The sequence below is a fragment of the Peromyscus leucopus genome, chromosome 1 (genome assembly GCF_004664715.2).
Source record: "Peromyscus leucopus breed LL Stock chromosome 1, UCI_PerLeu_2.1, whole genome shotgun sequence".
In the NCBI taxonomy this organism is placed as follows: Eukaryota; Metazoa; Chordata; class Mammalia; order Rodentia; family Cricetidae; genus Peromyscus; species Peromyscus leucopus.
Window position 1 is genome coordinate 14,389,691 of NC_051063.1, and position 51,917 is coordinate 14,441,607.

The following is a 51,917-nucleotide window of genomic DNA, read 5'->3' on the forward strand; positions in this document are numbered from 1 at the left end:
GGCAGCAGTAACTGGATTAAGTGGGTCACAATAAATTTAAAAGTACCTGAAATTTGGAGGAGGATGTAAATGGATGCAGATCTGGGAGGAGTCATAGGGGAGAACAGGTTTAAATATGATATCACTCACACATACACCATACACATACACACACACACACACACACACACACATACCTATATGAAATTTTCAAAGAATAAATATATATTTTAAAAATTCAAGTTTGAAAAAAATTATGTAAAAGTGCCTTTATTAAGCTTTACTTTCTAATTTCCATTTGGCATTTCATTTGACAAGCAGGCATGACATTCTAGAAAATATTTCAAAACACTCAGAGGGTATAACCACAGAGTAACTTACTCTGCAGTCGTTATGCACATTGAGTAATGCATTAAGTCACTAAAAGACAGAGGCTAAATCATGACTGGTCCTCCTTACCAAGTAAATTTTCTAAGCAAGTAGCTACAGTAGAAAGCATGTGATCATGACAGTCACAGAGAGCTTGTACCTAAATCTACCCTTTCAATCTAGGATACGAATTGGGGTCACATATTAAGAGGCTAATGTTTCTTTCAGATTAAGCTATAGGTTTTCTATGTGTGAAATTAATATTAATGAATCACTTATATTCAATAAATCAATAGAAGGCCAGGCAGTGGTGGTGCAAGCCTTTAATCCCAGCACTCAGGAAGCAGAGTCATGCAGATCTCTCTAAGTTTGAGGCCAGCCTGGTCTACAGAGCAAGATGAAGGACAGGAACCAAAACTACACAGAGAAACCCTGTCTAAAAAACCAGAAAGAAAACACAAGACAAAAGAGTTACAGGAAATCACCACTACACTGGTGACTACAGGGGATATGTAGCCATTACTGAAGGGGTTCTCTTCACTCTGCTGTTTTCTTTATGAGTTCTTCTGAGATATTTTTATTGCGACTGTCTTGAGCTCAGTGTATTCATAAATACCATGCTCACCCCTAGAGAAGGAAGAAAAATTGCATATAAACATGATTGCATACTGCAGTGTAAGTTAAATACAATCCCTGGTAATTTGGTAAAAGTTTTTCTTGCTTATTTGAGTAGGGACAATGTAAAATATTTACTGAATAAATAGTAGTTCATATAGTTGCTAGCTAACCATAAGCTTCATGACCAAATATAAACTCACCAATGGAGAGCAATATTCTAAAATGTCTTTTATTTTAAATAATTCTGCACTGTTTATTTTCACAGACATTATTTTTTGTTTACATTACTCTACTTGACCATATGACTCATGACCAGAATCATAATTCAACCTGGTCAGATTTTTATCAGATCAATAAGTAAGAGAGGTGTTAGTTCACGTTGTACTCTATGGTCACTGAAGATCAGCAGATCATCCACCATCTGCACTAGAGCCTGAATTCATCATCTGCATTGTCGCAGAAAAGGTGAGCAGCTAGAGAATGACCAAGATCCACTTTAATTCTGGGTGCTCTGTTCTTCTGAAGCTGGAGTTTTAACAGGATCTTTTGACTCTGGGCAAAACAAACACCTAATCTTTGTAGGTGGGACATTTGTTCCTTTGTTTGTTTATTTTGGCTTTGTTTTATTTTATTTTTGGATTGCTTGTATTCCTTTAAGGAGGAAAGAAACTAAAGATTGGCCTGATTCAGGCTTTTCAGATTTTAGTAGATGTTGGCATTCTCTAATATTCAACATTCTACAATACAATAAAAGTTTTCAAGTCAACTCCAAGTAACTAGAAGCTGAATTGAGCCCATCTGTAGATACCATGGTGACTTATTAGGGTTCTACCTGAGGCCAATTTTGGAAACCGTGATTTCCTTCGACCTGGTGGATGATTTAATTTAGAAGGTCTGCACTCAGTTCTGTTCTGCATTGTTTGCATAAGAAGATCACATTACAGGACTATTCCCAGGATCATAAAACCTATACACACACAGGTTTGCAAAGGAGCTGGATTTTGGTACTTCTCTACCAGCACTGCTCCTGATTCAGTTATAAATGTAGACAATGTCTTCTTCTCCTGAGCAATCAATAATCCCATAGTATTGATTGTTTTGTGAATAATTTAAACTTCTGAAACTAGTTCTTGAAAACCTCAAAAGCATGTTTTTCAAATATATAAAGTGCTTGACCCAGCTCTCTAAAGTCCATTAATGTACTGTTTAAATAAGTAGTTCCTATCAAAGAGGCAGACAAATTAGCCCATAATTTTGACCAAGTTGCTTCCCCTTTGTATTTCAGGTTACTACGGAACTGGACACTCTCTGGAGAGCTCGATGTGTATTGTGATATCAAGGCTGACCTAAATCATCTTCCTGAGAAAACTGCACATATATTATTTTAACAAAGACCACAAGAGCATCTATCCCTTTATATTTCTCCTTAGCTAAGAAAAATCTATATATTATTGTCTCTCATTTCTAAATATTCTGTATACAAATCTCCTGGGCCCTTCATCGAATGTTGATTCTGATTCAGTGGATCTTGATGAGCTCTAGTAAATCTGCACATAGCACTCTTGCTTCCCATGACATTCTACTCAATGTATAAAGCAGTATGAGACTAAGCTATGTCTGCTTAGTGCCAAGAAATGAGCCTTAATGAAGGTTCAGGGAAAAGTTTGCTAAACTGACTTGACAAACACAGCCAAGAAAATAAAAATTCACCTGAGTTCACTATTTGGGGTTCTTTGGGAACCCTGATTCCAAATTTGTTAATTCTGCTTTTCTGCCTTTGAAAATAACTCATAACTCTTGGAAAGAGTCATTAGAGGTAATCATCTCAATAATTCTTTGTGGACGTTTTCCAGCAAATGCCTTACTTTACAGATGCATCATAGTTATTAGGTAGACTTCACCAGAAGCATATCAGTTTGAGTGAGATAAGGCAACTATAATTTAAAAGGTATATCAAATATCTAGAATGTTTCAGTATTTATTTACATGCAACTCAATGTCACCAGTTTACCCTTTTACCTGCTTTCTGAAAATGTTTCCCAAATAGCTTCTATTCACATATACCATAGGCAATCCTATAAATAGGCAACAATTTATTTACCAGAGTGGAGTACTTAGCATGGCCCTGTTTTGGTTGTAGGAGCTTAATAAAGTACATCTAATCTACAATTGCTTCTCTGCAGTAAGGAAGTACTTCCAACATTTAAAAACTATTTGGTACTAAAAGTAGGTGGAGTTTACCCCTAAAGTAGTGAAAATAGAACAGTTTCCTAAGAGTGGCAATCCTTATCACAAAACATGTATTTATTGTAATATAAAGCTTAACTTACAGCTCTCGCCCATTTCCAGACATCTTGAATCCACCAAAGGGGCACTGGATGGCCATAGCCAAATAGCAATTCACCCTAAAACAAAGAAGAGGTGGCTACTATAGATCATACTTAACTCACCCCATAATTTCTAAGCAGGAAATTTAAAAATTCAGAAATCTTTTTAATAACTCCTTTGCTTCAATCTAATGTGATCACTGAACTAAAAAGCAGCACTATAATTTAGAATAAACAAGCATTCATGTATTACCTAGAAATAAATTATACAACTATGAATATATATATATATATATATATATATATATATATATATATATATCTTGAATCATAACAAAGGGAAAAACCAATGTGCCATGTACCATAAAGGTGCCATCAAAAGAAGCAGCTGAGGCTGGGTTGGAATGGCATTCTTTAATGCCTTATATGCATGAAGCTTTTGGTGGTCTTGAAGTTTGCACACTTAGCAGTCTAAAATTAACTCTCTTTAGCAATTATTGTATGTGTCAGTACTTGTTTCACTTCTTGGTCAATAGTGGTAGCAGGAATTGGGCCCAATTATCAATCTGGTAATCAGCTTTCAGAAATATATCGAAGATGTTTCTACAGAAAAATACAGTAAAAAAAAATGTGACCAGAACTAAAGAGAAACTCAGTAGTGGATGAAGACAATGGGAGAGTGCTGACTGGAGTGCAGTTCTGCAGGGCATGCACAATTATTGTAATGCTCATGCATAGAGAATGATGTTCTATATTTTAAAGAGCAGCTGTTGACCTCTGACAGATGATTTATAAAAATACATGGACACAATAAGTCTTTAGTAAATGTAGAATATGAACATCTGTGAGTTAGTAACATTGAATTTACTAATACTTTTATCATAGAAAAAAATCTGTGTTGATAATTATTTATACTAATTAGAAGAGACTTTGATTACTTTTAAGAGACTTGAGGGGAGATGCCACTATAAAAAAACTAACATCAGGCATTTGAGCGCTTGTGTTTAATGCTATTAAGATTTTACAGCAGTTTTAAAAAGTTTCATTGAATAACAGACCTATGTCCAGAGTAAATCACAGAGACATATTATGATTGAGATTTTTGATTCTCAATCTCATCCCTCATTTGGTTGCTTATATAATTTTTTCATTCATCTAATGTGTGTGTGTGTGTGTGTGTGTGTGTGTGTGTGTGTGTGTGTGTGTGTGTGTACATGTGTGTGCATGCACAGGGAAGATAGATGGAAGCCGGAGACGAGATAAACGTCATTTTCTTTTTATCTTTTTTTTCAATTGCTCTCCATCTTACTCTTTGGGACTACATCTCCCACAGAGCCTAAGGCTCACCAATTTAACTATATTTCCTAGCCAGTAAAATCTAGGGATGCTTCTGCCTCTGGCCACAGAGGTAACTCAAAGCACAGGCCACCGTATCTGGCTTTCACACAGAAGCTAGAAAGATATTCAGTCTCTTATGTTTGCACACCAATCACTTTCCTTGCTGAGCCATTTCTGCAGTCCCATCTTATATGTATTTAAGCTCTCAATAATACAGTCTATGTGTTCCTTATGTGAAATGCAGGGGACTAGTAGTCGTTCAGTTTGGGGGTTTTCAGTCTATGGACTATTCACATAGGTTTTACTGGTAGAAAATCCATATTTGAAAATACAAAATTGGAAATGTTCCAAAACACAAACAGTTTTAACATTACATTGGCATATTTCAAAGCGTTTTGGACTTGTCATTTTAGTGTCAAGCTGGCTAAACGCATACACTGTAAGCTCTCAATAAGCTTCTAAATCTCAGCAAGCTCCTGGTTTTTATACAAGACAAGTATTGGAATATCAAGTAGTAGGTGTTGGGTAAATAAAATGATGAGTGCAATAAATACATTGCAACTTCAAACCAATGGTAACTAGCTGATGACTCTCACTTTCATGGGAGGAAATGGTATATCAAATGATCCAGAGGGTCACGAACTGCCTGGTTGTGTCCCTTAGGATGCTTTTCAGTGCCTAATTTTTTTTAAGCTGGACTAGGTGAGAGAATGAAAATAGCTTGTGCCATTGCCAGGATTGAGGGGAGGGAGGATTGATGAGAAAAATGCTGCTGAGGAAACAGTCTGGGGAATGGAACTGGCTGGCCAGAGCCTCAGTTAGAGAGGCACAGCCTGAGAATTTGTATTAAAGCTAAATTACAAAAATCAAAGAACAGACTAAGTGAAAAGCTAGAGAAAGTGCTGGAGAGGTGTGTCAGAGTTCACAGTCCTTGTTGGTTTTACAGAGAACTTGAGTTGCTTCCCAGCACCCACATCCTGTGGCTTACAACTGCCCAGAATCTAATTTCAGCAGAGCTGATACCTTCTTCTGGTTTCTTCGTGCATCAGGCACTCACATGGTGGACTGACATACACACAAACCCATATGCATAAATTAAATTTTAAAAAATAATTAATTATCACCATGTTTAGGATGTAGTCCTGTGATCCCAGCTACTCAGGAACATGTTGCAGGAGGATGAGAAGTCCAACATTAGTGTGGGCCACAGAGTGAGTTCATGGCCAAATTCAGAAACCGAGTTCCTGTCTCATATTAAAAAGTTTAAAGCAGACTAGGATAGAGCTCATGACTAGGCCATGTGCTCAGCTAATGTAACACCTTAGGTTTGATTTCAAATATGGCAATGATAATAACAGCAATAGTGTCTAGTGGATATAAGATACCAATACACATTTTCTAATTTATGGTTGATTATAACAGAATTTTTCTTTCATTTCACTGAGTGCCCTGAAATTTTCTAACAACACGAATATTGTATAAATCAAACAGCCATAAAATAGTCAAGTTACTACACAAGTAACTTGAAAAGGTGGAAGAGGATATTTTTTTATTTTTTACAATTTTACAGAAACTATTTTGCTAACAGGCAGGTCAGATAATTCTAGTCTGGAGGAAGTCAACTCAGCCTGCCCATGTGGCTGATACAGGAAAAGCAACCTTTACTTCAGATGCACTTACCATACTATCCCAGCCTGCAGAGCAGAAGACATAGTTATGGCCTTATCGAGGTCTTTCGTGAAGACTCCTGCTGCTAGGCCATAGGTAGTATTGTTTGCTCTCTTGATCACATCATCTATAGATTTAAACTTCATGATTTGTTGCACTGGTCCAAATATCTACACAAGAATGACACAAAAATAGGTTAACAGTACATAAACTACATATGCTTTAAATACACTACATATGCTTCCATAGAAGCCTCTCCATATGAACTAAGGTCTTATCTCTTGCTTCAGACCTACGTGTAAGAATCGAAAGGTGGCCATGGCCAATGAACATAGAAACGTTGTGATCACGTGTGACATTCTCTGTGATGCAGACACCAATCATTGTGGCAGAATTTATTCTTACTTGTTGAAACAGAACAACCCGAAATGTAAGAACCAAATGTCAAATCATTAAGTGCATGATTTCCATGCAAACATCTTACACCCTAATCCTAGCTTTCTTCATTGTTCAAGTTACTGCACAAGACAGAAAGACCAAGAAAGCAGTCCTTTGCTCTGAGTAACAAATGAACAATGATTGAGAACAGTGTTTATGCTTTAAACATCAGTGTATCATTGATTTAAATATCATGCATTTGGTTATATTTGGATACTTTTATAATTATAAAAATTAGCTAAAACAGCACAATTTTTTTATCCAGATTCTACTAGTCACCCAATCATATACAGAATTACCAAAAACAAAAAAAAAAAAAAAAAAATAAGGAATACTTATTACTGGAAGCCTAACTCCAGAACCATCCTATAGTAACCAAAATCTGAGGTCTCTGGCAGTGGCTAGAGTCACAGGACAAGGAGCAAGAACATGTCTAATTTAGTGAGTCAGCCCTTCATTTCTACTGGAATCTAGTCAGTAAAACCCACACAGAACCCAGTCTGTGTCTCACATGCCCCCCCCCCCCCCCCGGGTAATAGGAAACACCTGGATTTTCTCATAGATACTAAACAACTACATTTTGGTACGGTGTTCATTAAAATTAAATAAAAGGATTTTCTGAATGCTAGGACAATTTCCTGGGAAATGTGAACATGGGTTGGCAAAAACCCTCAAGATTTAAATGGTTTTCTGGTTCCAAGTCAATTTGAGTGTCATGGGGCAGTTAGTGTCCACTTGCTGAAGTCTGAGGGCAGACCCTGGGGTTCTAAATTCTGTCATGACCCTGTAACTGGGAGGCATAACAGTGTGAGCAGTGCAAGCAGAAGCAGGTGGCAGGGGAAGGCAGGGGGTTCGCTCAGAGTTGCAGGAATTTAGCTGACACAGAATGGGCTCCCAGGTTCCAGTTCTGAAGTAGCAGATAAAAAAAAAATCCCACTGAGGGCATTATAGGACACAATAAATGCTTCCTTGAATGGAGATTACTTTCTGCTTTATTGTCCTTTGTATACATGTTGATCAAAATCTACAAGAACAATAGCTCTGGTCAAAGAAGAACTGACCAATAAGCATAGAAATTCAAATGCAGTTGAGGAGTGAATACAGACCTCCTACCTTTGTTGGATGATCCACATACATTTGATTTTTATTTCTGTTCCTTATATTCATTTCCTCTCCTCATGAAGCTGAATATTACCTTTTTCTCTTTATTTGATTATTTTATTGAGGTAAAGAAAACAACCCCTCAGATCCTTTGTCAGGGTTATGAGTATAGATATATTGAATGTTTAAATTATGACCCAGTGACTTTGAGTCATTATATCTTCTTATTGTAGTATAGCACATGACACTTTCACTGTCCAAGCATTGCTCATATCTCTGCATATTAAAAGTCCTCTGACTAGGAAAGTATATTAGCTACCACTTTCATCACAAACTTGTTCCTCTTAATTATACATTGAATATCTGGGTACCAATTGATGCTACTTAGATTGCACTCCCCAGAACTCATCCTCGCTTCCCTTACAGACAGTCCACTCTGTCTCTGTGAGGCTGACTTTTTTATGTTCTTTTCATAACTGAGATCATTCAATGCATGTTGTTCAGTGCCTGGCATATGTAACACAATATGTGCACATTTATTCCTAATCTACAAATGACAGGGTCCTTTCCCATTCCTTTGAGGCTGTGAATGAAGCACCTATTAAAGCCGCTGTGGACTTCTTCCGTGTTTGATACAAACTATTTGTAGGCCCATTGGATTCCTCACTGATTAATTAGTCTTGATCACAAATTTACTTAAGATTTTATCATCAAACATTTCAGGGGAATACTGTTCAAGGAGCTGGAGGATACAAAAGTTAAACACAGAAGAAGATGGCAAGCCCAGAAACAGAACCACGTGGAAGCGTTACCTCCTCTTTGGCAATGCGCATCTCATCAGTAACATTGGAGAAGACTGTGGGCTGAATGAAGAAGCCTTTGTTCCCCCAGCGTCCACCACCACACTCCAGTTTGGCTCCTTCTTTCTTCCCACTCTCAATGAGACCAAGTATTTTATCATGTTGCTCCTTGTCAATCTAATCGAAAGAAATTACAAGAAAAAGGGTGACAATAAAAATAACATATTGTAAATGAGGGCTTCAAAATGCCAGGATATTCATGATAAATCTGATGTTTCAAAATAGGTAACAGATACTTATCTTATTCTTCAGTATGATTTCTTCCTCATGAATTTTGAGGCAAGAAATCTTAAAAGTATTTAAATTTAGTGTGGTTAGGTAAGCACAGAAATTGGTGACATGGGAAAATATGAAGATTTCATACAACTGCTGTTTATTCATTTTGGAAGAAAAAATGTTAATGATTAAACACATATTTCTGGAGTTGTAGTCTTGAGTGAAATAAAAGGAGTGAAATGGGAAACATGACTTTGACTCAATTCCAGTGGGTATGTTACTCTCCAGCCTAACTACTGGCCATTCAGCTTTTTATTGGACTAATCAGGTACCTTAGGCAAGGTAAAAGAGCAACACAACCTTACATCATTAAATAAACACTGCATAAACAAATGTAACACAACTTTGCCTAGTTAATACAATATTCCCCAACATTTCCCCCTTTTTGACTAAACAAAAAGGAAGTGTTCTAACATTAACATAGTAAGACTATATACGATAAAAACAGTTATCAAGCCGGGCGGTGGTGGCGCACGCCTTTAATCCCAGCACTCGGGAGGCAGAGGCAGGCGGATCTCTGTGAGTTCGAGGCCAGCCTGGGCTACCAAGTGAGTCCCAGGAAAGGCGCAAAGCTACACAGAGAAACCCTGTCTCGGAAAAAAAAAAAAAAAAAAAAAAAAAACAGTTATCAAGTAAGAATTACATTTACAATATTCGGTCCCTTTGCATTTTGTAAATTCAGAGAAACCACTCTATTATCTATCGTATCTTGATCAATCCAAAGCTTTGTACCAAATTTACCTTTTATCATTGTGATACCTCAGTAAAACCCCCCACTCTATCCCCTACAGACAAAGAGAAGCTTAAACTAGGATTCCTAAGTGTAGATAAGAACTTAGACCTCTTTTCTCCAGGTGGCTGTATCTGCTACAGGGACTTTGGAAAACACAGTCAGGATATTCGACCAAAAGACTAAAAAGGGAGGCGGGTTAAAATAAATTATATGGTCTGTGCCTTTAAGAACTAGCCTCACAAAGAAAGGGGAGTGCTCCTTCCAACCTCCCTGCTGTGAGTGAGAGATTTGGAAGAGCCTCCCTGGAGGCTTGTAAACTTAGAAAACACCTTACTTTTGCATTCTGTACCTAAAGTCTCCAGTGGCAGCTTTGGGGACTAGATCTAGGCACAATAAGACCCACACTCTATTGTCTCAAAAAGGGGGCCTTAGACAAAGATATCTCAATATAAAGAGACCCAGGCCAGTTTCAAGTCCCCAGAAATGATGGTGCCAGCCCCAGGAACTCAAAAGAACAGAGTCAGGCTGTCTGATGGTAACCAACTAACCACGAGATGCCCCTCTCTGGACATAACATGACCAGACCCTGGAGAGGAGTTGTAAAAATCCTGACAGGGCAAAAAGATAAGCTAGAATAAGATAAAGTCCAGGCCCGGGAAAAACTGGACCAATCAAGGATGGACCCGTACTAACCCCCTCCCCTCTAAGAAATTGTTTTTGTCCTAAAGTTTTTCGATTTTTATATTTGTGATAAGTAGAAAATTCAAAGACCTCTTTGCAAGCTTATTAAATCTAGGGAAACAAGTGACTATGTTATTATTGTGATTTGCCAGACTCCTCTCTCCGGGTATAGTTGATAGCACTGTACTCTAAGTTTTTTTTAATTGAATTTTAAGCTATACTTATTAAATAATTCAAGAATGAATTTTGGTTCCAACTAAATAGTAGGAAAACAGTGTATCATAGTTAATATGAAAGAATAACAGCCCCAAGGTCAATGTCCAGTCCCTAGAGCACAGCTCTCAGGAACAGCTCAACTGGCTCTTGGGGACAGGAAGCTCATTGTTGTGATGTTCTCCTGTTCTCTGTTGGATGTACAGCAGTGCCCCTTCCTCTGCTCACCAGATGTGAATGTTCCTCCTCTTCACCTTGTTGTGACAATTTAATCTGTGTCAAATAAGGTTAGTGTCCTCTATTGTGGGGGTTGGGCACAACTGCCTCAGGTTGAGGATCACTGTTTTAAAGAAGGATCCAGAGTGAGGATTGAATGCAAAAGGTCCAAGAGCTTGACCAATGGACCATGAACAGAAGTTGTGCAAGAGCAAAAGATTACCATCGGGTGAAAGAGACAAAGGCATTCATATTTACAGTAGATCTAACTATATAGAAGAAACACAGACACCACCCCCACCCCCCACCCCCTGGGAATGCCTGGCTTTAGATAACTGAAACAAGAAGCTTCTCTGAAACCCAGAAACCAGGTCCTTCAAGAACACTTATGGTATTGTTACATTAGAGAAACTGAGGACCCTGCAGAGGGCTGGGGAGTGCTTTACCACTTATAGAATGGCAGTTGAGATGAAGGATTGATCATGAGGGAGAATTTACAGATAGGCTACAAACTTCAAGACTAAAAATTTATATGCAGGAATTAAGAGTTTTATCAACTAAGGAATGCAAGAAATGATAGCATTTTTCTTTTTTCTTTTTCTTTTGAATGTCTATGTGAGTGTAGTGTGCAGTTGTGTGCGTTTGCATGCATGTGGGTTGAGATAAGAGCAAATGCATGTACCTATGTATGCACTTGCATGAGGAAATGTGTACAGTTGCTTGTATGTACATGCATGCACATGTGTGTGGATGCCAAAGGTTGATATTGTGTGTCTTCCTTAATGGTTTTCAATTTTTCTTATTTTTTTTTTTTCATTTTCAATTTTTCTACTGAGGGGGGCTTTCTCACTAAGCTCATAGCTCCAGTCTAACTGGCCAGCTCACCCTTCTTAACAGTGGGATTGCTGATGGGCTCCTACATACATCTGCTTTTATGTGGGAGCTGGAGTCTGGTCTGGTTTGTAGGGTTGTGTGACAAATGTTTTATATGTTAATCCATCTCCCTGGCCCTTCTTTCCAAGCATCATTCCAACCATGGCTCCTAGTTTCTATATAGAAATAAAAAAATGGCCAACACAAAACAGAATGGTGTCTTTGTTGTTTGAAGTTAGATTCATTAAATTGCCTGATCAAGATAATATCAGCTACCAACAAGCATTTTTAAGAAGTTAATCTTGCTTAACCAAAATTAGGCCTAAAAAGATTAGTTTTACATCCAAAATGCTTGCTTCCTAATGTTTACTCACCTGAGGACCTTGACTTATTCCTGCGTTCAGAGGATTTCCAAGAACATATTTCTGAGCCCGCTCAACACTCCTTTTCACAAACTCATCATAAATGGACTCCTCAACGAAAAGCCTGGATGCTGCTATACAAATCTGACCCTGGTGGAAGAACACTCCTTGGTGTGCAAACTCAACAGCACTGTCCACTGCAAAGGAAACATTCACAGGAGAGTAGGAACATTTTTTACAGAATACACCAACACACACATATTTCTCAGATGCAATATGTTGATAGGAAAAATGATCAGTAATCTGATGAGACACAGACTCAATATATTCCACTGCTTAGAAGCCACGTAACAAATTAGATTTGTTGATCCTTTATTTACCATGGAAACAATACTGACAAGAGAACCCTGAAAAAATGGTGTCTCTTATGACTTCTAAGGAATGTAGAAATGATTAGAAGATCAAATATCATTGCAAATAACTATAACTATTTCCATTTTATAATTCTTCAGGCAATTGTATTTCTTTTAGGTGTCAAGTTTGAACTAGCTGACAAGAGAAATCTGAGTTGCCCATTGACTTTAATAATTTCAAAACATTATTGAATACTTTGGTCAATAGAAATGGGTTAGGTTTCTGAAAATGAGACCCAAACAACTAAAAATCACTACATCAGAGCAATTCACCCTCCCACCCTACTCCAGGAAAAACATTCCAAATTCTAACTAAAGCCTAAGTCATGCAAGCATACAAAGTCTTTGCTTAAAGCTTGTCAGAGGGCTCATCAGTTAAGAGCACTGCTCTTCCTCAGGACCTGAGTTCAGTTCCCAGCAACAACAGGGCAGGTTGGTATCATCTATGTAACTCCATTTCTGAGGGATCTGGAACCCTCACACAGACATGCATGTTGGCAAAACAACAATGCACACAAAGTAAAAAATAACTTTTTGCTTAGCTGGATGGTCCAATATACCTAAATTTTTTGTATTAGAATATTGTTGATGCTAAACAAAAAGTCGTGTGTGTGTGTGTGTGTGTGTGTGTGTGTGTGTGTGTGTGTGTTATTTTTATAAATGAGGAATGCTCAGTTTATGGTTGTAGAACTTGGGTGTGAATCTGTGAGATAAGAGTAGGTATTGAAAGTGTAGTGAGGAGAGTTTACAGAGTGGCATACTAGGAATTTTACTAATCAAGTAGTCACTTCTAATATTTCTAGTAAAGATCCCAATAGTGGCAACAGTGAATCCCATAGACTCTTTGCTTATAGCCTCTTTGTAAGTATGAAACCACTGAAGGATGAGTTAAAGAAATTTCTTATCACAAATTTCAGCTAAATCTCTACTGTTTAGGAACTAACCGAGGATTTCATTCAGCAATAAAATCAGAATGATCCGAATCATTATGGATAGGGTCACATAAAACAATAAACTTAAATACCCTTAGTATGGAGAGAGACAGAGACAGAGACAGAGAGAGGAAGGAAGGAAGGAAGGAAGGAAGGAAGGAAGGAAGGAAGGAAGGAAGGAAGGAAGGAAGGAAGGAAGGAAGGGGAGAGAGAGAGGGAGAGAAAGAGAGAGAGAGAAAGAGAGAGAGAGAGAGAGAGAGAGAGAGAGAGAGAGAGAGAGAGAGAGAGAGAGAGAGAGAGAGAGATTTGACAGGTCCAAGTTTCTTCTGGCCCTCTCCAGATGAATGGTCCAGAGTGAAGGCAGAAGAAAACTAGGAACTTGCTGGCAGCAGGCTCCTTTTGGTTCCAAATGTCTCAAGTATCACATGTCCTCAACACCATTGAAGGTATGGAATTATCAAAACCATATCACAGACCCTAGACACAGTCCATTTGTACTACCTCAGATTAACACTGGGAAGTAGCAAGCTACTCCAACCCAGGACAAAATTTTATCTTTGTTTAATTTATGGTCTGTATGCTATAGAAACAATTGAAAAGCGTTCCAGAATCACCATGGACTCTACTTCCTTACACCTTGAAGCAAAGTCTTACAGCTATGGACTGCAGGTAACTGTGACATTATTAGGCATCAGGAGGAAGAAGGTGAGATGCTAACAAGGGACTCTTACTCACAGTCAGCATCCGCAAACACAATGCAAGGACTCTTTCCCCCAAGCTCCAGGGTGACCCTCTTCAGATTGCTTTTCCCTGCAGCTTCTTTGATTAATTTACCAACCTGGAATCAAACATCACGTAGGAAAATGAGTTTGTTCTTGTGTAGATAGGTTCATTTAATACTTTCCATTTATAGGACATTTGTGCCACCATTTAATTTTATTTAGAAGAAACATGAAATGGTGTTGTTCAAGATCTGGCACCTTCAGGTGTAAAAGCCTCCACCATCAGTCTGAAAATGTGAGGCAAGTCAGAAAATATTCATGGGCATATATCAGAGATGACTTCAAAATGTGGACAGATAACAGTTATTTTTCATTTTCATCAGAATTTCCTCTCTTTATTTGATCAGAAATCCACCCCAAGCACCTCAGGTATTGACTTTCCAACCCTCTGGTAACATTCAGACAGCTCTGTCCAGACAAACTAGTATTCTCTCCATCATCTAAATCTCAACTTTCTTCCTCTCTTTCTATATATTCCCAGGCCAGACTGCCTCCAGGTTGGTCCTTTATTTGGGATCAGCTCTTAGCAAACATCCTCCTTGAACCTAGTTCTCATGAAATGGGCATGATTCTGATTCTTTTTCCCTGTTCTCCCAAAGCTCATAAAGATGTTCCTGAGTCAGCCTCAAATGGTATCATTTATATCTTTGTAAATCTCGTAACTACACAGTCACTGCCTATTTCCCTGCTGATTTATGACAGTGGTCTCACTCTTAATTGCCTCCTTTTCTTTCTTTCTTTCTCTCTCTCTCCCTCTACCTAACTTCCACTCTTCCCCTTTTTAAACACATGTCACTTTGCACAGAAAAAAAAAGAAACTGTCTCTGAGCTCTTTGTTGCTACCACACTTAGCTGGAATCCTACCATTATCATTTCTTCTCTAATTCTAGTTGCTTCTTGAAGAAAAATACATTGCTTTTCTATTATTTTATTTTCTCCGTGGATCATTTCCTGTCTAGAATATTATCTATGATCATTGTTGGTTTTGACTTTTGAATCCTGTTTAAATTATTATTGATTCTCTCTTTCTTTGTTTATCTATCTATCTATCTACCTATCTATCTATCTATCTATCTATCTATCTATCTATCTATCATCTCTTTTATCATCTGGCTTTCTTTTCCTACTCCACATGCTGGAATGTAATGAAAGGTTTCTACTTCATCAGAATAATAAGGTAATTGTTTAGGTCTATGTGAAGTCTGAACTGCTATTGTGCATTTAGACAATAAAATTAAGTTGCCTAGACTTTCAATCTTTTAAATATTTTATGAAAAAATTTAACTCCAAAATTACATCAATAGAAATAAATAAATAGTAAGTAGGTATGTTTAGGGAAACTCTGGCTAAAAATTAACTTATACCCACTTATTCTTATTCGTTTACTATAGTCTTCCTGAATTAGTAACAGATATTTTCTTCTATCCAAAATTTATCCACTTGTGCTTGATAAACATATTTGTAGTCTAAAATAAGTAACAAACCACCAAAACAACTTTTTTAAATAAAGTTTTGGCTGACAAGACAGCTTTACAGAGCATGTTTCTGCTTGTTAGAGATGAGATTTTCAGAAAATGGGACTACCTCTGTTGATCCCGTGAAGGATACTTTGTCAATGTCCATGTGTGAGGAGATGGCTGCCCCTGCAGTTGGCCCATAACCAGGTACAACATTCACCACGCCAGGAGGAAATCCTGCCTACAAGTTAAGAAGCAAGCAGTTAATAGATCAATAATTCAATTCATAAAAGACCCGAGTGGGAGACAGGTGCTGTTTCATTGTGCTTGCCTTGGAAGTTCTTCCATCAGGAAAACTCACCTAAGTGTATTTATCCTTTGTTCCTTGCTGTTTTTAATTCCTTATCCACATGAAACTATCTCTAAAGGTGGTAACCCCTTAGAACACAATGTTCTAAGTACAAATTTGTCAACACGGGTGTATTGGTTGCTTCTCATTTGTTATGATAAAACATTGACAAAAACAAACCTGGGAAGGAAGGAGTTTATTTGGTTTATAGGTTATGTCTATTATTGAGGGAAGACAAGGTAGGAACATGGAGCTAGCTACTAAAACACAGACCATGGAGAAATACTACATACTGCCTTAATTTCTCTATCTATCTCATCTATCTTTCTTATAAAACCAGACCCACCTGCCTAGGGGTAGCACCGCCCACAGTGGGCTGAATCTTACAACCTCAATCAGTGATCAAGAAAACACCCCACAAGCTTAGGCACAGGCCAATCTGATGAAGGAAATTTCTCAGGTGAGGTACCCTCTTTCTAGGTATGGCAAGTTGATAACAAAATTGTGACAATTGACCATCACTCCATTGATTAGCTCTGTCAAATTTTATAAAAGGAACTCAAATTGATAGGATGAGAGTGTATGTTAAAATACCTATAAAAAAAGGTAGAATTTATTGTCATCACCAGCAAAACTAGAAACATTGGCACAGCACGCATGTTGGCATATCGAAGCCTCCAACTTTTAGAGATAATAAAACTAAAATAACTGAAAAAATGTTCACAGATGCCATCAGGCCAGTTGTAACCTGGATGATGAAGATAGAGCTCAATAAGTAGTGGGTTACAAGGTGACTCGCTAGAAGCCTCTGTCATTATTTAGGTGGAGACAAGATTGTGCTGGCTGACAGAAGTCCCAGCCTGTAGTCCTGCTGCTTTCATCTGCATGACTGGGCAGGAGCCATGTGTGAACAGCAAAGCTCACAGTGGTGTGAATGAGGCCTGTAAGGTAAACAGGGGACTCTAATTTGCCTGCATGTTCAGACTCTGGAGACTCACCTCTTTTATTAAAGACGCCATGTGAAGAGCAGTGAGAGGAGTTTGCTCTGCTGGCTTGACAATCACGGTGTTCCCACAGCAAAGGGCCGGGCCTATCTTCCAAGTGAACATCACCAATGGACCATTCCACTAGAGAGCAACACAATGGACTCTTTGTATCACTCAAAACCACATTTGTTAATGATGCTTGCCACCCTGATAAAATTTTGCTAACATTTTAGAAGTTGTGTGTAATTATCTAGTTTATTTTACTAAAGTTCACAAAAGAAACTAGAAAATGATAAAAAGCTCAGGTCAAACTATATAGGAGAAGAGAAAAGGAAAGAGCTACCAAATTCAATCAAGTCCTGTAATTTTGAATTCTTATTTTACAAGGAAATGCTACTGCTAAGTAGTTAAGCACACTGTAATTTATTTGCATTTTAAAAATGTAAAGTCTTTTTCCTCTTTCTCCCTGGAAGGCACTTATTGTATTTTATCCAATATTATAATTTGGAAAAATTTACATCCAGGAGATTGTGTGTTCATGTGTATTAGAAAATGGTCTTAGGAACTTAAACATATTGAATATTTTCTCCACACCAGTGATCTAGGCTCAGCTGAGGACAAACTACATTGTTAGTGGCAAAGAAGTGTCACATTTACAATGTGAGTGCTTGAGTTCTGATCCTAGCAAACCAGCTATAAGAAGTCAAATGTATGACCATTTCTTTAGTTATGCATTCACCACCAATGAGTGGTGCAAACAGTCCTCTCTACTTTAGATGAATGTCCTCAGGATTAATTACGAAATTGATGTATGCCATAGCACATACCTGTCTCCTTGTGTTAAATCCAGGGTTTGATGCCAAAACAACACAATAAAGCAGAAGTTAATGTTTATACTTATCCAACAGTCCTAGTTGCTAGAGGGATGTAGGTATGTTTGAGTATTTTTTAAGCCTTTGAAGTACTGAAGAGTTCCATTACATACATTGATATGTTCAGTCTTTCTAAACAAGAGTCACTCTTATTCTGAAAACTGCAGGACACTTCACTGTGTTTTCATTTAGCCTTTTAAATTATATAAGCTGAATGTAGACAGTGTACTGTTTTAACCTTCGAGGACATCTGATTACAGTCAGAACATGATTTTTAGGCAGAAGAATTTTGAGTACCCAAACTTGCTCTTTAAAGGTACAATACAGGCCACACACTCTTCCATTTGTCATGGAGATTATTATTTCCATTTAAATCAAAAGATATTTTCCAGGATTTGAACAATCTTGCTGCTGCTATTGTCAATGGTGGGAATTCTCAAGAAGGAGACAGAAGTATTGGGATCAGGGTACCCTGCTGTGTCGCACTGAAAGATCCCAACACAGATGAGCCATGACAAACTTTTGTCATATACTTATAAATCACAGCTCTTAAAAAAACCAGCACAATTTCCAAAACAGCCTATGCAGTAAACACTTAGGGCTTATTAGGCAACATTAAAACACTCGCAAAGGGTACAGCAGTGTGTTGAGGGGTTTCTGGACCAGATAGCTCATATCCAAGAAGCTCAATTATAGGAATATGTATTTCAGGCTGTCATGCTTACTGAATTTAGTTCACACATAACTACCACATAAGCTTCACTCGTATGATAATGGGTTTCACATAAAATGGAATTACAGCTTTTTCCCCACTTTGGGAGTCATGAAGGAGAACTTACAGGGATAATTTGGCCACACACCCCAATAGGTTCACGTCTTGTATAAGTGAAAATATCTCCATCTGAAAAACAGAGCAGACACAGTTTCCATTAAGTTAGAATGTAGTGGGCAATGGCAGGGAGATGTGAGATTGATATGAGAAGAGCCCCATAGTGAATAGCAAAAGGAAAACAAAATCTCCTATCTATAAAATTAATAACATAAACGATGGAGCCTCAAACAGCAATTTGAATAAAAAGATCAAGGTACATGAAAATAAGTGACAAGATGGGGAAAGATTTGACAAGAAGTTAACACCATTCCTTATATTCCAAGACGGCTGCCTTCTACATCACCATCATTCACAGAGTGATGCAGAAAGGTGCTTGGAGGTGAGATTTTTTCTGGGTAAGGGCAAAGTCATGTGGAAATGTTCCCAGGGGCAACAACTTTTAAGAAAGCAAATGATTTTAAATAGTAAACCATCTCCAACAAATAAGAAGTCTTTCTACAGACTTATTCTAGCTTTGAGGCCTCCTTTTTCCTACCTAACATAAACGTAATCTCTTATTCCATGAACAAAATATCTGAAGTGAAATGCCATTCTTTTCTGTCTTGATCTGACTAACTCTCATGCCTCACTATCGACACACACGTAAAAGTATCTTGGAAGAGGAAATCTTAATAGAGAAAATGCTGCCATCAGATTGTTCTGTAGACAACTCTATGCAGCCTTTGCACAATTAATGATTGACATGAGATTTCCCAGCTCACTCTGAACAGTGTCATCCCTGAGCAGATTGATCCTGGATTGTATAAGAAATCAGGCTGAGCAAACCATAACAAGCAAGCCTACAGGAAGCCATATTTCTTCATGGCCTCTGCTTCAGCTACTTTCTCCAGGTTTCTGCCCTGAATTTATACCTTCATTTCCCTCAGAGATGGAATATAGTGTAGAAATACAAGTGAAAAGGACCCTTTCTTTCAAAAGCTGCTTTTGATCATGGTGTTTTATCACAGCAAATACTCACTTTGATGTGGTCCCATTTGGACTTTTGTTGATGTATGTTTTGTTCTGGCTGCCACAGGAACCTACTGCTACCACACAACTACTTTTCCTGTCAATATCTACAGATACTTTGAATGGATTATTCTATGTTTCCTAAGAGTAGAGTAAGAAGCACAGAAGAGCCCCCTGCATAGTACTTCTGTCGTCTCAGTCTCATCTTCTAACTTCCTGGCTAATACCTCTTATGCTGTATCTTCCAGTAAGATTGGAAGTGCACATCATAGACAGAATTGAAGTGATTTATTTGAGTTCCTAAAGTCATTACAGTTAGAGAAGTGAAACTCCATCCAACCTGTCCAAAACTGATTCCTTTCTCACATGAAATATTCGTCATGTGTCTGTTATGCTACTTGCATACCTCACTGTGGCACGAATCCTATATGTTCTTATTAATAAAAACAAACCCAGGTATTGGGGAAACACTGAAAGATCAGATAAACAAAATAAGCCACAGCTAATCTTACATTACCAACTTCTCAGCCAATCTTGTTTCCTCAAACTGGAAGCCTCTGGGTCCTCACCCGAATCTTATCTTAACAGCTGCTAAAAGCTTAAAATGCCTAAAAAGCCACTAGTTCCTGGTCCTCATGCCTTATATACCTTTCTGCTTTCTGCCATCACTTCCTGAGATAAAGGCATGTGTCTTTCCCAAGCAAGACATGAGATCTCAAGTGCTGGGATTAAAGGTGTGTTCCACTACTGTCTGGCCTCTATGCCTAATCTAGTGGATGTTCTGTTCTCTGATGCTAGATAAGTTTTATTAGGGTACACAGAAAAATACCACCCCATTTCTTTACTAAGTAACACACAACATTTCCTTACAAAGATTCTTAACTCAGCTGGTAATCAGCTTCATCTTGCTTTGGCATTTTTGGAAAGCATAAGTGTGAATTGGGATGTTGAAGTACACTGAGCTAAGCATACTGGGCTTGAATGGGCAGAGATTGGCACAGCTGACTCATTCTGGACATGCAAAGACTTAGGTAATAATATCACAGAAGAGATGTGAATGGCATTATGGGAATGGAGCTCAAATAAGTAATTTCTGTAGCCAGTCTGAAAGGTGTGAATACTGAGATATCTCACTCAAATTCATAGTTGAGTCTATGAGAATATTCTTACTTCTGTCTAAACTGCCCATAATGTTGACTCTTAACACAACTTCCAGCATTAGACTGTATCGAGTCAATGTGAAGAGGAAAGTAATTATTTACCTAATTGATGGGCACATCTATCAGGGAGAATTTGAAGGTATGCAGCTCTGCACTAGTGGCCTCACCTCTAACATTACATTGGCAATTTCCCAAATGTACTTACCACTTGGTATTGTTTGGCCATGGATCTTGTCAGCCCAACCTGCACAGTACTTTAATGTTTTTATGCTGACGTCTAAATCCATCATGTATGCGTGGGGAAAGAGTTTCCCAGCATTCATTGACTCCATTGTCTGAAAAATAAATAGTAATATCAAAGTCTAAACTTTCAGCAATAAAATTTAGATCCAGCATATACAGTCAATGTTTTTAGTACTTATGCATTAGAAAGTTTGGGAAATATAAAGATTCTTAAATCTAATGTTCCTTTAAAGAAAGAATCAAATGACTTGTCCATGGTCACATGACAAGATCCTGGTGGGAGAGGTAGTAAGATTCTGATTGCCTAACCTCCAAAATCTTTCTGTCAGACCTTAAGTACTTCTGGCTAAGCACTGTCTAAGAGCTGGTTTCTTAAGCACGCAGCTGTAAAAATGATTCTTAGTCTCCACGTCCTATCAGCATTCCAACAAGTTTGCACTTGTCATCTGACTGTAGGAACAATTTAGTGATTGCAACTATTCACAATAATCATCATATTCCTCTCATGTATAAACAATCTGCTCATACAATTCTAATTGTATGTTCACATAATTGTAACAACTGTATCTTTCAACAGGGATTTGCCATAACAGAGATTTTAACTCTAAACCCCCTGTTTGGGAAGTATTGTCATGATGATTTCAATAATCTCTTCTCTCAGAGCTCAGTAAACACCATGGAAGAGAAGGCAGAAAAAGTGTAAGAGCCAGAGAAGATGAAGACTCCAGGAGAACAAGGCCCTGTGAATCAACTAAGCAAGGTACACATGAACTCACAGGGACTGAAGCAGCAAGGACAGGGCCTCCATGGATCTGCACAGATATATTAAAGTTTTAGCTTAGTGTTTTTATGAGACTCCCTGACCATGAGAACAAGTGGGACTCTCACTCTTGTGCCCACTCTTGGGGCTACTTTTCTTCTGATTGTTTGCTGTGTTCAATTTCAATATGATGGTTTTTACTTTATCTAATTATATTTTATTTTATCATGTTTGGTTGTTATCTCTTAGAAGGCTGTTCTTTTCTAATGACAGACTAAAAGGGAGTGGATCCATATGGGGAGGTGGGGGAGGAACTGGGAGGAGTAGAGGGAAGGGAAATATAATTAGGAAACATTGTATGAGAAAAAGAATCTATTTTCCACAAAAGGAAAAATAAAAGATTATGAAGCTCCACATTTTCTGACCTTAGCAGTCAGTACCTTCTCCTCCCATTTTTATGAAGACTTTAAGGATGCTTTGAAATCATACAATTCACTGGGTGGCCACCTGGCAAGATGCACAGGTTTGATATTGCCCACTATCTTAAATTAACTCAAATATGACTTTATATCTATTCTTCTCTCCCTATGGCTCTCATGCTGACCGAGGAAGTTAGCACTTTTCAATAAGACAAATGCAAAGAGCTAAGCTTTGGGAAATGCTGATGACTTTCAATAGAACATTTCAGTTAGTATACATTTATTTCAGAGCTATCAATTCTATTTTGGCATGTTTTAAACAATGCAGAATCCTTAAGGAATGAATGGTTCTCAATAATTGCTGAATTGCAGATTTTTTAATAAAGTAAAAGTTTGAAAATCTTATTTTCACCTAAGATTATAAAGCTAATAACATTTATTCTCAGTTGTAACATTTATATCACTTTGTTTTCAGGTGACTTTACTAAAATTCAAAACTGAAAAGACAAGGAAATGTACCATCCATCCATGTTCTATACTGACTTATTTAACTATTGAAATTAGAAAATATAGGTCCTGAGAGCATAAAGAGCTTTAATGAGAATAGCAAAACTGGATTCTGCACTCAGATGTTCTAGAGAAAATGCAGGTGGTAGTTTGTGGATCTGGCTCTAAATCAAACTGACCAGCCACTTGGAGCAATGAGTGCTCTCAGGAGCTTTCCCACTGTCTCCCATTGTTTTGGGTTAATACTCACACTGAGCAGCAGGCGATCTCTTTCCACTAAGTCAGCCAGCTTGTTCAGCAGGCGCCCCCTCTCTGAAGCATCCATGGTGCGCCATGGGGAGCCAATCTGAAAAGCCTGTCTTGCAGCCTTCACAGCCTTGTCAACATCTGCCTGGAAATCACACAGCATTCAATTCAGGATGTTCAAAAAACTAGATGAGCAAGAACAACATCGCACCCTTATAAACTAGGACACAGTCATCGCAAACAGAATCTAGCTCTCCATTAGCCCAAAGTGCAGAACATTCCACACACTGGGCACCACAGTATGCTGGAATTGTTTCTCTTGAGCAATATTTCAAACAAGCTCCATATCCTTTTCAAATAGTTAAACTCCTAGAACAGAAGTGCTGTTTTAATAGTTGTTACTTTATCCCATTGTAGTAGAACACAGTGTTTATTTTATTTGAAATAAGTTTCTAGTGAATTGACACACTTTATCTCATTTGATTCAGAAAATGCTATAAGAAAAACCTATTCCTAAATTCACAAAGAAAATAAAGCAAAAAGAGAAAGGCTATCTCAGGACAAATAGAGTAGCTGTAAGCCATGTGTCCTGCTCTTCTCTCTACATCTGCCAATTAGACACTCATGTCCATAAACTTTCATAGTCACTCATCACAGTGCTACCACCTGGGTGAGAACTGGGTAAATTTATCTGCTAGTGTTCAATGTTTCACATTCAAAATGAAGACCTTTGTGTATGATAAGCCCCTAGCATAATAGTGATCCATCCTGCTCCCTAAATAAGTAGAGAAGAAACTATCTTTTATTAATAATATACTGCTTATAGCATCATTAATTGAAACAAAATAGAATAAGAAAGTCACACTCATATTGTTTAGCTTTTCTGTTTTTGCTCATGTACTTTTTATCACCACTGCATTTTTCCTTTAATTTACTCCTTTAAATTTCCTAAGCCACTTCCCTTCCAAACTTTGCCAGGGTCACTCCATTACTCTGCAGATCCCTATTCATACTTCTTCTAGTCTCTTCTACTTCACCTGCTGAAAGCATCACTGCTTCTTCCATTTCTGCTCCATGTGCTGTTTTAACTTCATCAAGTCAACTGTAAATAGTATGTATGTAAGGACTGTTCCACAACTATTCATCTACAGGACTCACTAACTCATGGAACCCTGTAAATCCGATGATCAAAACGACAGTGGGCTTCAGCTTGTTGTGATGAACCTTGAGAATGAGAATGCTGTGCTTTTTAAACCACACATTTTAAACTAGTGAGACACAGCTCTGTGTGGATCTGTCTGCTCAGTGTTCTGTCATTGGCCTTTGCTTAATAAGAGCTTCCTGATCTCACCAAAGGATGAAGAGAAATGACTTTGAGACATCTTGTAACCAGGATGAAAAAAAAAAATCAAACATCAAAAACCTGCCTACAGAAAACTGTTATGAGTAAATTTGTTCTTATGGTTTTGTCATTTGGGTTATGACCCTCCTTTTCTCAAACCAGATATTTAATCTTACAGGACTAGAAATAGACTAAAGACATGAATTTTTAATTTGAAAAGAAGGATTCTGAGTCCTCCTTTTTAGTTTTGAAGCACGCAAATATCCATCCACTGTATGGCATTCTATTAGTTGGCTAACAATAGGACAGTGGGGTACAGTTTGTCTGAAATATTCATTAGATGGAAGGAACACACAACTGAACATCACATTATCATTATAAACACAGGCCTCGTGCTAACTTCAGCAGCACATATACTAAAATCAGAATGATACAGAAAAGACTAGCATGGCCCCTGTGCTAGGATGACACACAAATCATGAAGCATTGTATACTTTTAGAAAGCTAAGACAAAAACAAAATAAAAGAGGTGAAGGAACATATTCAACACAAGAAATGGAAATAGAAGCATTAAAGAAAGCATAAACTGAAGGAATTCTGGGAATGGGAAATCTAAGTAAACACGTTTCCCTTAGTATCCCAGAAGAACTGTTCCCCAAATCAGCAAAAGATAATTTAAATTCACGAATGCTAAACTTATGATGTATTATTTACATGTTACACACCAGACATCCTTTCAATAACTATACTTCTGATGCTGAGTACAAATGCTAGGGAAGTGGTAGATAAACTATACTGCTTTGAGAATAATGGCCAAAATTCTCTGCCCATTCAGTGTGTACACAGCTGTGACAGGCCTCATTACATCATCTATGTTAGCAGCTACACATTTCAGATCTCAGGGTTGAATTCGCCAGTATAGAATCTGAGGGTGTGGATGGTTCACTCTAAACTGAAGTTGTGCCACAACTTGTTTGAAGTTCATTTTCCTTATCTTTAAACTCACAACTATCTCACACTTTATATAGACGATATTCCTAACACTCACAAGATGGGGTTAACTGTAGACAGTTACTAGAACTGTAATGTCCTAGAAGAAAACCCAATATGAAAATGATTACACAGCATCCTAGTCCATTCTAGCACATCCTTTCAGCTTCTCTACCCTCTACTACATAGGCTTTTACTGTTGTACATTGTAAACAGCCTCCCATTCATTCTCTTCCCACTTTCTGTTTAATGCCGCCAGGTTAACTTTTCACATAATTTATCTTATCACATTCCTTTGGATGTTTGTAACTGCTGGCTTCATCTACAATCCTAAGAGCAAAGATCAAAGATTTCTATTTGACTTTCAGGTCTAACATTTTCTGTACAGACTTCACTTGCCAATGACTTCCTGTTGACATTTTCTCTGCTCCAGCTGAGCCAGCCCTTCTCATTTTTGCTCCTGAAATTCTTTTTGCATAGAGAATGTCCTACCAGCAAGCCCATATACTTCCAAAATCTTACACATTTTTCAAGGCCTGTTTTAATATATAATTCTATCTCTGTAGTCACCAGGCACCCAGCCCACTGGTAAATAATAATCAAGAACTGGTTAAGCTACAAGAAGAAAGACAAGTTCTTTATTACCACAAGTTACTATTGTACTTAAGTATCATGAACCCTGTTTTAGTAATAAACAAGGAAATCTTACCTTATGCTAATAAAACACAGAAGAATTAGAACCAACATTTGATGCTACCTCTGATCTCCACATTCAATTTTTTCAGCAAGGATGCTCAATAGCACTTTGTTAAATAGTCACTGTTGTTAAGTTATTCCATATGTATAGAACAGTGATTTTTTTCAGTCTGTTCATTACCCTGTGAGACTCCATTTGATGAGTAGCTTTTGACTCCATTTGGAGGGAGAAAGAAGATTGTAGCCCCTAGGTGGACCCAGGAAGTCTATCATGTACCACCTACCTAGCACAGTCTGATCGAATGACTTCTTCCTGAGGATAGAAAGTGGGCCATCCTGTAAGTCTACTAGGGTGAAGTGAAAGTGTGTGGGCAAGTAAGCAGATTAAAATCAAATCAAGGAAAGCAGAGAAAAAACTTATCAGACACCCAGGAAATGGTGCAACTCCCTTGCCTGGTTCCCATAAAGTGATGGACACCTAACACTGTAATGGCATGGCCTCTGAACAAGCTATTGTCTGATATCTGGTGTGTGTGTCAGGAGCCAAGGACTCTTTTACTCAGCTGTGTCCCTGCCATTGAAGCAGACTACTGGACAGGCAGTCTGTATACATGCCATTTTCTGTTCTAGACCCAGTTTGGCTTTTGATCTTGCACTTGAGCTTGGCAACTTCTCTCTCCCAAATGACCCCAGGCCTCCCCTAGCAGCTCTACCCAGGCATGGGTTTCTTACCACTAGAGATTCTTTCTAAGCCACTTTCGAAACCTCTTCAACTATGCTGCAGACTCTTTAACTTGTATTCATTGAGTAACCCATATATGCTTATACAGTGTTACAAATACACTTATTTTGTGATGTGTGGTGTGAGAATTAATGTTAGTGATTAATACTGTAATAAAGAATTGGCATTCTCCACAAGCAGATGAATAAGGTGCGTGGCTTTTCTACCAAATTGCTGTTATTTAAATGGCTAAATCTTGGGAATTTATTCCTATTCAATACAGTAAGACATTATGGAAAGACATAAATACATTCGTCTACATTTTGGATATGACACATAATCCTTCTATGACTTATTCTTGTTGATATTTATACAAAAAATCATACTTTAAGTAATTATTTTCCATTATGTGACATTTTTTGCATTATCCAATAGTACAAGTCTCATAAATGTTTTTGATAGTATTTCCTTTCAAACTTCAAGGTTCCTGAACTGTCAATTTTTATTCAGGGGCTGGCATTTCCAAGATAATTTTGAATTAAACAGAAAACAATGACTAGGTTAACTGTGATTTACTGTCATCAAATTGTGAGGCCTAGGGAAAATAAATATAGTTTTGAAGTCAGAGCCAATGAAGTGAAAAAAAAAATGTATTTGCTCTGGTCCCTGCCCGACCTTTATGATACCATGAAAGGTGGGATATGGCCCAATCGCAGCCCCATTCTGCTTGTGAATGGAATCTTCAAAACCTTTAGCCTTTGACCTGATGAGAAAGTCCAGCATATCAGACTCTGCTGTAAACTTTACCAGGTTAGAACTTTTCTCTAAGCAACGCTAGGCACTCTTCATTAGATTCCTCACAACTTGTTTGAACATCAACAATTCTAAAGAGACAATTTGTTTAATAACTCCACAAAAGGATACAGATACAGGACTGTGGTTGTAAAGCAAGCTCTTGCTTATCACAGATAATATCACTAACAATTTCCTCACAGCAGCGGTTCTCAGCCTTCCTAATCCTGTGACCCTTTAAAACAGTTCATCTGAGGTGACTCCCCCCATAGAAGTTTTTTTTGTTGCTACTTCACAATAGTCACTTTATTGTTGTTTCAAATCATAATGTAAATCTCTGTGTTTTCCGATGGTCCTAGGTGACCGTGTAGAAGAGATGTTTGACCTCCCACCCCCCAACACAAGGAATCACTATCCATAAGTTGAGGACCACTGCCTTAGAGGACTCATTTGTTCTGCCAAACAGGTTGGCAAAGCAACTTGGCTTGCAGTTTGCGTGGTATGAATTCTTCTCCCTGATCTTTCTACAGGAGGGGCAGTTGTCAGTAAAGACAGAGCAAATTAGTGCTCCCTGGCAAGGCTGCTGGCATGGTCACCAGCTTCCCGTCTGTTCCTGAAAAAGAAGATAAACCTCACTGATTGCCCCAGCAAAGTCCTCAGCCTGCTGACCTGCCAAGGTTTCTACTGAACCCAGGCAAAGAGTTTTGTTTTCCTGATGAGACCAACTCCAGTGTGAGAGCAAGATGCCCCCTAGGAGCTAAATGTTCAAGGCTTCAGGGTTAAAGCATCACGAACATGATTTTTGTTAACTGACATCCACAGATTCATAGTCTTCTTTTTGAGTGTTGTTCTTGTCATCAAGGAGAAGGCATGATTAGCTGACATGCACCCTAACTATGTGACTATATTAAAATGCCATGCCCCATATTAAATGTTAATACTAACCCTTAAGAAATGAGACAAGTTATTTAATAGTTCATACTTCACTATGCTACAGTAGCCTCAGACCATTGAAGATTTGGACCCTACCTCCCTACTTTAAATTCCCAGGTAACATAAAAAATGCTAACATCGGATCTATAGCCGGTGTTTTTTACTGTTTCTTGTTCTCTTGATTTTATGTTCTTTTTTAAGTTCTTGTGTATCATGGTCATTTATTGTCTACCACATGTACATATGGCCAATTTTATTATGCCAAGGACAACAGAACTTTTCCCCATCTGCCTGAGCTATCATGTGTCCATGTCTTTCACTGAACTTGCAGTGGACTTTGAGCTCAGAACAGTGAGAAGCAAAGACTGCTGGCATGAATTGGACCTGTGGGTGTGGGAAAACTTACCTTGTCCCCTTCTTCCACATGGCAGATGACCTCCTCAGTCGCCGGGTTAAGGACAGGAAATTTCTTGCCACTCACTGAGTCATGCCATTCATTGTTTATGAAGATCTGTGAAGATACAGCAATGACAGAGAAAATAGATATAAATATGCAGCAAGTTAGAAGGCTTGATAAACTAGAGTTGAGGTATTAAAAGTTGCCTAAATATTATGTGTCTTTCCCTGTCTAAAAAACGTTCATGTGTGTGTCATTTAACTACTAAAGAAATATAGAGGTTAGACAATTGGGAATTCAGATGTGTGTCATTAGGACATAGCAATTAGAAGAGGCACCCTTACATCACTGGAAAATGTCTGAATTTCAATATTTGCACCCCGAATTCGAGTTTCATTATGAAACTATTTTTGTGTGTATTTGACTCCATTCCTTCCTCTGTATAAAGGAAATTTTAGCCTTGTAACATGGCCATTATGAGAAAGCTAAGAGAAGCATTGCTGTTAATTTCCTGTGTGCACAAAAATATTATTAGCTAATGAAATATTTTTGTGCATGGAAAGTATTGCCACTTGTTAACTTAAATTCTTTAAAGATATGTGCATTTGTATTTGCAAGTATGTGTTTGCCTATCTAAGTTTCTGTGTAGCATATGCATGCAGGTGTCTGAGGACAGAGGGCCTTGGCTGCCTTAGAACTGGAGTTACAGATGGTTCTTCCTAGTCAATAAGTGTTTAAAGTATGAGAAATGAGAAAGGAGAAGTAAGACCCCAAATCCCTTGAAACAAAATCCTTCACCCCTGAGATCCATGGAAAACCCTCAGAACTTCTCTCTGGTGAAGTACAGATAGGACATGAATGTACAGGAAAGACTGACAGAAAATTAGGAGAAAATGAGAGAAGAATGACATGATGGGAAACATATCTTGGGAACATCAGGTAAAAATATTTTAGAAGTTGAAAACTATTCAGAAAAAATACACTGGGCAAGATAGCTAATGTTGATCATTCCCCATGAACCAGAGCAGGCTTCAAGTGTCACTTAACAATTGAATGTTTTCTCTGCTTACACCTCCTCAGGAAATGGACCTCCTCATAATCTCACTGTGATTGTAAGAGAGAAGAGGCATGTAGAGATGATAGAGTTTGAACAGTGACCTTGTAACTTTCAGAGGAGCTCTTCATGCAAAAGATCAGTAGCAGAGAAGAAGGGCACTGGTGGCATTTACTCAGAGCTCCTAAGGAGTTATAGAGACAGGGATGTGATGGGTGCACTGGGATTTATAAAGTTACAGAGGCTTCCAATACAAAAGATATTGTATTTCCTTTAAAAAAAAATTCTTAAATGCTAAACTCCATTTCATCTATCCCTATCAAAGAGAACTGAACTAGAGAAAAAAACACTTTGAAAGTTAAGATTATGCAACTCACTGACTATACTTGTTTTTCTGTCTCTTTTTGTTATTAATCTGCTTGTCTGTGCCCTTTCTTGTGTCCCAAACACTGTTAAAGAAGAAAAAAATCTCCTGGTCAAGAGAACAGAATCTCTGACCTGGGTGTGTGACTTTAAGTTACAGTTGGACTGGTTCAATCACTTTGGACAAGAGACCACTCCCAGGAAGCAGGGCTCAACTTAAGTCAAACTAAAGAGATAAGTGGAATAATTAGTGAGATACTGTACTTGTCCTTCATGGAAGCCGCAGTCCTACTGCAGAATTTTGGATCCCTTTTCTGAATTATTCAGAAAAGAATAACTTTCCATTTTCCTCCTTCTATCACTCTTCTGAGAATAGTTTTAACAGCTTCGTCTTCTCTGCCAAAATTTTGGACTTGCTTAGTCCTTCCTAAAAACTTCCCTGCCCTCCACGTGGCTCCTAGTCAGCCATGAGTTCTACTTCAAGGACAGTTTGAATGACAGGAATATTCCCATCCTTTTCCAGTCTCCTTCTGAGGGAAGCTACTGAGGTTTTACATCTGACTTGCCCTGGGGTTTTCCTTCTAAGTTCCAATAATAGTCCTCCAGATTTCATTTGGTTCTATTCATAAATTATTCCACTAATGAGACTGAGAACCCCAAGAAATGACCTGGTATTTTCCTGATATCAATAGCATATGCCTCTTGTAATAATAAAGAATAAAATTAAAACAGTGAGGAAAATAATATAGAAATTGAGACACTGCTCAGGCAAAGCCTTTTGACAAATATTTCTAACCCCTCCCTTTCATGCTTTGCAATAGGAGATGAGTTAACAGCCATTGTTTCAACCCCTCTTAAGAGGGAAAATCAAATATAATTCTTTAGGGAACACAGTAAAAGGAATGTTCGCAGGCATAGAGAAATCTCCCCATTGAGATTTAATTGCATACATAACTGGTATTCTCCCATGTGTGAAATGCTGTAACCAGCACATCAAAGATATAGTGCTTACTGAGTAGACCAGAATTACATAGAAGATACATGGAAAAATCAAAATTCCCTGAGTGGCATTGTTTATTATTAACTAGAGAATTATTTGAACACCAAACAAATGCATTCTTGGCTCTAAAATACTTAAGCCCATCATTCTTCCTCAAATGTCGTTATGTAATATGTTTGCAGTGAGGAAATTTCAATGTGGAAACAACTGTTAAAGAACTACTGGTCATGTGCTTGTACTTGGGACTTTAAGGAATACCTCAATTTTCTAGTTCTTTCACCTCATTTTAAATTAATAAGTACTAAAGGAAATAATTCAGAGGAAAGACAGTTCACTTTAAAACTTCCTACACACACACACACACACACACACACACACAAAGTCTTAGCAAAATTCATAAATGACAAATTAACAAAAGGAAGAGGGGGATCTTGATGCCCAAATTACCTTTTCAATTGGAATCATGCAAATCAAACTCTTTTTTTGTGATTCAAATCTAACTATATAAGCAGTGTCAACAATTCCCATCTTCTTGAACTACCTGGTTTGTAGATTGTAACAGTAATTTCTTGCAAATGAGAAAGTGTGTGGAGGATGTCTATGGTGTGCACACACCTTTGACATCTGTGAATTGCTGGAGAGTGTGGACACATTATAGTCTGCATATTCTGACTTGTCAAAATCTAAATCTAAATTGAAAACACTTTCACTCAATCAAAACCTTGTGAAAACATGCCTGAGGGCACTTCTAGCTGCTTGTGGGCCACAGCCAAGTTCTTAGGACAAGTTCTATCTGCAGAACTTGTCCTAAGCAAAGAGCCCCTAAGCCAGGCAGCTTTACCACTTCAGGTGCTTGGGAAAATGCAAAAGCTTTCAGTGATTCAAAACCACATCCACTTGCTCAAAAGGAAAAAGAAATACGTGAGAGAGGGCATCAGGCTCTTCTCATTAACTTTAACATTCTTGGATTTCATTATTTAGTTTAGAAGTCAGCCTGATTCTCTCCAGAGTTGAACAGTTCAACTCTCACTTTGTTTTCTTCATTATACTGAAACACAGCTAAGTTTAAGTGACTTTTCTAATAACTTGGGTGTATGTTGTGGTGGAGGGAAGGTGTATGTGTGCTATATTTATTTCTTAATTTTGGAATCTTAAGATCTGCTAAAGAAATAGGCATGAAACTACTTAGTAGACACAATTACAAGAGTCCCTCAGGACAAGCCCAGTCCGATCATTTGCTCTTCCTGGCTGCAGATTCCAAAGCCTGGGTCAGCCTCCTCCTCTTGTGCCTCTAAATATTTAGCAGCTAGCAATGGCATGTTTTCTCCAACAACAGCAAACTTCCCTGGAGAAATAAACAAGTACTGTGCCTATCTCAAAATAAGAAAAATAATTCAAGTCTATTTGGGGGGTTGGGCAGCAGCCTCCATTCAATGTTCAGGTTTAGGTCCTCCAACCTCAACAATGTCAACAAACACATGGTTATGTTATCCTACTTCAGTGTGCTATTTTGAGAGAGGGAGACACTTTTACGAATGTCTGGCTTTTTCCAGGAATTTCCTCTGTTTGTCTGCCTTACCATAAGTGCTCACTGCACAGGGTTAATAGAACTGCTGCTTACTCTGGTTCACTGCACTCTGGCACAAGAACTGTTTGCACAGAAGAAAATCTCTTTTCCTTGGACATATGTCAAGATATAAACTCATGAGAGGTTGTCTGCTATGGTTTAGAATTCATCACGGAATCAGGCCACTAACTTAGCAAGCATTATATTTTTATGGTAGCAAACAGCTCTAACAGAAACTGCAATTGACTTATGCTTTAACCAGGCCCCCAGGGAAAGCCCCACTTGCAAGTGTCTTACCTTGGTATATTGGATCTTCAAGTTGGCCAGCGGGGCAGGGATTTGAGGTTGTGCAGGGGAAGACATTGCTGGTTTGGCTCCTGGAATGCAGGTGACAGGCTCAGCAGTTTGGTTCTGACAGAGCACTTGATCCTTTTTATTTGCATGCAGGAAGGGTCATTTGCATATTGGGATATGATTGGATGGGCAGTCTCAGGGCAGGGCAGAAAGAACACAACTCTCTTCTAACACCTAAGGTTGGGAACCTTTGCCTTTAAATGTAAGTCCTTAAGGAACCTGCACCTCAGCCCTGAACTTCCATCTGGAAACTGCTCACTATTTAGAGATGAATTAGTTTAGGAAGCTCCTGACACTGGAAGTCAGTTATTGTTTTCTGGGTCTTTCATGACTATTTATGTTCTCATGCAATTTTCCATTCTCTGATAGACTGGGAATCAAGGAATTAGTGAAGTGGAAAAGAAAAGGCTCTTGTTCTCAATAGAAGTTGGAGGGAGAAGACCATGAACCTTCAGGTCAAGGCTGCCAGAATACACATCTTTGTCCCAGGTCAGAATGATGCTGGGGAGAAAGGCCCTCTCTCTAGACTGTTTTTGGCCACCTTTAAAAAGTCAGCCAAACAGGACTATTTCCAGTCTGAGTAGCAGTCCTAGTATCAAATCAGATCCTCAAATTATCTTTGTCTTTTCAGTGGGAACAAAAAATTGTCCAGGCCTTTTCAGTCAGAGTTCATGTTCATACACAGACCCTCAGAGAGCATTATATTCTTTCAAAGTGAAGAATCTTTGAAAGAGAAAGTAATGGAAGTTTTGGGAAGGGACTGGACTTGTGAATAATTACAGTTTTCAACCTGTGGGTCTTGACCCCTTGGGGGGGGGGTCACGTATCAGATATCCTGCATATCGGATATTTATTTAACAATTCATAACAGTAGCAAAATCACAGTTATGCAGTAGCAACAAAATAATTTTATGGTTGTGGGTCACCACAACATGAGGAACTGTATTAAAGTTTCTCAGCCTTAAGAAGGGTGAGAACCACTGAGTCCTACTTGAGTCCAGACACTGTACAAATAAAGATTGTAAATTGCACTCCCTAAGAGTTTAAATTCTGAACAGTTTGAGCCAGGAACGTTGTAAAGGGCAGTTTTTAAATGTAGCATTTTCATTTTGAATACAATGCTTCTCTATGTTGCTGCTTCAGCACACGTTAGAGAAGGAACAAGATAAAACTCTTTGGATGCTCTGGTTATTAAGAACGAACAGTGACAACTTCTTTGTAGTACAGTTGCCATCTCCCCTGCATGGGGACTTAGCTAGGGGCAGGATCAGGAGTTTGGGAACCTATTCTCTTTCCACCGTGAACCAAGCTTCTCATTTTGTAAACACACAGAGGAATACAGCTTATGATCATAGGCCTCACAGTATAAGTCTGAAACCTCACTTCAGGCAAGGCATCTCCAGTCTGTTATTCCTCTTTTCCAGCACTGTCTTGATAGCCATAAGATGATCCCCACATAGGCTGAAGATCAGCTTGGGGTCCCCTCAGGAGTAGTTACATACACAGAAATTATGTTCTGTGATCATTCATCCTGGCAGGGATTGGCACACTTTTTCTCATGAATCAGATAGGAAATAATTTCATCTTCCTGGGACATACCAATTATGTTGTAACTTAGTCTATCGCACAATTGCTCAACAGCTGTTACCTAACTTGCAAACAAGAGCTCTTGCCAATGCCCAAACAGCTGCATTTTGCAGAGTCACAGTTGTTTGTGGAATCAAAACTTGTTTATTTGATGTCTAGGAAGTAAAAATACAGGTTGTAAAACATTCTTGGCATTCCATCTTACTCTCTGAGTGGGTACCTCATTTACTGTCTTTCACTAGATAATTATGTAAGAATGACTCCTTAAACCAACAATCACTGCATAGAGTAAAGGAAATTTGGGAGGCCCATTAATTTTCAACAAGTACATACATGTATGCATTCCTATACTTTTTGCTCTGTTTGCCAGAATGGTTTTCTCTGCTCAGTACCTGCTGGGCCATAGCAAGTCTTTCTGAGGGTTCAGTTGCCAAGTCCAAAACTTACTTTATACAAAAGGTTATTTCTAGGGATGGTTATAAAAGCCAAAGACTTTTCCTTTCATTCTTCGCCTTAAAGAGGAAAATGAGGCTTTAATAAAATTATGGGAGCTGGGCAGGCCCTCCTCAACACCAGACTCAGAGTTTTCATTTGATGGCAAAACTGGTACGTATTTAACATAGGGTCCTGGACAAAGAATATTTAATCACTTCCTTCTCGATGATTAGCTAAATTTCATACTCATACACATATACATACAAAGAAATGCAGGACAATATCTAGGAGATAACTCTTGTCAAAGCTGTAGTTATACCAAGAAAGGTATAGACCATGACTTCAACCATCACTGAAACTTGAGCTTGAGAGGAAACACATCAGAACAGCTCCATTTAAGAAGCAGTTCAGATGAGATCAAAGCTCTTCCTTATATGGATATTTGAATCTCCTACTAATATGAATAATAGAAATTAAATGAGATTAGGTAATAAAACATAACTGAATCATGAAATGAACTTTTCTGCAATGCGCCGAATGTTTGCTTGCTCTCAAAGTACATGTGCTGAAATAACAACCCTCAGTGTGGAGGTGTCAGAAGTGAGGTCTATGGGATGAAAATGTGTCAGGAAGAAGAAGCCCTTGGGAGCGATATTAGTGACTTTATATGAAAAGACTTTTTTATTTCTTTTTTCCCCACTCTCCAACTTATTGCTTCATGTTTTTCCTTCTCTCTTTCTTTTCTGGTACCATGGATTGGACCCAGAGCTTCAGCTATGCTAGGCAAGTATTCTAATATCTAGATATGTCACCAGCTTCTCCTGTTGACATCTTCTATGTGAAGATCCAAGGAGAAGTCAGGAGTCTGCTATGAAGAAGACACGGCCTGATCAAGCTAGAACTCTGATATTTGACTTTTAGTCTCCAGACTTCTTCATTAAAAGATATTCAGTAAATACCTCTTTTTAAGAAGACATCCAGTCTCTGTCTGTTGTGGTAGCGTAAATGGACTATGATGCCTTCTTTTCATGTTGTCTGATTTCAGGATCTTGGTTGGTTCATGGAACTCAGAATCTTGTTCTGATTCATGCCACATCCCTCAAACTACTGCTTCCTTCATCATGGTTGAGTTAGCCCCATGATAAATATTACTTTACATTTCTTCATGACTACAGTTTATGTGACATCACATCACTCTTATACCCATGGGGAAAAAAATGCTATGCTGCTGTCTTGAAACTGGTTGAAGGGTCCATAGTGAAAAAGTAAAAGGACCAGAAGCAAAATAGTGTAATGTAGATAAGGCAAGGATGTGGTTTCTCCCTTGGATTATCTGGAGGAAACAGACTCTGCTCATCACTTATTATGATCTCCTTGATCTGAAATCAGATCTCTGGGTTCTAATTCTATGGTCACACCACCTATATATCCCAGTATAACCAAAACCACAAGGGAATACATTTGTGTTGGTTTTGAACAAATTCCCGATAGCCACCATAAAATAACACACTACTGAATGGAAGCTTGAGTACAGAGATGCCCAAATTACCTCTGTACTTGATGATGATGTAAATCATTTAATCCATTAACTAAACATTCAAAAATAAAAACAAAAGCCTCATGTTAAATACTGATTAGGAGAGATTGACTGATCAAAACTTCATTATTATGGAGAGTTCCAATGTTCCAAAGCGAGAGCCACATTCTCCTGGGCATTTTTGTTGTCTTTCATTCCTGATCCCATATCTATTCATTGACAACCTCTTATTCTAACCTTTTAGTGGGTGGTTGTTTGAGCCATGCCCTGAAGCACCGCCCCTAGTGAGGTAAAAGGTAATTGTTACACCTAACTATAACCTTGAGGTACATGTCACTGGGGAGTGGCCAGTGTGGGGGATGGGGGGGATCCTTAAGACCTGGGATGCATGTGCATGCTCTCTCTTTGCTTCCTCCTCTAAGATGCTGAGGTCTTAGACCAGACAGGTCAGTGTGGGACATAGCTCAACTTTCCTGGACCCTAAGATAAATCACTCTCAAATAAATTTCTTTGCTCAGTAAATAGACTCAGTGGTGCGGGGCAGTGGTGGCACATGCCTTTAACCCCAGCACTTGGGAGGCAAAGTCAGATGGATCTCTATGAGTTCAAGGCCAGCCTGGTCTGTAGAGCAAGGTCCAGGCCAGGGACCAAAACAACACAAAGAAAGCCTGACTCAAAAATAATAATAATAATAATAATAAAATAAAAAATAAGACTCCGTGGATTAATCCCATTATCTGGCCCACAATTCCCCCATGTGGGAACTTGGGTTGGCCATTTCTAGGCCATTTACCCACACAGATAGCTTCCACAGATCTCTGCCCACAGGCTTTGGAAGCACCCAGTACTGCCGGTACTGCTCCTGGACCCGTTTAGACCTAGCTACAGCTTACAAACTGCATGCTCCTGCCAGATCACATACATGCCACTGAGTACACCTAGTGTGTGGTAACTTAAGAGGATGCTGAGCACTCACCCTCCAGCCACAGCTTTGCCAGCCCTCCAGGCTCCTATCTGCCTGCCCATGGCTGCTGCCACCTGTGGCTTCACTAGACAAATGAAGTCTTCCCTGGGTCCCCTGAACCCTGGCCATCCAATCCCTGGGTGAGGAAGCACATCTCTGCAGCAGACTGACCCTACGTGTGACTCCACTGGCAGGGTGCAAGGGAGCTGCTGAGTCTGACATGCAACTGCATCCCCCTATCCCATATGATCAGAACATGCTTCAGGATCTGCTTAAGAGCTACCCCTGGTAGACACAGGTGCAGATGTGACTGTAATTACACCAAAATCATGGAATCCAAATAGGTCTCTTCAAGAGGTATATGTCCAATTTCTAGGGATTGGAACCATATATCATGTAAAACAAAGTTTGAGATGGGTTGAATGCATAGGGCCAGAAGAACAGAGAGGAAGGCTGAAGCCATATATGGCAAATGTAGCAGTAAATCTTTGGGGCCAAGATCAGTTACAGCAGTGGAATACCCAGATTAAAATTCCTACAGTTTCAGAAATGTAATACAGATCAATTCATGTTTCTAGGAATAACATTATAAGATACTATTTTTAAAAAGCCACCAGTCATTCAGGCTACACAAAACAGAGCACAACTGCTGTTGAATGCTCAGAAGTACCAACATCCCTAACTTTAAAATGGCTAACTGATAAACCTGTCTTGATTAGACAATGACCTCTGACAAAAAAGAAACTACTAGCTTTAGAACAGCTAGTTCCAGAGTAGTTAAATGCTCAACACATTGAAGAATCTACCAGCCTATGGTATTCTTTTGTATTTCTTATTAGAAAGAAGTCTGGTATGCTGTGGGAAGTTCTGTATGTCCTGTGGGAGCCCTTCTTGGGTTCTTTGTGGCGTTACCCAGCAGGTCCGCATAGAGGATGATTAGGACCATGGGCCTGAGTGCAGGTGTTTGAGATGGTCTGCACTTGGCTGTGCTGGGGGATGGTCTGTATGTCAAGTTGTTCTGATTGATCAATAAATAAAACCTGATCGGCTGTGGCTAGGCAGGAAGGATAGGCGGGACTAACAGAGAGGAGAAATAAAAGGACAGGAAGGCAGAAGGACTGACGGCCAGCTACCCGCCAGGACAAGAAGCATGTGAAGATGCTGGTAAGCCACGAGCCACGTGGCAAGGTATAGATTTCTAGAAATGGGTTACTTTAAGATATAAAAACAGTTAACAAGAAGCCTGCCACAGCCATACAGTTTGTAAGCAATATAAGTCTCTGTGTTTATTTGGTTGGGTCTGAGCGGCTGTGGGACTGGCGGGTGAGAAAGATTTGTCCTGACTGTGGGAAAGGCAGGAAAACTAAAGCTACACTGGTAAATGGAGAATGCTGACTGATCTGAGAGCCATTAATAAAGTAATTCAGCCTATGGGCTCCCTCAGAATGGGATGCCCTTGCTCTTTCTGTTACTCAAAAAATGGTCTATTACACTTATTGACTTAAAAGACTATTTCCTTTTTTATTTAGATTTATTTATTTATTATGTATACAGTGTTCTGCTTGCATGTATCCCTGAAGGTCAGAAGAAGGAACCAGATCTCTTTACAGATGGTTGTGACCCACCATATCGGTGCTGGGAATTGAACTCAGGACCTCTGGAAGAAGAGCCAGTGTTCTTAACCCCTAAGCCATCTCTCCAGCCCCAAGACTGTTTCTTTAACATACCTTTACAATAAAAAGATAGAGAAAAATTTGCTTTCATAGTACCTAATTACAATAATTCCCAGCCAGTCAAGAGATATCAATGGGAGGTCCTCCCACAGGGAAAGTTAAATAGCCTCACCTTGTGCCAGTGTTTTGTGCAAAAACCATTGAACAGGAGAAACCTCTTAATGAGTGCTACAGTCTGCAGGAAAATATTATAAGAATTCAGCTGGTTATGGCAAAGCCACTACCTGGAGGGATGAAGGAATTCCTTCAGAGGAAGCCATTTTCCAAGGAGCTTTTGGTGTTATTTGGCTTGTTATATATCAGCAGTCTGCTGTTATGAAAGTCACGTGTGCCTTCATAGTTTTTGCAATTGAATTTTCCCTAAGAATTGCTAAAAGTGTGGACTGATCACACTTTGGACATATACATTCAAAGTATTTGGAGAACAGCCTCAAGAAAGGCTTCCTTCCCTCCAGTCCATCCATTTCTCCCCTTTCAGCACTGGAATCAGATATCTCCCTTAGCCACTTTCAAGGACTAACAGAAATAACAGTCCAGACCACACATGCTAGTTTCCTGATTTAAGGTAAATTACACAAGGAAACACTGCCTAGGACAGGTGGACCTTAAGTAATAGCTTTACACAATTTAGCTCTGACCCTCCTTTCTTTCTTTCTTTTCTTTTTTTTTTTTTTTTTGTTAAGGTTTTTATTTGTTCATCACGGAATGTTAGGGCAGAAATGGTGAGTTAGAGGGCTAAATTCAGCCCAGCATAAATTGCAATGAGTTTCTGCACCTGCAGCAGTTGAAACTGTGCAGCTACCAAAGTGTCAGTCAATAGACTTTCACAGGCACAGCTGCCTTCCAGGAGCTCTCATTCACAGGTGTCCTCCTGCCTCAGTTGCAGTCTTGTGATCTGATCCTTGATATTCCCCATTCCTCTCTTTTGGAATGTGAATGTGTATTGTGTGTCATGAGTTCAAAGTACATAACGTGGCAGTCTTAGTGAGGGTCACTATTGCTGTGATGAAACACTGTGACGAAGGCCTCTTGGGGAGGAAAGGGTTTTACTCAACTTATGCTTCCACATCCCTGTTTATCATCAAAGGAAGTCAAGATAGGAACTAAAGCAGGGCAGGAACTTGGAGGCAAGAGCTGATGCAGAGGCCATGGAAGAGTGCTGCTTACTGGCTTGCTCCTCATGGCTTGCTCAGCCTGCTTTCTTTTTTTTTTTTTCCATCACAGGCAATTTATTTTGTTCTATTCATTCACAGTTAATACAGAAAATACTTGGAAACATTTCCATATAATGTTTGACACAGAAATCATCAAATAGAAGTATACAATGTTGACAGGAGGCAGTACATTTATAATTTATAACCCCAAATGTATTTATAAATTAGAAATGGAAAGATCTACAAATGAAATTATGAAGGTACACCAAAGTCATTTAATCTGTCAGTTTCTCATTCATTTTTATGTCTTAATAATATTCTATTGTATGAATAAGCCACATTTTATTTCTCTCTAATATTTGATAGCTATTTGAGTTGTTTTAACTTTTTTACTATTAGCAACACACTGCTGTAAACCTTCATGTACATGTTTCATAGGTGCACATTTTCAGTAGTTTGAGGATATATTCCTAAGGGTAGAATTGTTGAGTAATAGAGTAACAATGATTTGCACTTTGACCAACCACTAAACTGTTTTGCCAAAGTGGCACACCATTTTACAATCTCACCTAATCCTTGTTCTTAAGGCTCTGATTTTTGTACAAAAGCATTCAATCATTCTGTCAGACCAAACCAGGAAAAGTAAGCTATAGTTCAGAGCTGTTCTATTCCATTTACTATGCAAAGCCATTCTTGGCGTTTGCAACTCTCAGCCCTTTTGAGTATTCTTGCAGTGTTCACCTTTTCCTCCACCACTTTTTTTTCTTCTTTTTTTCTGGTTTATTTCTATCTATTACAAATGTATAAAAAGTCCTCCATCAACGCTGCTGATAGCAGCAGAACCTTGAGAAATATACCTTTGGTTTGCCTCAGAAAAGGAACACATATTGCACTGTAAAGTTTATAAAATTGGCGCAAAACATTGTGATAATGTTACAATACCAGTTTTAAGAGTTCAGTGACTAATGGGGAGCCGATGGGATACATGCAGAACTGTGAAAGCGATCTCACTTAGCCAGCTGTACACGTAGACTGTAAATCTACATTCAGATCATTTCTGAACTAAGACTATCATCTCAGTTTATCTGTTGAGGTCAACCAGGAAACCCTAGAATATACCTTGATTTTTGCAAAAAAACAAAATAGGGGGAGGGGTTTCTTCAGCATTTCAATCCACGAGTAACAGTATCCTAACAGGCAAAGTGTTCTCTCACTGTCAACATAGAATGAACTGCTGCTGGAGGTCAACTTGGGCTTTAATTTGCATTAGCACTTACATGTATAGTAGTCCAAGTTGTTGACCTCATGACTTTTAAAAGTAACTCTAAAAAAGTAAAATGGCCCTTCTTGGAAGACTAAAGAAAGACATCCAGCCACAGTTGTAAAAAGTCTCATCAAAACAATATACCCTTTTATGAATTACGCCTCAATTAAAAAAAAAGAAAAAGAAAACAAAGTAGCCCCAAATAAGAAGCAGCTCTGAAAAAGAAAATATAACTTAAGATATTTGAAAAAAACAAGGTGAATACAGGTTCAAAAGTAATTAAGATACATTTTCTTAAGGCTATCTAGAATTAGGCTTTAAAGAATTCTACCATTTCAAGTTTACCACTAGTTACTAGATACCTATTTACAAACAAGATGTTCACCTTTTTTGTTCCTTTATCAAGAGAAAAATCTACCTTCAGACTATGAGGGTGGTGATGGGGAGGGACTAGAAAACAAGATTCAAACAATCCCATGCAAATATCACATTTTTCAAATGGAAGAACTCCAAACTGCACTAGAAGTTCCAATCACTAAGACACTTTCCATTGAAATGATTTAAGTACAACTACATGGCACCAAGGTTTAGGCCTAATATAGGCCTGACAACCAAGTCCTTGTTTTCTGGAAGAAAGGCCTCAAAAGTCCCACTCAATTCCACATAACAATACTTCAAAGATCAATTAGGTTTTCCTTTCCTTAATATTTTTGTTTTTGACTTCTAATCTTAAAGAATAGATTAAAACTTAGCTCATTTCCCAGAAGGCATTGCTTCCCTTTGCTCTATGAAAGAGTCCACCAAGACCTCTTCCTCAAAACCATCTAGCCCCCAGCCTCCAGCCTGTGCTTGTGATGCATCTTTCTCAACATCCTGAAAAGGTAATGTAGGTAAAATATGCTCATAAACATTAAAACTAGTTGTTAGAAAGACGTAACTAGCTTTATAATTTAAGTTTTAAAGCATAAATACTTGCAGCTTAATCTGCACTGACAATGATTGTCGAAGCCTAGAATTCAACATTTACAAATTCTCATTCACATACACAAAACACACTATTATCACACAACTTGTGTCTTGAGAGAATCTTCTGCGTTTTAAATCTTTGGCCTCCCAGTCAATCCCAAGTTCAACCAACTTTTCCGAGTTCTGGTAGTTACCTGGACTACTGAGGCATTGCCACAAGACTTCTTCTCTTTTGAAACATCCTTTTTCTCTAGATATTAGGATAGCTACACCAGCTTGTTTCTTCTGTGGTGTATGTTGGTGTGGGATTATCTATTGCTTGATTTTTCATGAATGTGTTTAGCTTCTTTGGGTTGAATTTTCCCTTCTAGTGCTTTCTGTAGGGCTGGGTTTGTAGACAGGTATTGATTAAATCTGGTTTTATCCTGGAATATTTTGTTTACTCCGCCTATGGTGATTAAGAGTTTTGCTGGGTATAATAGTCTGGGTTGGCATCCGTGGTCTCTTAGTGTCTGCATGAGATTTGTCCATGATCTTCTAGCTTTCATAGTCTCTATTGAGTAGTCTGGTGTTATTCTGATGGGTTTGCCTTTATATGTTACTTGGTCTTTTTCCTTTGCGGCTCTTAATATTTTTTCTTTGTTCTGTGTGTTTAGTGTTTTGATTATTATGTGGCGAGGGGACTTTTTTTTGGATCCAGCCTATTCGGTGTTCTGTAAGCTTCTTGTATCTTCATATGTATTTCTTTCTTTAGGTTAGGAAAGTTTTCTTCTATGATTTTGTTGAATATATTTTCTGTGCCTTTGAGTTGGTATTCTTCTCCTTCTTCTATCCCTATTGTTCTTAGGTTTGGTCTTTTCATGGTGTCCCAAATTTCCTGGACGTTTTGTGTTATCACTTTTTTGTCTTTAGTGTTTTCTTTGACTGACGAATCTATTTTCTCTATCGTGTCTTCAGTGTCAGAGATTCTCTGTTCCATCTCTTGCAATCGGTTGGTTATGCTTGTTTCTGTAGTTCCTGTTAGTTTAGTCAGGATTTCTATTTCCAGCATTCCCTCAGCATGTGTTTTCTTTATTGTCTCAAATTCATTTTTCAGATCTTGGGATGTTTCTTTCATCTGTTTAATTGCTTTTTCTTGGCTTGATTTGATTTCTTCCCATTTTTTGTTCGTTTTTTCTTCCATTTCTTTAAGGGAGTTTTTTATTTCCTCCTTAATGGAGTTTTTCATTTCCTCTTTAAGGGAAGTCTTTATTTCCTCTTTAAGGTAGTTTTTCATTTCCTCTTTAAGGAAAGTTTTTATTTCTTCATTGAGGGAATGTTTTATTTCTTCTTTAAGAGCCTCTATCATCTTCTTAAAGTCATTTTTAGGGTTGATCTCTTCTGTTTCTTCTGTCATGGTATGTTTAGGTCTTGCAGGTGTAGAATCACTAGGTTCTGATGTTGCCACATAGGTCTTTATGTTGTTGCCTGTATTTTTGCACTGGCGTCTACTCATCTTTTCCTCTGTGCGGTGCAGGTGGTGTCTGTGTCTGAGAGTGCCTCTCTTGTTCTAATTTTTAGTCTTGGTTTAGTAGGGGTTCTTGGTTAAATTGGTGCTATTGGGCTGTTTCTTCAGGGACAGCTGATTTCAGTCGGTGAATTATATACTTATGATTCTGGTGATCTGGTTTGGTGACTGGGTAGCGCCTTCTTCTGTGTTCCCAGGTCACGTTTTGTTCATTTGTCAACTCCTCAGCTCATCTTGTTTCTTCAGACTTCAAACTGTACGAATCCTCTCCCAGATGGGTTTCAGCTGAGCAGGGTAGTCTCACCAACACCTCCAAGTTGTTGGGTTTCCCAGGATCAGCAGTTGGGCCCTGGGTTGTCCCCAGACGGAGTGTCCAGACTCGCCCTGGTTCCGACCCACGGAGATAGCCTCTTCCCCAGGTGTTGGGGCTAGGGGCATCCCTGTTCCAAGCTGCGTCCGCCCCTCTCCGTCCCCGGGCCTGTCCACCCCTGTGGCCTGCCACCACAGACCCACCTGTGTTTACTTGTCTCCGCCGCTGGGCCTGTATGTCCCTGTCAGCTGCCGCTGGGTCTGTCTGCCTCTGCGGGCGGCCAACGGGCCTGTATGTCTCTGCCGGCTGCCACTGTGGGCCTACCTACCCCTGCTTGTCACTGCTGCCGGGCCCATCCACCTCTGGGAACTGCCACCGGACCTGTATGTCTCTGCCGGTTGCCACTGGGCCTGTATGTCCCTGTCGGCCGGGCCCTTCCACCTCCGTGAGTCGCCGACCTGAGTCCGCCTGTCTCCGCCGCGTGGCCTGTCTACTTCTGTGGGCCGCTGCCGGGCCTGAATGTCTCTGTCGACCGCCACCGCTGGTCCCGTCCACCTCCTCTGCTTATCTCCGCCGCAGGGCCTGTCCACCCTGAACCTCCTTTCTTATAGCCTTAATAAATTTATAGACCCCTAACTTCTTACCTAACCACTTCTTGGAATGTAGATTGGGCACATAGACCCCCCTTTTCATAAACTAACCAGTCATTAGCATTCAGTTAACCTCCTATTTTACAACTCCCATTTTGGATTGTAAAAAAAAAAAAGCCTGGTGGTCACTGCCTGAGGAAAATACTTACCTACCTTTATGAACCTATAGAAATCAAGCCTGGTGACCTTGCTTGACCAGGGGATTGCTATTGCTTAGTTTTATAACTGGATTCCTGAGAAACTTGGATAAAACTTAGAGATGTAGAATGGAGAGGGATAAGGAGGATTTTGACCATGGAGAATGAGTGGATGAGATAGAAGATAAGGAACAGCCATATGGGGAAGTACTAGCTAGGTAAGAACAAGATGAAAAGGACCTAGATGAGGCAGACTTAAGATGAGAGAATTAAGATAGGATTTAGAGGGAGCAGTATATAAATATAGAGAGAAATTGGGCAAGAAAGGAGCTAGGCACAAGAACAGAACTGAAGCTGTGTAAATAGGATGTTATCCCAGAGGAATTAAAGCAAGTGTACTATAGAACTTGGTGTCCTGAGATTCTATTTCCCAAAAATAGTCCTTGCCATTCGTAGTTTTCTCTCCTGAGCCCCTGGGAAGTATTAATATTAAGGCTGGTTCTTTAAATGTTATATAAGAGATGAGGAGAAGTAATAACTCATCCACTGATGTGACACCTCTACACACTTGTAAGAAAAACTTAACAAACAAGGGTTGGGGCAGGGTTCTATTTTCTGTCTTTACAGGATAATAGAAGTACCCATCTTCCAGAAATCATAAGGACTTTGATACCCAGATGTCTACAGCAGAAGGAAAGAACCTATTGGTACCAACATACACAGGGTAATATTTCACTGCCGAAGAGTTATATCTCTTTAACTCTAGAAAAGTTGTGGTTCTGATTCAGTTATAAATCAAGCTGGCCCTGGAGTTGGAATGTGGCTCTCTCCTCCTCTAAACCCAAGCATGTTGCTAAAGGAAAAAAAGTAACAGATTCTGTCTCATATCAGAAAATCTGCCTGATGTGGGACAGAAGAAAACAAAAAAAGAAAAAGGGATAATTGTTGTCAAGATTCTATTTATTTCCATGCTTGTCCTTGCTTTCAGAACATCCTTTCTCTATCCAGAATAAATCTAAACTTTCCATTTTGATATTAATGGTAAAAAATAAGTCTTTCTGATAACAACCTCTGAAGTCTCCAGAAGGAAGATGGGGTCCCACAACAATGACTCTACCCAGTCCAGAATGATGCCTTAGCACCCATGAACATGAGTGATCAAATTTGGACTGAAAACTGGACAAATTTGGACTAAAAACAGTCATCAAATTTGGACTGAAAACTTTCCAGGACAGTTCCAAAATGAGATGGCTCATCATACTACACTTCTATCCAGAATCTCAAACAACCTTGAGACTGGCTGCCAAATCTACAGCTACCCCTAATGAGACCTAACTATCTGAGCTTTCTTACAGGACCCCACAGAGATATCATTGCTCACTAAATAGCAGGAAGTAATTCTAAGAAAATGATGCCCCTCTCCCAAAGGTTTACATTTCTCAGGGTTATGGATGATGGTTATAGGGTTGGGAGTGGAACAAAAACATTAGACTCAGTATTATCCTTAAAAAAGGAAAAAAAGGAATATGGATAGGTATAGGATATTGAGGTAGATTATTGTATATACTACTGAACTAATTTAGTAAAATATCTGCTTTAAATAATTTGCACTGATATGGATTCTTGTTTTTTTTTTTTTTTTTTTTTTTTTTTTTTTTTTTTTTTTTTGTCTTCTGACATTTTGTTTTTTTGTTTCTTTGTTTGTTTTCTGAGATGGGGTTTCTCTGTGTAGCTTTGCACCTTTCCAGGAACTCACTCACAGATATCAACCTGGCTCTGCCTCCTGAGTGCTGGGATTAAAGGCATGAGCCACCACCGCCCAGCATGGATTTTTGTATATTGATACAAATGTAAAGTATTTTTATATTTCTATTTAAGATATTTTGTATATTGATACAAATACAAAACTATATGTCTTGTATTGTATCACTTAAATTCTAAAGGCTCCCTCTGGGGAGGAGGTGAGAAGGTGCAGTATCAATGGCACAGACACTGGGAGTCCATCGAAGGCAAATAACTAAATCATTTATTCAACAACAGAGAAGGCTTTATATACCCTCCTCCCAGTGCCCACTCTGTGTGGTCATCCCTCATTGGCTGGGCATGATCAGGAACTGTGACAGTGACTATTGCTAGGTCCTCAGGCAGACTCTGCACAATCAGAACACTGACAGCAACTAGGAACTTTAACAAGGAACTCTAACAGTGACCAGGAACACTGACAGCTCCTGTTGCTAGGCGCTCAGGTAGACTCCAGGTTGGCTCTAAAGGAGTACATTATGCATGCCTTGGCTACTGGACTAAGCCAATTTCTTCAACCCTATGGGCATGTCCTCCTGCATATCCACCCTTTTATTTTATTACATGGGCACTCAGCTCAGCGGGAGTAGGAGTTCTTTGCTCAGGCCTTGTTGACCCTGCCTGGGGGTTGGGTTGGGGGGGGTGCTCAGCAACTGGACTGTGCCTGTGTTAGGTTGGCTTGCCAAATAAGCTCTTGCCCATTTTTGACCACCAACCCTCAAAGAGCATCCATCCCTCGGGAATCACCCCTGGTAGGGAGGATCAGGCAGTAGCCTTTTGAATTTCAGAAAGCCAGGCATGCATAACCTCCTGTGTAGGGCTATAAGTTGGATGTCCAAGAGCCATTAATACCTATAAAGTTGCTTTAGTGGCTGCCTGTTGTTGTTGGATGTGCTATAGGAGACACTTAAAAAGGAGAAATATCAAAAGCACCACCCCACCAATCAAAAGGTAAGTGAAATCCAGGAGGGATCAAACAGCCTCTTTATATTATGCCAAACTTTTTCAAAAAATAAAGAATCAAAGGCCATAACCTGTGCTTTTGTCTCATTTAATTGGAAATTTTCATGTGTTAGATGTAATAGATAATGTAGAAACTTACCTGACCATGGTCCCTTAATATATTTTTCTAGTTCCTGGACTGCTAAACTAATGTTCCTCATCTCAAAAGGCATCACACAAAATGAGGAAAAGCAAGGTTCCACAAGTCTTCAGTCTTTAGAGGGGCAATGAGAGCAAGAAAGGGGAGTATATACATTACCCATCCTGGGTGATATTCTCCTTAGTAGAAGCAGGGTGATCTATGGCCAAGCACACATCTTTTGCTGGGATCCATATTGGCATAGTGGCGCTCTGAGGAAAAACACAAGCATACCCTCTCTCACAGATTAGCAAGGGGGCTGGTGGCTGCCACTGGAGGGAGATAGGATCTCTCCATCTCACTAGGAGGAGAGGTTTGATCCTTGGAAGAGACACCCAGTGGTTGTAGGTCAGGCTGAGCTTCTTGTAGGGCCTTGAGGGCCATGTCTGAGACATGTTGAAAAGAGGCATTCAAACCAATGTGTGGCTGGTACACAGAATGGACATATTACCCATGCCCTGTGAGTCTATCATAGGTCACCTGGACATCAAGGAAGATGTTCATCTGGGCCTGGGATTCTGCCTGATCCTCACAGGCTGATTTCCAGCTAAGAAAGGCTATAGGCTCCAACATAGCTTTAAGCAAATAGTACCAATCAAAATACAATGGTAACTGCTTGGACCATTGAGCAAGGACTTGCTGAAAGAATGGGGAATCTGGGCCTGACTCATTGGCTGCCTTTCTGATGAGGGAGAGATGAGCTATGGGGGTGGGAATCCAGGGCTGGTCTTCAGAGTTTAGACCCACATTGAGAGAGACGCCTTCTATGGGCCTCTGGACTGACAGTGGCACAGGTTGTGAGGGTTGTAAGACATCTGGCACTGCAGAAGAGTGGACATCTCCTGAGGCAGGCTGGTATTGGGGTCGATTGTCCCAAGAATACTGTGGTACAGGGGTATCTGCCAGTGGTGGTGGTGGAGTAGAGGGGGCATCAGCACATGCCTTAATGACATCTGCCTTCTTTTAAACAGATTTTAGGGAGCCCATATTGAAAGCTATGTTCCCCTTCACAGATTTTAGGGGGCCCAAACTGACAGTTACTTTCTCCTTCACAGATTTTAGGGGGCCCAAACTGACTGATATCTCAGTGCCCAAACAACAGATTTTCTGGGGCCCAAATGGACAGATTTCTCAAGGGCCCAAACTGACAGTTACATTTTTCCTTTGCAGATTTCCTGGAACTTAAACTGACAGATTTCATGGGCCCTAAATTGTCTGTCCCCTCATCACCGAATATCATAGAGATATCTGACAGGGAATTGTTGAGGGTGATGAAAAAATTACTCATCTTTTCAACGGGATGAAAATTTGTATTGGACCTTATGACTGTGCTTAGTGGGTGACTTTCATGTTTTTTTTAGGCCATGACCATATGCCCACATTGTGTCTCTAGATGAGGGACAGTGATTGGAAGCCGAGGCTTGGTTCCACCTCCTGGGGGATCAATCCTTGTATATGGAAGTGCTGGATGAACCAGAATGAAAAAAAAAAAAAAAAAACTGTGTCTTCCTAACAGGATGGGCAAACATGACAGATAACACAAAAGAAGGAAAGAAATGGGGGTCCCAATGCTTACCAGCCAAAGGGACCAAAAGAACACAACACTGAGGGGCCTTCTCAATGAAACACACCATCTTGGGGGCGTTGTCAAACACCGCAAGTGAAGAGAGGGAGCAGATCAGAAACTGGACTGGGAGAAACAAAGTAACAGAAGCCCCACATTCAAGCACCAGATGTGGCTTGGACTCTAACGGCTCCCTCAGGGAGAGGGTGAGAAAGTGCAGTGTTAACAGGACAGACACTGGGAGTCTGTTGAAGGCAAATAGCAAACTTATTTATTCAATAACAGGGAAAGCCTTATATAACCTCCTTCCAGTACTCAGTCTGTGTAGTCATCCCTCATTGGCTGGGTACAATCAGGAACTCTGACAGTGACCAGGAACTCTGATAGCTCCTATTGCTAGGCCCTCAGGCAGACTCCAGGTTGGCTCTTAAGGAGTACATTATGTGCATGCCTTGGCTACTGGTCTGAGCCAATTTCCTCAACCCTATGGGCCTGTCCTACTACAGTATTGTACATGTATTTCTACTCCAATTTGAAACATCTTGTGCAAATGTAAAATTATATTTGTCATACTGTATATATGTTCCATTTCTGTTTAAGGTATTTGTATATTGATACATGTTGTCATATTGCACTATACATTTCTACCCCCATTTAAGATATTTTTTGTATTGTCATAATTTTGAGGTCATTGTTCTTTTACTGTACATTTGTTTACAGGTTGTTTACCTTGTTTATATGAAGCCTTAGTCCTTAGATTATTTAGATTAGATAAGACATACAGATTTATAGTTATCCATGCTTTTCAGCTCTATCATTATGTAAGTTAGATTGTCCAGATTTACAGATACATTGGTCAGATGGACAGGTAATCTTCAAACACTTCATAGACCTAGAGAATATGGCATTTAAATAACTTGGAATTCTGTTGATGTGAGACACGATTGCTCCTGGCAACATCAATCTGATCCCAAGAGAATATTGGGCTTAAGACACCCTGTTTGGAAGTTTGTCTTCTTCCTGATGTGTAATGGTCTACTGGGCAAAGAACTGCCCTTACTTCGATTGCTTGCACTTTGAATGTTGTCCTTTCTGGACAAGCAGGACATAAGGAAAAGGGACTACTGAACTCTGCCAAGACAGGGTAAGATGGCCTTTCAAAATTACTGCTTTTGAAAACATTCTGTCAGATATTTTAGACCTATACCAAATTGGATGCCCCAATGGTGATGAGAAACTTTTGCTAACTGTCCAGGCTGCCAGCTGTCTCTGTCTATTCTCAAAAGATTTTCAATATTGGCTTGCATGCATTTCCCATTTTCTCAGGCATTATTATATTCTTCCTCAGGTCTTTGATGGGGTTGAAGACTAATAACTACAGTTACAATCTTCTCATATCTTAGCTAGAACATACTAAGTACTAGACTCAGATTCCCAGGATAGAATGGCTTCTGGAATGCATAGCCCCTCGTCCAATCTCAAGCTGCATGTAAACTTTTCCTATATAAACTCCTTAAAGTGAGTGCTCAGGGCTGTTCTCCTCTACCCAATGTGTCGGATGCAGAACTGTAGACCAAGCTTGCTTTTTTTTTTTTTTTAAATAAAAACCTCAGTATGCTTGCATTGGATAATGGCTCTGTGGTGGTCTTGCTTGGGGGTCTTGTGACCTGGGCACAACAATACAACTTCTCAGTACAGCATTCTGATCTTGCTTTCTCTGCACCTAGCTGGTCAATGTGATTAAATCACTATCAATCCATGGAATCAAATTAATGATCAAGAGAATTTATTTGGAGGTAAACTCACAACCATGAGAGATTTATTGTAGGATCCAGGAAAGCTGAGCTATATCCCATACTGATTGGCCTGGTCCAAGAACTCAGCATTGAAACCATGAGCTAGCCAAGAGAGAGCTGCATATGTGCATACCAAGCCTTTTTT

The 51,917-nt window shown here is 39.2% G+C and overlaps 1 protein-coding gene and 1 non-coding gene across 2 annotated transcripts; one reads left to right on the forward strand and one right to left on the reverse strand.

The window, feature by feature from the left end:
• Nucleotides 1-233: 233 nt before the first annotated feature.
• Nucleotides 234-33,298, reverse strand: LOC114709824 (aldehyde dehydrogenase, cytosolic 1-like). Its single transcript, XM_028893797.2, has 13 exons — nucleotides 33,171-33,298; nucleotides 28,899-29,003; nucleotides 23,023-23,163; nucleotides 21,049-21,178; nucleotides 18,683-18,744; nucleotides 16,984-17,112; nucleotides 15,764-15,877; nucleotides 14,133-14,235; nucleotides 12,065-12,249; nucleotides 8,651-8,815; nucleotides 6,312-6,469; nucleotides 3,297-3,371; nucleotides 234-975 (listed from the first exon to the last, which is right to left on the reverse strand). The coding sequence occupies exons 1-13, from the start codon at nucleotides 33,234-33,236 to the stop codon at nucleotides 903-905; spliced, it is 1,506 nt and encodes a 501-aa protein (XP_028749630.1). The 5' UTR covers nucleotides 33,237-33,298; the 3' UTR covers nucleotides 234-902.
• Nucleotides 24,753-24,858, forward strand: LOC114710997. The gene has a single exon (XR_003737110.1). It is a non-coding gene; the product is annotated as a U6 spliceosomal RNA (small nuclear RNA).
• Nucleotides 33,299-51,917: the final 18,619 nt, after the last annotated feature.

Coding starts and splice junctions, on each gene's coding strand:
- LOC114709824 (XM_028893797.2), bottom strand. CDS start 33,236: ATGTCTTCCCCTGCACAACCTCAAATCCCTGCCCCGCTGGCCAACTTG. Junction 18,745..21,048: donor TGGCCAAACAATACCAAGTG/GTAAGTACATTT, acceptor TCTGTTTTTCAG/ATGGAGATATTTTCACTTAT. Junction 14,236..15,763: donor CCTTCACGGGATCAACAGAG/GTAGTCCCATTT, acceptor GTTTGATTCCAG/GTTGGTAAATTAATCAAAGA.